This window comes from Polypterus senegalus, chromosome 11 (assembly GCF_016835505.1).
Source record: "Polypterus senegalus isolate Bchr_013 chromosome 11, ASM1683550v1, whole genome shotgun sequence".
In the NCBI taxonomy this organism is placed as follows: Eukaryota; Metazoa; Chordata; class Cladistia; order Polypteriformes; family Polypteridae; genus Polypterus; species Polypterus senegalus.
In genome coordinates this window covers 141,033,274-141,105,362 of record NC_053164.1, presented here as the reverse complement: position 1 = coordinate 141,105,362, position 72,089 = coordinate 141,033,274, and the positions used below count along the sequence as shown (strand labels likewise).

Below are 72,089 nucleotides of genomic sequence, written 5' to 3'. Positions count from 1 at the left end.
ATCTTTTTTTTATTCAAGGCATTCTACAATCCAGCCCCACAAGAGACAAGAGCCAAAGCATATCACAGCAAGAGAGGAAAAGCTGGGGTGTGGAAGGGAGTAGAGATATTTCAGGGCAGCTGCTTTCACAAGTAAACATTCAATACAAGGACAAAGCATTTCTGATGAAAAGCCAGAATGAGATCATTCCACAGAGTTCATCTTAGTTAAAAACTGACCCAGCTGCAACATGGGGGGTAGCACTAGAAAGGCCATCATCAACAAGGGGGCAGCATCTCTTCAGGTAGGGGTCAGGATATGGTCCATTTTTCTGCTGCCTCTATTTCAAGAGGGAGTTACACCTGCTATCTGTTCATTCTATGTTTGCATTCAATCAACTTCAGTATACAGTGCCTTTTACATCAAACTATCATACAAACTGCTTTGCAAATAAAAATATAAAACAAACAAGCCAAAGTAATCAGGAAAATAGCAATTTAAATGAGACTTTTGGATACGATGCCTAATTTATAACTCTAAGTAGTTTCCTGACTTATAATTTTGCATGACACTAATAGTCTAAATCCATTAAAACGTAACTAGGAATTAATACAGATTTTTTTATGTAAACAAGCATGATTTATTTTATATAGTGCCTTTCCACAGTAAAGACAGGTTAAATGACTTGGTGAGGGACAAACAGTTAATCGGTAAGATAAATCACAAGAATGTAATTAAATAGCAGGGAGGACACTGCTAAAAATCATTTACCATACTACATTTGGGAACTGACATTCTCCTATTTAAAGTAAGGTGCTGCATTGTCTTCACTTTGTTTTCGCCAGCTGTCTAATCGTATTTTTATTTCTATTAATTTGTAGACATCTACATTAAATTGGTCTGCATTTATATGTAGTAAAAAGTACAGCTGCGTTATTAAAAGCAATACAGCTTTCTTGATTTCAGAGGCTTTAGTAAAAAAAACACTTACACTGAAAAACAGTTTATCTAAGCTATACTACAACTTTTGCAAAAAATTAATACACCTCATTGATCACCCAGTAAAGCACTGGGAACAGCAACTGTCCAAAATGTATCTGGTACAGAAAAAGTGATTCAAAAAGATGGCTACAAGGACCTGTGGCCCTCAGGCCACATGTTCTGGTTATGCTCTCTGGTTCACCCATTTAGGACTACTGTATTTCTCTTTACTTATAAAGCAGCTTCAGGGTTGAAGAAAATCCTCATCCCTAATATCTCTATTTGAGTTAAAGCTATACAATGCAGCTTAATGAAAAGTCTATCTTCATAACCTACACTGCACTACTAAACTCTGCTTAATTTTGCTCCATCAGGCAAGCTGTTGACTTTAAGAACCTTGTCATGTGATTATTTTGCAGCTTTGGGTCTTCTAGAGTTGTTTCTGTGAGAGTTTCCACCAGTTTCTAAATTCCTTTTCATGGTGTAAGAAATTGTACTCACCAGTTTGCAGTTTCTTTAAAGGAAAGACAAACACTTTTAAGGGCTATAAAAGGCCTGTCTGTCTTTTTTTGCTGGTTGCCTTTTTCTTGCCATTATAACAACAATACACAGTAGAATACTATCAAATAATGCTTCAGAATGTGCAACAACTCAAGTTTTATACAGACAGAAGGTTTATAAATGTCCATCAAAGTTAGGCCACCTGCACAAAACCTCTAAATTGTTAACCCATTACTTATTCCCTGAGAAAGGCATTTTTGCATAACTAAAAATGTCAATGTTTTTCAGTTTTGCTATCCTACACCTTTTTTAACCTTCAAAACTGTACTGCTTATTTTTGCACCACTTTATTCACTGGACCTCAACTGCTTAAGTTACAACAAAAACTAGAAAAGGCTTTGACTAGTAGTGTACCTGCAAGCATGTCAGAGGCGCTTCTCAGCTGCTAAAGTCCACCAGCCTGGGTACAAGGTCGCTGGAGAGTGTTTGGAAGAATGAGGTAGATGGAGTGGACTCTGACCTCAAGTGAGAAGAAAGGTGGTAGATAACAGTGTGTGCAACCTCATGGAAACAGTCTTATAAAACTGGGACTCCAGAAACATCATAGTAGTATGGCCAAGAAGTAGATATTGCTTTATGTTTTTGTGATGTACTAGGTAAATTATATTTATTACTTAATAAAAAATGTTAATATAACATTTATATAAGCTATATATACTAGCTGTGTAAGCCCGTGCTGTAAAAAGCCAGGGGTCCTAGAAACTATTGAAATCGTCTGAAAAAAAACCTGAAATGTAGAGACGTCACGTAATTGAAAGGAACTACTCTGTGTGTCTCTCTCCTAAAAGGATTTGTTTTGCCAACGTGCTTGCATCGCTTGTGCATTGGCGCTGGGAGGAAAAGTAAAAGGAATACCGTTTTGCCGATGTACTCGTCTCGCTTGTGTAAGAGTTTCTCTCTTTTCTCAGCGGTTTTACTTTGGCAACAGAGTAGCTTTCTTCTTCCGACTCGTTAACTTGGGGCCGCCTTGCCGGCTCTCAGCTTCATGCTACAGTAGCCTCACACGTCTGTGCCAGACAGACAGACTCACACACTTCCATGCGCAGACGCCCTTACACTGTCACTGTCACTTCCAGGCCAGATGCACACAATTCCACGCATAGACGTTTATACTGTATATAAGATTGTCAAGAAATAAAAAAAAATCCAGAATGGAAATAATGTCCAATAAATAAAGCCAAAAAAGGGAGAAATGTGATTGAAAATACTTTAAACAGTAATTGACAATGGATTTTACAAAGATGGCATTTTTATACTGGAGAAAATGGTGGGTGGAAATGATGTTGCAGGAGATGATGTCATAACTGGCAGATGGATGTCCATTCATCCATTTTCCAACCCGCTGAATCCGAACACAGGGTCATGGGGGTCTGCTGGAGTCAATCCCGGCCAACACAGGGTGCAAGGCAGGAACCAATCCCGAGCAGGGCGCCAACCCACCACAGGCAAAACACCAAGCACACACCAGGGACAATTTAGAATCACCAAACCACCTAACCTGCATGTCTTTGGACTGTGGGAGGAAACCGGAGCACCCTGAAGAAACCCACGCAGACATGGGGAGAACATGCAAACTCCACACAGGGAGCGAACCCGAGTCTCCTAACTGCAAGGCAGCAGCACTACCACTGCGCCACTGTGCTGCCTGGCAGATGGATGTGATGTCATCAAAAGGAAACTGGAAGTGATGTAATAGTGGAAGTGACTTCATCTTCAGGAGACCGGGTGTGACGCCATTAAGATGGAGCCGGATGTGACGTCATCAGTAGGAGCCGGATGAGGAAGTGACATTTGGCGGCCATCTTGGGAACCCGGAAGTGTGTGAGGTATTTTTCTTCTTTTTATCTGATGAAAAAGAGTGAGAGGCATTAGTAATGCATTAGTCTCGTGTTTCACTCACCTTCAGGCTTGTTGACTGCCTCCTAAGCGCACATGTGTGACTATATATATATATATATATATATATATATATATATATATATATATATATATATATATATATATATATATAGAGAGAGAGAGAGAGAGAGAGAGAGAGAGAGAGTGGTGAAGGAAAATTTGAAATTTGGTTAGTATATCTAATATGTAACTAAAATTAATTTAGAAACCTTTAGTATTGGTATGGTGATAAATAAAATTTATTTAAAAACTTAATTACAAATTCTATAGTAATCTTTTTTTTTTACACAACCAAGTATACTGTATTTTATATTGTACCTTTACAAAATGAAAGAAGGTTAACTGATTTGCTCACAGACCTATGGTGAACCCCTGGTCTTGAACCCGCTAAGATTTCATCTGTAGACCATTTTCAGATTTGCTCACCCATTCAATGGGCTTTGTGAAACAAAGAGGAACTGATTGTCCTCATTATGACACTGGGGAATTTTGCAGGAATAAAGATATGCTCTATCAGTAACTAAGTAGTGGGTATTTTAGCTGTTTCTTTTTTTGAATTTTAAATTAAGGCTCTTTAACATTTTTTGTCTCCAGAAATAGTAGCACTTTGTGACTCACCAGTCACCCTCTGACTCTGAATCAGCCCCCCACCCTTGTGTTGGAGTAAAGTGACCTCCGTACCTTTTCCTGGTGTCCCCAGCTCTCACTTTGCTTGGCTGGGTTCTGGGTCAGCTTGTGTTCACCCCTGCATGTATTAAAGGATTAATAAATAATTTGAAGGAATGCACTTTACCAAATGCCAGGGCTGCCTGAAGATCCATTCACTTTTTTTTTCTGTGTGAAACACAAATCAAGGCAGGATGAGATGGCGTGGTGTGCATCTTCTGCAAGGCTAATGAAGAGCTCATAAACATTTCCCATGACCTAAAGCAGATCTTGGAGTGGGAAAGACAGCTGTTTCTCATCAGGCGTATGGCATTCTTAAGTCGGCTACCAGAGGACAGAAGACGGGAAAGCCTATGAAACGTGCAGAAATACAGAGAGTAAACAGGTGGGGAAAAACCCCAAAATGCTCACTCTGTTTAAAAAAAGTACTCATCTAGCTTGGCTTAAAAAAATCAAAGATATGCTTCTTTATTCAGTTACCTTTCTAGCAGCTTGCACAGAAATAAAATGATCTTATAAATCAACAGCTAACCTAATAATAAGCTTTTCAGGATCTTTGAGTTTCAATCAGGCTAAAGGAAATATTCTTAACATGATGTGCGCATCTAAAATTTTTCTGGTTTGTGCATTTGTGATCTATGATTAAGTTATAACTAAGTAATAATAACTCATAGGTAATTATAAGCTGAGAAGACTATGACAAGGCAGCAAGCTCATACAAAGAATTTGAATGCTGAAATCAAAACCAATGTAAACTGCCTTTACAAACTGAATGTGACATGTAAAAACAATTGACATGAAACAAATAATACATATTTGTTACATACATTTTACAATATAAATTTCTATTTAAATTAAACACTTCATTTGCCAAGATAGCATGGTGACAAAAGTAGAACTGCTGGTTCCTGGATCCAGCATCCCACAATCAAATACTGCATGTATGTGCTATATGTGTGGAGCCTGCACAGTTTCTACAGGTACACCAGATTCCTGCTACATCCCTATAGGCTTGAAGGTTAGTTAAACTGGTGACTCTAAACTGGCCGTGTGTATGCATGAATAGGTCCTGCAATGGGCTAGAGACCTGATCAGGATTCTTTCCTGCTTTGCATCCAGTGCTGCTGCGATAGACTGTGATCCCCACAACCCTGAATTGGATTGCATGGTTGAGAATGGTATGTTATGTTGCATAATTCAAAATATTCGTACAGTATTTCTAATATCATTATTAAAATTCTTTCTTTTGGTCAGAGGTGTTGATTTCTTCTTTCATATTATATACTTCTTCCCCATATCTGTGTTATCCTCATCACGGTATTTTGAGGTACTATTTTCAAATTTGCTACTATACTAAAGCCACTAGCAGAGCCATCTTAGCAGCTTTATAGGCCCCCGGGCAAAGCAGTGCACTGGGGCACCTACCTACACAACCACTCAGCAAGTCATACATACATAAATTAACATGGGGCCCCTATGCTCGTGGGGCCCCCGGGCAACTGCCCAGCATGCCCATGCGTTGGCCACTGGTAGGCTTCTAAAATCCTAATAATGATGAAGGTCAGCTTTTGATCCTCTACTTATACCCATCAAAAGTTTCCTTTGATTTTATATCATTCAGATTGGGTGTGTAAATCTGTAACACTGAGAATTTCCACGGCACTCCAAAAGCTGGTGATCTCTATGCTGTTGTAAGCAGCCGTACAGGTACACTTTGCACGCTTTAGATTAATATCTGCAACAGCATAGTTTCTATAAATTATAAGGTCAATTTAAATGCAATAATTTTTAGCTGCCTCAGATAAGCAGTATACTGGAGAAATGTTGGGTCAAGTTCATGCACTTAGTGCTAGCTTTCCTACAGGACAAACTGAGTTGTTGGACTCTGATATGATGCACTGCCCTGTAAAAGACAGGTGACACAATGAACCCAAGCTGAACAGAGACCTGGATAAAATGCACTGCTGGGATGGGGAAACCGCTGCATCCTTTGAAGGATACAGCACACATCATCACACCTTATTTGACACCACATGAAGAATGAGCGCAGATTAGTGGTATCTGCCAAGCAGCTGTCTGAAATTCTGATCTTCGGGGATGAATCGGTTGTTGACAGGTAGGTATAAAGCAAGCACCATTAATTCCAGGACTGCAGTATTTGGCACTATTATTTTTATTTATTCAGATTGGTTCATTATAAAGGTTTTGTTGAAAATTACTTATATCAACATCAGAGTGGTACAGTAAAATAATAAAATGATCTCTGGCACTTACCGCCATCATAGATAATTAAACACTGCCAGCTTAATGAGTCACTCATGCCATTTCAACTTTCCAAAACACTACTTGAATAATTCTGAATTTAGTATTACGAATTGTCACCAAAAACCCTGGCCAATCATGAACTCATTTTTTTTTATATTAGAAGCAAATAAGACAATAAAATTCTATTAGTTCAAAGTGATAATAATCAAAACAGGAAGGTTTTTTGTTTCTAATTTTTTTTGTTTGTTTTTTCAATCATCCTGGTCACTCAACCTTACCTTTTTTTTGTTACATATTGTATAATATTATTGCATAATTTTTGCTTATCTTTTAAATTAACTTCCTTTTATTTCATTTTGTAAAGTACTTTGAGCTACATTGTTTGTATGAAAACGTGTTATATAAATAAATGTTGTAGAAAATTCAAGGAAAGTACCAAAGTAATAATAGATTACAGAAATGAGAATACAAGTTTCCAAAAAAGAGTAAAAATACAACAAAAAACACAAAAATGTAAAAATTGATATAATAAAAAAGTAAAACATTCAAAAACACAAATAAGAATATAGAAATATTTCAACCACACTGAAATCAAAAAGCCCAAAGGTAAAACAAATACCAATAATCAAAAGAAAAATGAGAGATGCATATACCAAAATGGTCAAAAGACAATCAAAAACCAAATAAATGCAAAGGGGAGTAAAGGCATCGTGAGCTGATCAATACTGTCACTGCACTGACTGAGTGGCAGACAAAGCCTTTTATCAGCCTTGGGCGCAGTTATGTGACCTCATTGTAGTATCTAAATGCAATTGCCTAATCAGGTTTTTCATCGCACATCTTGACTGTACAACTGACAGACACTGAGAAATACACTGAACTAAAATAAGACAGAATGAAACCAATTAACTAAACTATAACTAAAACAAAACATTACAAAGAAAACAGATGAAGCATGGTATAAAGAAAATGCAACAGCTTGAACTACAGCCAAACATGACATTTAAGTTAGAAGCAAACTTCAGCATTTTCCAAAAAAATAAAAAAAAACATTAGTCTTCTAATTTCCTACCAATATTTTGCACACTTACTTTATTATATTTATTTTACATTATTAAAGATTAAAGTGTGACTGACTGATTTGTTTAAACTAATTTCAATTATGTGCAGTTTGCTTTGTATGGGGTTTGAAAAATTGTTCATAACCATAATATAATATAATATAATATAATATAATATAATACAGGGAGATTCACTTGAAAGAGGCCCCGAATATTCTGTTGTAACTCCCGCTAGGATGAAGCAATCTGAACCAAAAAAATACACTATATACCTTGATGTATGTGTTATTGATTGCATTACATGCGATGCTGGATGTGGTTTCCATTTTCTGCCAGACACATTTTGATACGGCACTCCATGTCCCTGAATGTATCGGCAAACGTCTTGGGGGAAAAATAGCACTAATTTCACGTTGGGTGTTTTCCTTCAAATCTTCCACAGTGCAAGGCTTGTTCAGATAGACTTTTCCTTTGAGCATACCTCAAAGGAAGAAGTCTGGTGGTGTCAGATTCAGCAACTGTGGTGGCCAAAGCCCCTTTGAAATTACCCTGGACTCAATTTCTGCCATGCTCCTTGACGATGTGTGACACGTTGCTCCATCTTACTGGAAGTAACCTTCAGTTAACTCATGATCATCCAGTTGATTTTGACGTCGCTTAAATGAATTGACGACCCAATAGGTTTGCACCATGAAGACGCGCTGCTCAATAGTGTACACCACCATCCTGATGAGAAGTCAAGTGACTGAGTGAAGGGGTACGGGTGGTATGCACCCAGAAGCTGTTCAAAGCTCCATATACTGAGGAGCACATTGCACACTGTTTTGTTCAGATTGCTTCGTCCTAGTGAGGGTTATTGCAGAATATTTGGGGCATCTTTTGAGTGATTCTCCCTGTATAATATAATTAAACAACACAAGGATGACACACTAGTACAGTGATTAGCACTGTAGCTTCACAAATCCAGTATCCTAAGTTGGAATTTCATGCTTAAACGTTGCCTGTATGGAATGTGTATGTTCTCTCAGTATCTAAATATGGGTTTTCCTCCCACATCATCAAGCTGCTTAGCTTAATTTTTTATTCCAAATTGTCCTTGTATGAGTGTGAGTGTGGGGGTGTATGTCAGTGGGCCTTCTGATAACTCACTCACCCTGCAAGTACAGGCTTCAATCTCTCATGACCCTGAGTTGGATTCAACTGGTTTAGAAATGTAATGCTACGTTATTTTGGTGCTGCAGTGGGACCTGTGTTTGATGGTCAACCCATACACTGTCTGTGAGGAGTTTTCCATGTTATTCTAGAAATTTAAGAAAATTATATTATTATTACGTAGTGGTTGCTGTTGTCAATGCGTTTATCTAGTGTGACTTGCAAGGTGAAAATATACAACAATTTACAAATATTATCACAGTTGTAGCATATGTAGGCTATGTGACTTACTCAATTCACTACATGAGCTGTTGATAGATAAATAATGAAGTTAAAATTTAGTTCCTTAAAACTTCACCAAAGCACCTGCATGTGTTCTTCCAGGCTGTGAGGGCTTCCTCTGGGCACTGTGGTTCCTCCAATACCCAAAGGATACGTCATTAATATCTCTAAACTAGCCCAGTGTGTGCAAGTGTGACTTTGTGCATAACTAAGTAATGTAATGGACTAGCATCCTGTCCATGGTTGGTTCCAGCTCTAGCCTTTCAAGATAGACTAACGGAATAAGCCATTTATAAACTGTTATACTGCAGTAAGTTTTGAAAAGGGTAAATTTAATACGGTGTTGTACGCCAGTATATAACATACAGATTTGTGTATTGTTTACTTCAAACTATTTTGAATTCGAAAATTGTAGTTTTAATGTAAGATGACGACACAGGTTAGATATGAAAGGCAAACATATACTGTAAATACAAATATACTGTCAATAAAGCTAAATAATAAAATATAAGTTGATTGATTTTCTTTTCTTTTTTTTTGCATTTGGCATAGTGGTTAATGTTGCTGCCTCACTACTTCCAGGAACCTTGACTCAGTGTCCAGCATTGTCAGTATCAGCATATAATTTGTACATTCTATTCTTGCTCAATTGGATTTTCTCAAAATACTCTCAAAATACACTTATGCTCAGCTAAGTGACTTCTCTGCAATGGTGTGAGTGACAGTATGTGTCTATAACTGCACAATACAATGAACTGCTGTCCTCTCCAGGACAGGCTCCTGTCTTGAAGGTAGAAATCATTTCGCCAAAGCCACATACCATTATCCATGCATCTATCTATTCCCATCCTCACCTCATCTGTCTATCTTCTCCTAGCAATTCCTAATTAATACTGGACTATTCTTAGGATTTTTTTACCCAAATTTTCAGAGTGAGCAAAACAGAACGAGTGGTAGGGAAACAGGGTAAGTGGTACATCAAGTAAGCTGATTTGTGCTTTGTGGTACAAAACAAAGTTCTGTATTTTACAGTAATCCATTTTGCTTATCGTAGCAGCATAGAGTGGTAACATATTGCATATCAGTCAAACATGCAAGAAAGAATTTCATTCCGTACATGTGACAATAGTACTACACTACTACTATGACTGCCAGACAAAGCAGCTAAAGAAATCAATGAATGATATCATTTTCAGACTTCCTGGATATGTTACAATCCTTACATGTTCCCCAATATACATATGTATCAGTGACTGGCTCATTTTAGGTATGATATACTTTCAGAAATTTGCCACGGGACCTGCATGCTGTTCAAGGACCTTATGGATGGGGGCCTCAGTCTTCCAGCAAATATCAAAAATGCGTGTGTGAAATCCTTCCTGAAAGCAGTACCCCTGGGAATTTGAAGTGTTCATTCTTTCTCAGAAGCCTGACAGAATTCTAAAACACAACTGCTGGATGACATTACTGACCTCTCTGGACATGGTTTATAGAGCTCTGGGTTGGATTTTACAACAATGCACATCATAATTAAGACAACAGGCCTACCAACTTCCACTAAACAGTCACATAAGAATGGGAAGGTTAAAAGATAAGACACTGCTGGCTTATTATTAATGCGTCATTTCTCAAGCTGCAGGGTCACAAGATTTAGTCATCTAAAGTAACTAACCATGGTTTCTTCTTTGTACCTACTTCTCTTGGAAAAAAAAAGAACAGAACACTGGGCTGCCCAGGAGGGGCCATGGGAACTCATTTAAGTTTGTTCTTCCCAGCCCTCCCCTGCATATGCCTGCCTCTTCATCCAGGCCATTCTCAGGCTACTGAGTATTTTACAGATTTAAAGGCACGTGTCTTTTGCTGCTTCATCTAAGGCCAGCTGATATTCCAAATTGAGCCTTTGCCTTTACATGTCCCAGCAGAAACGCTCAGCAATTTTCAAGCTATTTTTAATTTTTTATAGCACCGTTCATGCTGTATTACATGCCACAACCCTTCACAGATTCAGTCTGGTGCACAATGCATACTCTTAGACATGTGAAATAGTTTACTTGAACTCTCGAATGAGACCAAAGAGTTTTAATGGAAATGTTTTTGTGCAGTGATTCAAAACTTAGGTGCTCAATGACGGCTGTGGATGCAGGGTCATTCTGGCCAAGTGTTGCTTTAAAATTAGACTCCCACCTTACTTAAGAAAGCTGTTATTTCCTGGGTTTTGTGTTTGGCTATAAATACATAGATTACAAAACTGGTGTTGCAAAATTTATTATTGGAATAGAACAAGCATTTCTGAATGTTAAATGGAGAATACTTATTGTTTTTATCAACATTTTTAATATTTTCATCATCAGAATTTTCACTTATACTATAGGTATTCTTGTGATTTAAGCCATTATTTACTAATTTGCATACTAGTCGATCTGACAGTGAAGGAGCTGTGAGCTTTCAGCATTCAGTGTTGTTTGCCGCAGTTTCTACTCCACTGGTCCTTAAGTGTCATTATTAAAGGATAAACTTGTTTTTTTCCAGTCAAAGTTATTTCTTCACAAACATGATATATATGTATTTGCCACATGAAATTGTGTTCTAAAATTAAGTGTTTTTGATAAATTAAAAAATATATCTTGCCCTTACTGGTGCTTTACAATGGAGTCTATTAGGGTATATGGTACCACTGGTTAATAAAATCTTAAGCAATAATAAATAAAATCTTTATAAATAATGTTAATCTTAATAAATAAATACATCTTAATAAACCTTAATCTTAAAATAAATAAAATCTTAAAGTTACATCCAAGACAGTTGAATATTCACGTCTTGCAATTACACACAACTTGTAAAATAGTTTTTTGAACAAGAAAACAACAATATTATGAGTTTCAGCCATTTTAAAAGAAGAACAGCTGTGCACACCATCTCAACGTTTGTCTTCTTCCACAATAACATTTCATGAGCGTGATTTCCTTTAGAAAGACCAAATCACAGTCCACGTTTTATGCCATGTGATTGGTTTTGTTTTGTTTTACTTCCTTATTTATGCAAGAACTCACACAACTGAATCAAAAAGATATCATTACCGTGAGAAAAATAGTACAAGAAATATACAATAAAATAATTATTTTAAGATCCCTTTTGTTGTCACAAACATGTTTTAGAAAAACAAGACATTTTTTCTTATTTTGAAACTTTTGCTGCTGTATCAGTAAGTTTTTAGGGTATTATTTTTCAGGTGTGCCCTCTGTTGTTAAATGCCAGTGAGGGTAATATAATTTTTATAATTTATAGAAAAAACGGTTAAGTTTTGAACACAATTAGAATACAATTTCTTGTGGCAGATGCATATATACCATATCTGTGAAGAAATAACTTTTACGAATTTACGATTAAGGGACAAAAATATTAATTATTAGGAAAATAAGAAAAAACAGATAAGCACTATGGCAAAAATACAAGTATTACTAAACTTATTATAAAAGTAAATTTCACACTGCTGCCTTCTTCTAAATACAAAAATAGATTAGGAAAAAATGACCAGTTCATTAGAAAATAAGATCAATCAGAAGTAAAATGACTCACCGACTCTGAAGTTGGTGGGAACAAAAACCTGCAGCCACCGAGGTCCTCAGTATTGGTCAAGTCAATAGATATGCCATCTAGTGGTCCAACCTCATAATATACTTGATTCTTATATTCAATCCTAGTTGGAAAACCTGGGGCTACTTTAGGTATTCATGCATGCTGTACTTAATATTTATTTCTTTAACCTCTGGAAAAGAGAAATAGTGCATAATAATAATAATAATAATAATAATAATAATAATAATAATAATAATAATAATAATAATGATAATAATAATCTTCACATCTTTTGTGCCATTTGCTTATTTGTCCAAAGTATATAACAATGCAGGGGGTATGTGCGCAGTAGATAGTACTGCTGCTGTTACATTCTGGGTGTGAATTCTGTGCCTTGTTGGTGTCCATGTGGAATCCGCATGCTCTCCCCAAAGCTGCAAGGGGTCCACTATGGGTAGTCTGGATTTATATGTTTAATGGTAATTGACAACACTAAATTGGCTAACTATGGGTATGTACCTTGATAGAGTAACACCCTTGTACAGAGATGACAGCTCCTGGGATTGACTCTGATATCCCACAACCATGACCTTAATTAAGTGGGTTTAAACATGAGGTGCTATGCTACAGCAGTTTCTGACCTTTTATAGATAGATAGATAGATAGATAGATAGATAGATAGATAGATAGATAGATAGATAGATAGATAGATAGATAGATAGATAGATAGATAGATAGATAGATAGATAGATAGATAGATAGATAGATGTTGAAAATAAAGATCACATCAACTGGTAGTGTACCAGTCTGTTTAGTATTACAACTTTTTATTAGGGGTAACTTTACTTGCCCAGATAATTAAATTAAAAGCTGAAGTTTTTATTTTGAGTTTTTGTTATATTTCAAACTACACATAATCTATGATCATTAAAGGCAGCATTAATTGTTTTTACATAATTCATGAAAGTAAGAAAATGTATAAACTTTCAATAGAAAAATAAGTGGTAAATAGTCTCTTTTTCCCCAGAGAAGGCACACTTGTCATCCATATCTCTTTAAATTTTACTTAAAAACAAATTAGTTGCAGTGACCCTGTATAAGACTCACCACTGTAGGTCAACAACTCTGCTATTATTTGGAGGTTTACAAAGTTCTCTGCATACGGGTCTGACCTTCCCTGTCACTTGTAATTTATGGTTCCAGGGCATTATACGGGTATTTTATAGATTTGCAAAGCAGAAAATCTTTACACAATAATGATGCAAATCTTTCTTCATTAAAGATCTAAAAACAACACTTTCCTTATTTTCATACTTCAAAATGGACTCTTTTCCCACACTATCGATATCGACTTTAGGGTTTACCTCCAGTTCAAAGAATGAGGTCTCATTCTGTTTTTTTATGTGCATATGCTAAATCCAACTGTGTCCTGGTTACTCTTACAAAGTCCTTCATCATAAAGGATAGAAAACGGTTGACAGTTCTTACAGGTTTAACACCTAATATGAGACTAATAAAGTGTTTAAAAATAGTTTCTCATCTTCTGGTACTTGTGAAAATGTTACACTTTCACGTTTAGTCAAAATATTTAACAAAATTAACCTTAAACAACAAATCACATATAAATTTTGAATTTGAAGTTATTGTCTCACTTTTAGTGAAGAGGACCCGAATGGCACTTATTGAAACAAAACCTCAAAGTCAGTAACTGTTCTCCTTAGTATTTTAATATAGGAAAAAGACCCAGTTTTCTCACATCCATTAACAATAACTGAATATCAAAACCCAAATATTTAATCTGATTAAAAATTGAGAAAGCTAATTTTTCCAAATTAGGTGCTATGAAAAGAAAAAAAAAATCTAAAGCTTGCTCTTTTATTGCAGGCAGACAAGCCCCTATCCTCGCTCCTTCACAAGTAAACAGATGACCCCCTTCTTGAGCCAGTGCACTCCATTCCAAAATAAATCAACTAAAATTTTCTGTATGGTGTATAATAGCCCTTGGGAAGGATCTACACTCATCAGTTTGTGTCACAACATAGAGGCTACTAGACTACTGATAAGTAAACCTCTGCCTCAAAAAGAAAGCATCTTCAATCTACTGCCATTTTGTTAGCCTCAGCTCAACTTGATTTACCATGCCCTCCTAGGTGTCTTTTCCAGGGTCATCAACACCCAACACTACTCCCAGGTACCAGAATGCCTTTTAAGGCATACAGTAAGACAGGTGGTGAACAAAGTTCCCAGTCTCCTAGTATAAAAACATTCCTCTTGTTCTAATTATCTTAGCAGAAGACTAATCCTCCAACAATGTTAAGAATTTACATACAGATGTGACATATTCACTGGATTTAACAAATACGATTACATCATCTGTATAGGCTAGACATTTTAAAGTTTGATTTTTACAGAATGGAATTGTTAATTCTTTTCCAAAGAAAAGGCTCAATAGATATGGTGTACAACATTCCAGGCAGGACACACCCTTGTTGGCATCCAATCCAGTAGATGTCAATAATGTGCATGTTCAGGTTTTCTACGGAAAAGGAGTTTACTACTTTGCCTAAAAGTGTGTCCTCTTTAACTGAAATCAGTGTTTTAGATACTTAAATCAGATGTGTGGATTTATTACAGATTCAAATATTGCGTTGATAGAGAGCAATTGGATCAAAGCAAAGTCATATGTACTGTAAATTGTGCAGCTCAGAAGATAATTATTGTTGTAACAAAACATATTTGAGAAATCGTTTATCCCAGCATCACCCAGAAGCGTAATCTCAGTCGACATTCAAATGAGTAGAGACTAAAAAACCTGCACTTGAGACAACGTTTAGCTCCAAGCTTCCATTTAATTCACCTCATGCCCAAAAAGTAACAGAATCTATAGCATTTTTTATCTGTAAAGATATGAGACCCTACAACACTGCTCACCCAGCAAAACAAGTTGGCCTTTGTTCCAATTTTCAGAGCAGCCTGCAATACAAAAGTGAACCTGTGCACAAAGCAAACTTGAAGCAGCTCCATAATAGCGGCACTGTCATTCACAATGGCTGGTTCTTTATCTTTTATGTTCCATTCCTCCAACACTGCTGTTCACATGCATCAGATCCAGATCCTTGTTTAAAAATGATTCCTTTTTGTCTGAGGAGGAACTATGAGGACACATTTTCAAGACTGATTAATGTGACTTCTACAAGTGAGCAAATGAAGATATGTGTGACTTGAAGAATTCTAGAAAGACACGAGTCTTCCCAATGTATCTTTAATTTCGACTAATTCAAGATTATTTTAAATGTCCAATAGGGGAATACATTTGGCTAACAGTTTAGTTGAGGGGCGTCTACATGGAGATTCATAACACATGAATAGGTTATTGAATAACATTTATTATTTAAGAACCAATATTTATTATTTTATAATAATATTTTTCACAAAATGATATAAATGTTTTATAAAGTAGAAGCTGGTGCATTGTATTAAAGCAAGGAGCCCCCCATAATATGTGTATTCTCTGATGTGGCGATACATATGTTAATTACATTATGGTGAATTTTGAAAGAGTGCAGTACAGTGCTGTGAAAAAAAGAAAGTTGTTTTTTTTTTTAAATAAATATTTTGTTACACATCAAGGAAAATGAGTGTGCCATACATTGAACCAAGTTGTACACCTCCTTGATTTCCTTGAGTACCCTGACTTACCTCAGGTGTGGATCAGCCCCATTCCTATCTATTTAATTGCCCTCTATGCAGTTAAAATCTCCACCTAGCACAATGATCTTATTAGCAGTGAACCCTCATTAAATCCATCTAAGTCCATCCATCCATCCATTCTCTTCCGCTTATCCGAGGTCGGGTCGCGGGGGCAGCAGCTTAAGCAGAGAGGCCCAGACTTCCCTCTCCCGGCCACTTCTTCCAGCTCTTCGGGAGAATCCCAAAGGCGTTCCCAGGCCAGCCGGGAGACATAGTCCCTCCAGCGTGTCCTGGGTCTTCCCGGGCCTCCTCCCGGTTGGGCGTGCCGGAACACCTCACCAGGGAGGCGTCCAGGAGGCATCCTGATCAGATGCCCGAGCCACCTCATCTGACTCCTCTCGATGCGGAGGAGCAGCGGCTCTACTCTAAGCCCCTCCCGGATGACTGAGCTTCTCACCCTATCTTTAAGGGAAAGCCCAGACACCCTGCGGAGGAAACTCATTTCAGCCGCTTGTATTCGCGATCTCGTTCTTTGGTCACTACCCATAGCTCATGACCATAGGTGAGGGTAGGGCGTAGATCGACTGGTAAATTGAGAGCTTTGCCTTACGGCTCAGCTCCTTTTTCACCACGACAGACCGATGCAGAGCCCGCATCACTGCGGATGCCGCACCGATCCGCCTGTCGATCTCACGCTCCATTCTTCCCTCACTCGTGAACAAGACCCCGAGATACTTGAACTCCTCCACTTGGGACAGGATCTCTCCCCCAACCCTGAGAGGGCACTCCACCCTCTTCCGGCTGAGGACCATGCTCTCGGATTTGGAGGTGCTGATTCTCATCCCAGCCGCTTCACACTCAGCTGCGAACCGATCCAGAGAGCTGAAGATCACGGCCTGATGAAGCAAACAGGACAACATCATCTGCAAAAGCAGTGACCCAATCCTGAGTCCACCAAACGGACCCCTTCAACACCCTGGCTGCGCCTAGAAATTCTGTCCATAAAAGTTATGAACAGAATGGTGACAAAGGGCAGCCCTGGCGAGTCCAACTCTCACTGGAAGCGGGCTCGACTTACTGCGGCAATGCGGACCAAGCTCTGACACGGTTGTACAGAGACCGAACAGCTCTTATCAGGGGTCCGGTACCCCATACTCCCGGAGCACCCCCACAGGATTCCCGAGGGACGGTCGAATGCCTTTTCCAAGTCCACAAAACACATGTAGACCGGTCGGGCAAACTCCCATGCACCCTCAGGACTCTGCTAAGGGTGAAGAGCTGGTCCACTGTTCCGACCAGGGCGAAAACCACACTGTTCCTCCTGAATCCGAGGTTGACTATCCGGCGGACCCTCCTCTCCAGAACCCCGAATAGACTTTTCCAGGGAGGCTGAGGAGTGTGATCCCTCTATAGTTGGAACACACCCTCCGGTCCCCTTTTAAAGAGGGGACCACCACCCCGTCTGCCAATCCAGAGGCACTGTCCCGATGTCCATGCGATGTTGCAGAGGCGTGTCAACCAAGACAGTCCTACAACATCCAGAGCCTTAAGGAACTCGGTATCTCATCCACCCGGGGCCCTGCCACCAAGGAGTTTTTGACCACCTCGGTGACTTCAGTCCCAGAGATGGGAGAGCCCACCTCAGAGTCCCCAGGCTCTGCTTCCTCGTGGAAGGCATGTTAGTGGGATTGAGGAGGTCTTGAAGTACTCCTCCCACCGACCCTAGCGTCAGTGAGGTCAGCAGCGCACCATCCCACCATATACGGTGTTGACACTGCACTGCTTCCCCTCCTGAGGCGCGGACGGTGGACCAGAATCTCCTCGAAGCCGTCCAAAGTGTTCTCCATGGCCTCTCCAAACTCCTCCCATGCCCGAGTTTTGCCTCAGCAACAACGAAGCAGCGTTCGCTTGGCCTGCGGTACCTATCAGCTGCCTCCAGAGACCCACAGGACAAAAAGTCCTATAGGACTCCTTCTTCAGCTTGGCGGCATCCCTCACGCGGTGTCCACCAGCGGGTTGGGGATTGCCGCCACGACAGGCACCGACCACCTTGCGGCCACAGCTCCGGTCAGCCGCCTCAACAATAGAGCACGGAACATGGCCCATTGGACTCAATGTCCCCACCTCCCTCGGGGCGTGGTTGAAGTTCTGCGGAGGTGGGAGTTGAAGCTACTTCTGACAGGGGACTCTGCCAGCCGTTCCCAGCAGACCCTCACAACGTTTGGGCCTACCAGGTCTGACCGGCATCTTCCCCCACCATCGAAGCCAACTCACCACCAGGTGGTGATCAGTTGACAGCTCCGCCCCTCTCTTCACCCGAGTGTCCAAGACATATGGCCGCAAGTCCGACGACACGACCACAAAGTCGAGACCTAGGGTGTCCTGGTGCCAATTGCACATATGAACACCCTTATGCTTGAACATGGTGTTCGTTATGGACAATCCATGATGAGCACAGAAGTCCAATAACAAAACACCCTCGGGTTCAGATCGGGGCCATTCCTCCCAATCAGCCCTTCCAGGTCTCACTGTCATTGCCCACGTGAGCATTGAAGTCTCCCAGCAAAGAGGGAATCCCAGAAGGTATGCCCTCTAGCAACCCCTCAGAGACTCCAAAAGGGTGGATACTCCAAACTGCTGTTGGCATACGCACAAACAACAGTCAGGACCCTTCCCCACCCGGCGGAGGGAGGCCACCCTCTCGTCCACCGGGGTAAACCCCAATGCACAGGCTCCGAGTCGGGGGGCAATAAGTATGCCCACACCTGCTCGGGCCTCTCACCGGGGCAACTCCAGAGTGGTAGAGAGTCCAGCCCCTCTCAAGGAGATTGGTTCCAGAGTCCAAGCTGTGCGTCGAGGTGAGTCCGACTATATCTAGCCGGAACCTCTCGACCTCGCGCACTAGCTCAGGCTCCTTCCCCTTCAGAGGGGTGACATTCCACGTCCCAAGAGCCAGTTTCTGTAGCCGAGGATCAGACCGCCAAGGTCCCCACCTTCCGCCACCACCCAACTCACACTGCACCCAACCTCCTTGGCCCCTCCCATAGACACGTTACCTCTTCGGGCTGTGCCCGGCCGAGCCCCATGGGTGCAGGCCCGGCCACCAGGCGCTCGCCATCGAGCCCCACCTCCAGGCCTGGCTCCAGAGGGGGCCCCGGTGACCCGCGTCCGGGCAAGGGAAAACGTCGTCCAAGGTTTTTATTCTTCATCAGAGGTTTATTGAACCGCTCTTTGTCTCATCCCTCACCTAGGACCAGTTTGCCTTGGGTGGCCCTACCAGGGGCATAAAGCCCCGGACAACATAGCTCCTAGGATCATTGGGACACACAAACCCCTCCACCACGATAAGGTGACGGTTCAAGGAGGAGATCCATCTAAGTAATTCAAAGAAATTCACTCTTAAGTGCATAAATATTGAAAAAACAAAGAGTGAGCGGTATTTCCTACTTGCACCACAAAACATCTGCCAGTCATAATTTCAGTGACTTTTTTCTTATCAGTACAGCCACCCCTCTGTTCATACTGGAGCTATGGCTAGAAAAGTTAATCTCTTACCAGTCCTGCACCTGTCAGTCTGACTCTTTAAATCTCAGTGAATATCATGTATGAAATCCATGCCTAAGCGTTTCTCTTGTAAGAAACTAAAGAAAAAAAAATCTTCTTTATGTTACTTTGAAACCCATTTAAATTGTGAGAACATGTACAGTGGCATGCAAATGTTTGGGCATTCTTGCTTAAAATGGCTGTTACTGTGAATAGTTAAGTGAGCCGAAGATGAACTGACCACCAAAAGGCATAAAGTTAAATATGACACATTTCTTCTTGGCAATTGATGAAAGGTTAGTGTATTTTTTGTTTTGTACAATTGTACAGTGAAAAAAGGAAAGGAGCATCATGCAAAGGTTTTCGGCTCGTCGCTTTCACCTGGTCACTCCCGCTACATGGTCGCTCAGCGGGAGCAACATCCACTCAAACACCCGGGTGACGGCCCTACACCCAGCTTCCTCACAGCTGCCCTCGAGCGCTCGATCGCGGCAGCTCACCACTGCCGCACCGCCTGCTTCCTCGCTCCCTGTAACCTCCGTCCTCTTTTCCTCTCCCTCTTTTCTCCTCTTTCCATTTTTTCCCCCAAAACCGACTCGCGCTTCTTTTTAAATGACGAGGGCCACAGCAGCTGCAGCATTAGCCACGGGACAATCATGAATGTGGGCAGTTCCTCACCTGTGCATTAGGTGAGAAACGCCCACACCCTATGGATCGCCCCGCGGCCTGCTATGGCCCAACGACTCCTTGCTAAGCCGCAGCGTCGATTATTTATTTAAAAATGGCCTTTACTCAGTGAGCTGTGGACCCGCTATACCACACCATCTCACACTCAGCTGCACTCTTTGCTGCTCTCATTTTTTTTCTGTTACTACTGATGGTTAGTTTAGTTTCTGAAATCAGACCAGAATTGCCCTCATTTAATTCTTCATTGAGCATATCAGAGTATTTCACTGTATTAGTAGGCCATGTTGAACCACTTGAAGATGTACTGTCTCCTACTGTATTATTTTGAAACAAATATTCTGATCAGTTTGATCACTGCAAAAATCTGCCGCCTAAATAGTGGGTGCTTTCTCAGTCTCAGCTGATTGTCCTTCTTTACAGACAGAGGCTCCTTCAACCTGAGCCACAGGTATAGGTGTATTACCGATCTCAGCCTGCACACCTTCATTGTTTTTTACTTACGCTTTTACAGATTCTTTTGCAGCAGTTATTTCTTCAGCAGACTCCATGCACTCCTCAATTTCTTTAACACCCAAATCACTCTTACTATCATTCAGCTCATCTTCATCCTCCTCCTCAGTCTATGACTTACCATCTCTCCCTTCCACACCACTTAAATGCATATGAGGTGTGATCAAAAAGTATGGTGAATGTTGATGCAGAGCACCATCCAAGAGCAACACAAAACAATTCAATGCAGGTTCTGACATGTCCATCCTAGAGCCTAGTTTTTGACAAGTTTCAACTTGTTTGATATTGTAAGTCGTTTGTGAGCCAATGTTGAGTTCAAGTGTGTTTTTCAAGTTTGTCATTAATAATGGATATCGAACAATGCATTAACATGAAATTTTGTTTCAAATTGCAAAAAGCTCAGGAAACCCATTAGATGTTACAGTCGGTTTATAGTGACACTGCACCAACAAGTAAGACTATTTACAAGTGGTTTGATCGATTTTGTAATGGATTTGACTCAGTTGAAGATGAGAAAAGATCAGGACGTCCTTCAACATCAATAACATAGGAAAATGTTGAAACAGTTTCATTCTTCATCATCACAACGCTCCTTGTCACACATCCCTTCTAGTACGACAATTTCTGTCAAATAAAAACATTATGCTGTGTCCGCATCCACCTTATTAGCCAGATCTGGCACCATGCGACTTCTGGCTGTTCCCTCAATTGAAAATGACCATGAAAGGCAAACAGTTTCAATCCATTGAGGACATCTAAGCAACCACGACAGCCCAACTAAAGACTATCTCGAAAGAAAATTTCCAGAGTTGCTTTGCAAAGTGGCAGGAATGTTGGGATAATTGAATTCAACGTGGAGGAGAGTATTTTGAGGGTGACTAGTAGTTGTAAATCTTTCACTGCAATAAACGTTTCTTTTTAAAACATTTACCGTATTTTTTAATCACACCTTGTATTCTCTCTTTTATGATGAGCAGCTTTGTGGCCAGCTTTACCACAATTGAAACACTTTAAATCAAATAGAGCTGTCTTCTGAAAGAGACTACAGGCTTTAGTTCAGTGGCTCTGCAGCCAAGTGAATTCATAATAATCTTAGGTATCACTTTTCCGTATCTGCGCAGATCAAATCTCTTTGTTTAGAAAAGGATGGATGTTTGGAATCATAACTTTCTGTGTGGGGGCCGACAGTGCAAGACCAAGATTAGGGCACCATTAATCACCAAGCCATACTTAATGAGTTTGGACACCTCATCATTAAGAAAACCACAATTACTTACACACCACCACCCTTCTGTGACTGCAGAATCAACTATTAGTTTTATGCCATGCCTTCTTGTTTGATTACAAAAATCAAGTGGTGATAAGACATGCAGTACTCCCGGGGACACTGTCATAGTGACTTAGATACTATCTTGTCCTCTCTATAACAGGACAGCATTTGTATAACTTGAGAAGTAAAGGAAAATAGAAAGAAGAGTTACTCACAAGACAGAATTCACCCAGCCAAACTGACAAACTACAGACATGACCACACTGTATGTATGACAGACAAACAAATAGATAGATAGATAGATAGATAGATAGATAGATAGATAGATAGATAGATGCTATATGACAGTAAAATACATAGATAGATAATCAACCTCATGAGGTGGCACAGTGGATTAAGACTGGGTTCATATCTTGCCCTAGATGTTTCTGTGTGGTGTCTGCATATTGTCGCCATGTCTGTGTAGCTTTTTTATCTGAGTACTTCAGCTTACATCTCACATCCTAAAGATATGCAGGTTATATTTATGTAGTAGATGTAAACAGCCTGGTGGTGTAAGTGACTATGTGTGTATGCCAGCGTGCCACTTGAAGGGCCACCATTTTCCATTACTTTTAATGCTGCTGAAATTGCCCCACAATTGTGACTCTATAGAGGAATTAAAGGGCACATTAAATTTACAGACTGATCTGTTTTTCTCTGTCCATTCTAAACATGACCACTGTGAACTATGCCGGCCAGCCGTTCCTCCTGGACAATACCCCCACGCCGCTAGATGGAGCCCTTCCGGCAGCATGGAGGTGCCCCGAATTCCAGCAGGGCATCATGGATATTGGAGTTTTCCTTCACAGCCCTGCTGGATACCATGGGGGCTGCAAGGGGATGCTGCAGGGAGGCTCAGAGACTTGTATTTGCCCTATACCCTGGAAGTACATCCTGGTCACAGGGACAGAGGAAATGACGTACTTCCGGGATGAAAAAGAAGAGTTTTTATCTGACCTGGAACTATTACCAATCACATGGACTGAGAGGAGAGAAAAACTTCTGGGTCAAGGACTATAAGGGACTCTGGGAAATCCCAGACAAACGAGCTGAGCTGGGTGGCAGGGTGGCAACGCGTCTGGGAGAGGCGGATTGATTATTGTTTATTGGAGAATTGATTTGTTTATGAGTATTGTGGAGAGGAGGGTGCTTTGTGCACTTTACTGTTATAATAAATTAAACTTTTGGACTTTTACCTGGTGTCTGACGTATTGTCTGAGGGTTCAAGGGAACGATAGCGCCCCTATCTGTCACACCACATATACAAATAGTCAAACAAGAATGAAAAAGCAATGTCATTTTAAAAAGTCAAGGATATGACCGAAAAACATATTATCTTTGTAAAATAACTAGTCAGTCTCTTCAGATTATAAATGAGTGGGCCCTCCTTAAGTAACGGGACTGACCTCTAACTCATTCTTATCCTTTTCCTTTTCAGGAAAGCTTTTCCCAGATCAGACGATGAGAAATCATGTAGCGTACTAGGAAATCTGGCAATTAACAAAGCAAATCTGAGTGGCAATGGAGGAGCTACTCAAACATATTGCTATAGTAGCCAAGAAGCCCATACCTAGCCTAATAACTACACACACCAAGGTTGACCTACATAGGCTTCAATGACCCCTCTGTCAAAGGTTTCTGGTCCACTAGTCCACCGGCCATCTATAAGTGGCATCTTCAGTGATCTTGCACCGGATCATTATTACTAGTTCACCAGATAACACAGGATATGATGGCTTTGTTTGATATGCATTTCCCTGGCCTGCCCTCTAAAGCACTCCTCTTTTCAACTTTATTAATTCAAACCCTCTTTATTTTCTAAAGCTCCTTTTGTAAATCTCTTTATACAACAAACAACAGCCAAGCAAAACCAAGTGATTTCTGCCCTAGAGACTACTTCAGATACATTTCAATATAATTTGTTTCTATATTTCTACAACTAGAACTGACAAATTATGTGACCTGCTCTGGACAGATTTAGGGACAGGACTGGCAGTTTTCTGGTTTGCTACCCAGTTCCTCACTCATTAGGTCACAGTTCCTTTCAATAAACATCAGTGCTTTATTTGATCCTTTGGATTGACGAACAAGTGTATTTTTTTTATTCATTTATTTCTTTATGGTTTTACCTTTGGCAGTGTATTATGAAAATGTAAACTGTTTCCACACACATTTTAGATAGTATACTTGTATTACACTGTATAAGAAACATCACCTGGATGCACTGGGACACATCATCAGTGTTGTATCCTGAGGTCATCAGGCGTTTCGGGTCTCGCAACATCATACACCCTCGCTCAGGTGACCCAGCCGGGGTTGATCACTCCCCAACTTGTGTCCCAGTAGCAATCCACGGATCTGCCCTCTTTATCCAAAGCCACCTTGAGGCTTTCTCTGCGGCTTCACTTGCGGATTTAATGGCCCTCTTCTTGGCCGCTCCTGTTATGCCCAACCGTGTGAGGACTCTACAGAGTAAGTGTCCTGCAAATCCTCTGCAACCTATTTCTATGGGCTCATAGAGTACCCTCCAGCCTCTGCCCCTGCACTCCTGTACCAGCTCCTGGTACTTGGCACGTTTCCTCTCCCTAGCTTCCTCAATACGTTCTTCCCAGGGCACTGTCAGTTCCAGCATGATCAGCTGTTTTGAGGCCTCAGATGTAATGATCATGTCTGGCCGGAGTTGTGTAGTTATAATTTGCTGCGGGAACTTTAGTTGGTTTTTTAAAAAAACAGCTTTGTTTTAATATGTTTGATATCTTTCTCACTCAAAAATAGAGTTACATCTCTCTATTATAATAAACAAATCCTGGGACGAGATGAGACTTTTTAAGAGAGATACTTTCACATCCTGCGAGACGAGACTTTGTGCCAAGAGATTTAACCACGCCCAGGACCGGAAATAAAAGACAAAGAGTAGATGACAAAGTAGAACATCGTAAAGAATTCAAAAATGTTGGTGCAATACACATTTGGAGCAGGTTAGAGATAATGGAAGTACAAAAATTCGAAGGTCTCAAAGAAAGGATAGTAAAGATCGCATTAGCGCAAACAAACGGAAATTATTACTCAGTGAAATAACAGAATAGCGAAAAGAGATTGAATATATTGTTCAGATTTGAATTTTAAGTCAGAGACTTGTAGATCGTCTAATTCATGTTGCTGTCAGGAAAAGTAGTGTTTCTACCCAATGAAGAGGCGTATCCACGAGAATTAAAAGATTTGTTGTTTGGTGAAAGTGAAATCCACATACACGAGCAGGAAGAGACGCGAAGAGGCCGGCATGTAGCACAGGACAGGGGGGTTGGCGAGCAGGGGGTGAAGCCCCCTAGTATTATTTTAATAACAACATGCTTGGCTGTGTTTTTCCTCCCCTGCCTAATGTACTGACCGTAATGAAGTATACTAGTCACTCTATTTCAAGAGATACAGAGAACTGAAAAAAATAACACTGTGACATGGATATCTGCAGTGATGATACAGATGTTCTGGATGTATTAGAAAAGGAACTAAATTCAAACTGGTGTGTGCCACTCAGTGCTGCCACTGTACCCAACATGGCTAGTAGGCATCAAGAAGCAGCACAATACTTGGAATGTCAGGATTACAGCCATAAATCAAGTAGCCTGCACTTTACAATACAACATAAAAGTAAATGACATTAGATAACCTATAGGAAGACAAAGTAAAATGCACAGACTCAGACTTTGAAAAATGAATACAATTTTATGGGAGGTGAAGGCCACAGTGGCTTTGGGTTTTCATTGTAACTGACCTCTTAATCTGAGGCTGGACCTCCTGAGTATCAGCAGTATGGTGAAATAATGTTGCTATCTATCATTGCTTCTTTAACACCCATCTATGTATTTACAGCCATGGTTAGCTCCGTCTACTCTTTAGACACGATACAGGTGGATGGGGAGAACCTTGTGTTAAAATAAAGAATCCAGAGTCTTTAAGGCATGATCTGATTTCACCTGCTATCTTACAGTGAAAGGTTTTGCCTAAGAAGGTAACTGGAAACGGACCTTGGGAGGCCCTGCCCAGTAAAGTCAATCCTGCGTTCATTGCAGCTTTTGGGCAGGTAGCCCTAAAGATTAAAAAAAAGGAGACTGGAACAAATTACCTGAGGTTCATGGAGTCAGAGAAGAAATTCCACTTTGGCAGGAGTGTAAGTGACTACTCAAAAGTTTCTAAACCTGGAACTTAGGAAGAATCAAGACAACATACAAGCAACTACAAAAAGCCTATATGTGACAGTCTTTAGTGAACTAATGACTTGTGTGACCTGTATTTCCAGTAAGATAAATTGTGACTTCCTTGAACAGATATAACCTATATGGGCTCTGTGCTTCTTTCACTGCTGCCAGATCACACATCTATTTAGATAATAAATAGCAAACCTGAAATTTATATTTATTGAAATGGGATGCAAATCATAAATGATGTTTCTTAACAAAATTAAATTAAAACTTGCAGTTTAAATCGTGTGAAAAAGTAAAAAAAAAAATACTAAAACAGTAGTAAAGACGCAAAGCGACCGTTTGAAAGACTCGTACTGAAAGCCTTCATCCGACCAGTGTGGTCCTCCTGAAATGAAACTTGATTGAAGACACATGTTTATCTAAGTATCAGGTATTCAAACAACCAGGAAAATTCGTTTTACCAACGAGTCTACTTTATCTTTCAGCGTTATCTTCCAAAGTCCCAAACCAGCATACGAGCTTTGATAAAATGAGCGTATGCTTCCATCTAGCGGTCACTTATATGGAATTTAAGATTTACTTTGGAAGCATCCGTTCTGCTTCTTCTAATGGCCATTTTCAATTCAAAACAAAAATAACTTCGTAGTGGGTTTCATTGTCGTGTTTTGCACCAGTTCTGCAGATGCACAAAGCTCTTTGTAACACTCGGGTATGGTACGCAAATTTGCTTCTAAAGACACATCCGAATCTCCATTAGCAAATACGAACATGGAAGAAAATTGCTTGTGTCAGACGAGTGTTAACTGTTTTAGAAAAGTGCAATTAAGTGACCCAGTATATGTTAAGATACATTTATGTTTCTGAATTTTTACATACTTTGACTTTTATGTTTGTATGCATGTATTTATTTATATTTTTAACACGCCTTTATGAGATGCGCACTATCTCCTGGATTCTTCCATGAACAACAGAATGTCTCCGTGGTCCAAAGGCTAAGGTGTTGATCGGATTGTGCAAGCGTAGAAGGGCGAATATATGAAAAAACATTGTATAATTCCTAAAACGGTTCTTTAGCTATACGGCAGATATACAGTGTGATGCAAAAGTTTGGGCAACCTTGTTAATAGTCATTATTTTCCTGTATAAATCGTTGGTTGTTACGATAAAAAATGTCAGTTAAATATATCATATAGGAGACGCACACAGTGATATTTGACAAGTGAAATGAAGTTTATTGGATTTATAGAAAGTGTGCAATAATTGTTCAAACAAAATCAGGTAGGTGCATAAATTTGGGCACCGTAGTCATTTTATTAATTCCAAAACTTTTAAAACTAATTATTAGAACTTAAATTGGCTTGGTAAGCTCAGTGACCCCTGACCTACATACACAGGTGAATCCTATAATGAGAAAGAGTATTTAAGGGGGTCAATTGTAAGTTTCCCTCCTCCTTTAATTTTCTTTGAAGAGTAGCAACATGGGGTCACAAAACAACTCTCAAATGACCTGAAGACAAAGATTGTTCACCATCATGGTTTAGGGGAAGGATACAGAAAGCTGTCCCAGAGATTTAAGCTGTCTGTTTCCACAGTTAGGAACATATCAAGGAAATGGAAGACCACAGGCTCAGTTCAAGTTAAGGCTCGAAGTGGCAGACCAAGAAAGATTTCGGATAGACAGAAGCGACGAATGGTGAGAACAGTCAGAGTCAACCCACAGACCAGCACCAAAGACCTACAACATCATCTTAGAGCAGATGGAGTCACTGTGCATCGTTCAACCATTCGGCGTACTTTACACAAGGAGATGCTGTATGCGAGAGTGATGCAGAGGAAGCCTTTTCTCCGCCCACAGCACAAACAGAGCCGCTTGAGGTATGCTCAAGCACATTTGGACAAGCCAGCTTCATTTTGGAATAAGGTGCTGTGGACTGATGAAACTAAAATTGAGTTATTTGGGCATAACAAGGGGCGTTATGCATGGAGGAAAAAGAACACAGCATTCCAAGAAAAACACCTGCTACCTACAGTAAAATATGGTGGTGGTTCCATCATGCTGTGGGGCTGCTGTGTGGCCAATGCAGGGACTGGGAATCTTGTCAAAGTTGAGGGACGCATGGATTCCACTCAGTATCAGCAGATTCTGGAGACCAATGTCCAGGAATCAGTGACAAAGCTGAAGCTGTGCCAGGGCTGGATCTTTCAACAAGAAAACGACCCGAAACACTGCTCAAAATCCACTAAGGCATTCATGCAGTGGAACAAGTACAACGTTCTAGAATGGCCATCTCAGTCCCCAGACCTGAATATAATTGAAAATCTGTGGTGTGAGTTAAAGAGAGCTGTCCATGCTCGGAAGCCATCAAACCTGAATGAACTAGAGATGTTTTGTAAAGAGGAATGGTCCAAAATACCTTCAACCACAATCCAGACTCTCATTGGAACCTACAGGAAGCGTTTAGAGGCTGTAATTTCTGCAAAAGGCGGATCTACTAAATATTGATTTCATTTCTTTTTTGTGGTGCCCAAATTTATGCACCTGCCCGATTTTGTTTGAACAATTATTGCACACTTTCTGTAAATCCACTAAACTTCATTTCACTTCTCAAATATCACTGTGTGTGTCTCCTATATGATATATTTAACTGACATTTTTTATTATAACAACCAATGATTTATACAGGAGAATAATGACTATTAACAAGGTTGCCCAAACTTTTGCATCACACTGTATATGTACAGTGTGTACATTAAAGTTAGTCTTTATTGTGGAGTAAGCATTACAATAATGAATATATTTTTTAAGTGGACGTTATCCTTTCATAATCATGGTATACACTAATTTGCCATGACAAAGGGTGACTAAGCGAATTATTCCTTTGTCCATTTTAGTTAATATCACGCCTGTTCTTGCAGTTTAAAATGGCGTCTGCATGGTATCAGTCCGACAGTAAAAACAGAAGCATTAAAACCTACCGAATAGTTTATTTTCAACCCAGTGTGGAGTATTGATATGCACCTCTTCATCTTCCAAATATTGGCAGGTTGGGGTCATATCCTTTAATCCATTACTGCCATATACTGGCAGGAGGTTTCAATATCAATTCCTTAAATACATTCCAATTTCCAAACTTCTAGAAGGTATTATACATTTTCAAATCTTTTAGATATCTAATAAAGACTTTAAATAGACTTCTATTTCCAGTAAAGTGAATTTCTATTGTGACAAACGGTTGGTGCCCATTGACATCTGCTTGTTCAAATCCACACCCTTGCTAATTTCTCAATACTTCTTTTATATATACTTGATAATCAAGGTTAAACAAAAAATAATTTGAAAAAAGTGCCTGTCATATTTAAGTGACGAATCTAATAGATCAATTGAAATGGTTTGTTCAAGAAAATGGTAATAAACCTAAGGGAAAGAGCACTTATCAGAAAATAAACTTCAACCTGATTATGTATGGATCTACATGGTTGCTCATTTAAGTGCTTTTTGCACTACTTGTTTTGTTTTCAGAATTCCCCAACCATTTCAATTTAAAAGTTATATGACATTTAGAATAAATGCACATACAAAAGAAAAGAACAATTGTAAGCTACACAGTCATTGGGAAATCAGAACTAAAGAAAGGAAAATTTCTGATAAAGCTCAAATGGTGTACTCATTAGCTAAGTGCAAAAGTCCATACCCAAATGATGACAGCTTTATACCTCCAGCTGCCTTTGCAATGTAAGTTTGCTTGCCAGCTCGATCCAATTATGAAACACATCCATTAACTGGCACATCTCTCTATTATAAAAAAAAATCTTGGAAGGCTGGAAGTAGACAAGACATGATTTCTTCAGAGAGACACTTTCATGTCTTTGTGCCAAGAGATTTAACCATGCCGGGGCCAGAAATAAAACAAAGAGTAGATGACAAATTAGAACGTCATAAAGAATTCAAAAATGTGGGCATCTCAAAAAAAGGATAGTAAAGATTGCATTAGTGCAAACAAACGGAAATTATTACTTGGTGAAATAATGGAACAGCGAAAAGAGATTGAATATATTGTTTGGATTTAGACTTTAAGTTGGAGACTTGTAGATCGTCTAATTCGTGTTGCCATCAGGGGGAAAAAAAGTAGTGTTTCTTTCCAATGAAGAGGCATATCCATGAGAATTAAAAGATTTGTTGTTTGGTGAAAGTGAAATCCCACTAGAGAAATAATTTCTTATTTGTGTGAATGCTATGTCAGATACATTTCTTGTAGAGAGAAACGATATTCACTCACGGGCAGTTACACATTGCATTGTCACAATGTAATTCCAAACACGGAATCAAAATTCAATGCGATATTGATGGAAAGGTAAAAGTGAAAAGAGATCAAATATATGGACATAGGTGATATGACAGAAGTGCGCCGCACAAGATGCAGATCAAACGGCACGGCAGCAGCAGTAAGCCAGCAGCTGATCGAGCAAAGAGTAGGTAAAAAAAAAAACCTGTATTTGTTTCCCAATGTATCACCGTTTAAGAGGGGGTTTCGGAGAAGCGACCATGTCTCCTTGGGGTGCGTTCAGCCCCCCTCTTCACAACGTGAGTGGCAGAGACGCAAAGTGGCTGGTGCATAGCATAGGCCGGGGATGGGAAGAATGGAGGGGGCAAAGTGAGCAGGGGGCAAAGCCCCCAGTAACTTTAAAGATTATTTGAATGAGTCGTGCCAAATGAAAAATTTGCACTTCAGTTAGTTGAATCAACTGATACAAGTGGGCTTGCTGAGCTACTTGTATTTGTGAAATACAGCCTTGATGCATTTTAAAGATTTGTTGAAAGAACTAATGCGTAATGGGGAGTGCACATTACAAGGAGGAATGGAAAACAATTTTTAAAAATGTCTGGTCTAACTGGACAATTTGATTTCTTAAAATGAATTATATTGTTTTTATTTGTCTTCTTAGTAAGCTGTTGTGTTCTAAATCCTTAGAGCAGCGGTTCTCAACCTTTCTAGTGCCGTGACCCTTTAATACAATTTTCCATGCTGTGGCGACCCCAACCGTAAAATTATTTTCGTTGCTACTTCATAACTGTAATTTTGCTACTATTATGAATCATAATGTAAATATCTGATATGTAAGATGTATTTTCATTGTTACAAATTGAACATAATTAAAGCGTAGTGATTAATAACAAAAACAATATGTAATTATATATTGTGAAATATTTATTTCTAATTACAAATAAATGAAATTTTGTCTTAATGACTTACGTTTATTTGTTTTTCTTCATTATGTATTGAACTGTATTCACCGTATTCATGTGGTATGCTTATTTGAAAATGTGAAAAGCATGGCGTAGCATGGGTAACAGTCTTAATATAACAACAGTAAACTACATTGCTACAAAATTGTTGCGACAGTACCAGATCAGAAATTCTCGGGGCAGTCTTTGCAAGAGCACAACGAAGATCATCTTCTGCAACAAGTCTACTTCTGTATTTAAACTTGATAACCAACAAGCTGGAAAACCCTGTTTCGCAAAGATATGTTGTTGGAAATGGAAGAAGAAGTGCGTAAATCCCCGTCACGCCATTCAATGTACAGTAATGTAAACAGTTAAAAATAATAAAGTTACGACAATTAAAACATTTGAAATTATTCTGATTCAATTGTCTGCAACATACTGTATATCCTCAAATGACAATTATAGTAAAAAATCTAGTAACTACCAATGGAAAAAATTTGTACAATAATAAGTTTTACACATTAGAATAGACAAAACCCATATTTACAATGGTCTTAGGCGACCTCTGGCAAATTGTCATTCGACCCCCGACAGGGTCACGACCCACAGGTTGAGAACCGCTGCCTTAGAGTGTCTCAAAATCGTGTAGCTCCATGCAGTTTGCATAGTGTAATATGTTTTGTTTTATTTTCTCTAATTCAGTTTCATTTTTGATATCACTTTTATTCACTGGATTTTTTTTCCTTCCCATTACATTACTTCCCCCCAACATTTTTTTCTTGCTTCTTCAAATGGAGCAGTGGTAAGGGGCACAGACATGTCATAGCCCATGGACACCCAATTTTGATAAACTGGCCTGATCCCATGTTGGTTTTGGTGATGTCAGAGAAAATTTTTTAATCTCATGGAGAATGGAGGTAACAAAATTCCTGATACACCGGGCCTTAAGAGATGCCGATGGAGAACAACAGAAAACAAGATCAAAACATCCGTGCCATCATCTCCATGCCTCCTAAAACTGGCAAAGATCAGATTGTTTCGGATATAACTTACTTTCATTGATGAACTTGAATGCCAATTTACTAGCCAAAGTTATGACAATTCAACTTCAAGATGGCATATACAAACCTGTTCATCCAGATCAGACTGTTTTAATTCATTTCACTGTGCTGCTGATAATGTACATTGCCCATTAAATATTATAAATAAGGATTATTCTCATAAAAGACCTGGAGCACTCTTTTCACTGGATGCTGAGAAGGCCTTTAACAGTTGAAACAGGGATTATTTGTAGAAAGTTATGCACTTGGTGGCCTTTGATAACCCTTCATTACTATGATTATGACACTGTGCTAATCAGTTCTTTCTAACTTGGACCTACTGTATCTCACCCCTTTCCTATTTGCAGGGGAGTGAGACAATGCTTTCCCCTACTCTTTATTCTAATGGTTAATAATACATCTCATAAATTTTTTCTATATGCTGATGATATTCTGCTGTTTTTGGGGAATGATTCAGATGATTTACCTCATGTTTAAATTTTTTTTTCATAAATATGAGAAACTTTTCTAGTATAAAATAAATTGGAGCAAATCTACCCTTCTCCCTTTAAACATCTCTAGTGCAGGGCTTCTCAAAGTCAGTCCTGAGGGCCCACTGTGGCTTCAGGCTTTTGCTTCAAACAGATTCATAATCAGTGACAACTGCTAACACTGATCTTAATTAATTAGCTGGTATTTCTTTTTCTCTTCTCTTATTAAGAAAGCACAGCAGTATGATTTTTACATTTATTATAAGATATTTAAAAATATTTTAATTTTTGCTATAGATTTAAATGCTTAACTCACTTTTGTTGTTTTCATTAAATTATACCCTTTCTCTGTGCAGTTTGCTCCCTTCATTGTATCTTAATAATGACCATTAAAAACGAGCAGAGCAGACACACAGGCAAACAACACTGCAGCCACAGGGGATCCACAGGGGATCCACAGGACCGAGTTTGGGAAACACTGTTCCAATGGATCATTATTCACCCTTTCCTTCATCCCATTGTAATATTCTTTAAATACCCATGTATTACTATTATCCAAGTTCTTAAAGATATCATTGTGTGAAAATTTCACTGTGTTTCGGAAGAGGTTAAACAATCATACCCTTTAGTTTTAGTCTTGGTTGTCTATAATTAAGATGTAGATACTACCACATTTAAACCTACATGAGTGCAATACTATCCTTATGAATCATCCCTCCCCCCAGCACCCACTTCTAGTGCAAAGTTTATTCATAGCTTTTACACTTTTTGTGGAAATATACATTGGCTGAAAATTAAACATTTGGTACTTACTCTGCCACAACAGATGAGAATATGTCCTTACCTGATTTTCAGCTTTATCATCAGGCCTTTGTTTTATGACCTCTTTCTCATTGGTTTCCCCCTCTCCCTTCTACCCCTTCCGGGCTTTCTATAGGACCTAATCTAGTCTTCACCTTCTTGATATTTTTTTTAGTCTGCAACATACTAAGGCTATGTCCACAATACTACTATTATACTTCAGCTATGGTTCCTCCTCCGAATGATGTTCAAATTCCTATGTCTTTTTTGTTTATTTTTTAAAATATTTTGCTTATTTTAATATTTTTACTTATGTTACTAATTTGCATTATTACGTGTTTTTATTAGTTTGGGATATTATTAAATTTCTATGTGTCTATGCTAGTTTTGTTATATTCCTTGTATTTTCTGGGTCGTTCCCCAAGAGGCGGAGCCACCTATCTATCTTTATCAAGGAACTGCCCTCAACTCTATAAAGGATGAAAATACAAGGAGTCCCTTGTGGTTCATCGAATGCATTCTGTGGTGTCGGAGAAGTCTTGTGTTTATTACTGAGCTTATGTGGATTCCTGGATTTTTTTTATCTTTTTGCTCTATTTTTGGCCATTCTTTTGAATTTTGCATTGGGAATTTATTTGTTCTACATTGCCTATTTCAGACAACTCCTTCTGTATTTTTTGTAATACATATTTTATTTATAAAGATCACTTGTTTCCCCTGTGTTACACAAGGTGAAGATTAAAGAATCCTTCTTCTTTTTTTTTTTGCCTCAGTTTTTGGGAATTTATGCTAAATTAAGTTCACAACAGCAAATTTAAACTAAAACAATCACTGTTCACACTTGTGTTTGCACATCATTTATCAAAGTTCATTACCCACACTAAAATGACTGAAAATACATATGATGTAGCTGTTCACCTATACTGGGCATGTGTCCATTGGAGGAAACAGGACTGTCCTCCATTCATTTGCAGCTTGTGTTAACATACTAAGAACAGCAATCGTGATTATGAGAAACAAAAAAAAAACAGATTGCTTTGTTTAGACTGATGATAAGATGGAATTGTTATTCAGAGTAACACACAAGTATAAGGTGAGCATAGTGACTGAGAATACAGACTGGGAGTCATGTCAGTGCAAGTACAGCTACATTTTACAGTGCTACAAGGAGCACAATCTGTCACCTTTCGATCAGCTAAGGGCAATGTAATAGGGACAAGCCAATTAGAGGTTGATCAAAATCTGCATTTTCAAAACTCACCTTTATCACCCATCCATGCTGCAGTCCTAAGATGGCATTTTCAGAAATATTTGGCTCTGGAGACTATATTCCAATGTCTCAGCTTTCAAGGGTTAAAAATGGTGGGGGAGTATGGTTGACTAATGTCTGTTTTTTTAAGTGAATTAAGTAGTGGTGGACGTAGCCTATGTCTAACATTAATAAATTAGACACTGTAACTTCCTATCCACTTTGGATATCTCGGAAAGTTGAGTCACATCTGGGCCTTGTTTAGAAATAGTAAATGCTGGTTGCTATGATTTTTAATAATGCTCTTGATAGGCATCCCATTTCCTTTCAGTGCTGGTCTGCCCTAGAAATCCAAACACTTGGCAGTCTTACTTTGGATTCAGGGCTCTTTTCATTCCAAGACCTCTGCTTTAAATTCTCAGTTTATCCTTCTGTTTTTCCCTTTTAATTAAAGTTAAGCTTGGTCCTCTATGCATGTGGTATATCTTTGTACTCTCCCATAGTCCATATCATCCTTTTTAAACCTTTCCTCCTACCACCAGGTTTCAGTCTAAATCAGTCTCTGTCCTGTATGTGTGTCTTCATTGTGCTGGCAAGAAACTGCTTTCTGCTTCAGTAAGGTGAGATTCAGATACGGCACCTTCCCCTACCTTGAGCTGCTAATCAATTTAAATGTGGTCAAAAATTCTTCCAAAATTTCCTAATCATCAATTTATTTAATATAAAATAATATATAGAATGTACATGACCTAGATCCTATTTCAAATTTATATTTTATGGCTGGGGAAGGCAGGACAGACAATGAATGAATAGTTCATGCCAACCGGATTGTCTCTTTTAGTAGCAGTTCTTTGTACAAACAACAAAAAATATTTGCAAACGTTAACATAAAGGGTCGCTGGTCCAGCAATATGCAAAGCTACTTCTGTGTAGCATGGGTTTTCACAAAGGAGAATTGGGAGGTCAATCTCGCAAAGTACTCCTGGATCAAATGCCGCCTCATCTCTGGGCAGCTGGTCTTCCTATCCAAGTGGATCTCAGAAAGGGTGGCATTAAGTGTGCTCAATGGGCAATTTCTCGTAGCTGCAGAAGAGAGAGAGAGAGCAGAAGGCCAGCAATATCGCCTCCTCCCACTGCGGCATACTAACACATACCTTATCTGAGCCTTTTGAGGAGGTCCTTCGGCACACATGCATAACAGTTCTCTTTAAGTTCCCAGTAGTTTTTATCATACATTTTGCTTATGCTCCAAATTCCCCAAGGCCGCATCTTTGTTGTCCATCACTTTTACTTCTCTTTCATTTGCTGGCACTTTTTCTACTTCTCGATTTTTGTTTGTATACTTTCTCAACTCTAGATAAAAAGTTGATTTCATGCTAAAATCATCTCTTCAACTTGCTGGAAAAATAAGGAGCAGTATTCAATAAATGACTGAAGGAATTCATTTTATGATTCAATTTTCTTAGAGCTTTTAGCTGCTTATATGAATGTTTTATCTTCATTCACTACATTAGCTCTTCAAAAAGGAGTTCCACTCATTAAGAACTGATTCTTTTGTTTTAGCCGGGATGTGTAGGGTGGTGTGGTGTCAGCAATGGCTTTTGTTTGCTTCAGCAGAAGGTTCTTTTTCAGACATCCCCATGTGGGATGAGTTGGTGAGGTGGGTTGGGGTTCTTCTTTCTGTCTGTCTGACAATTTTAACATTTCTCATTTGCCTGATACAATTTTCTTTAATTACATTTTTTACAAAATAAAAAAAGTGCAGGAGTATTGTCACACCCCATCTATGTGATGAGCTGTTGATAATGGAAGAGGTGATATGAAGTTAGGGAAGTGATGAACATAACATGACATACAAATCTCCAACCAGTATAATTCAATTTAGGATCATGAGGAGCCAAAGCCTATCCCATCAACAGTGGGCTCAAGGTAAGCCCCAGTCAGGAAGCCAGTCCATTACAGGACTCACATATGCATGTGCCCATACTAATATTAACACTGTGTCCAAATGAGAATCACTAATCAACCTTACTTGTGTGTTTCTGAGCTGAGGGTAACTTTTTAGGGTAATAAGCAACTTTAGGGCAAATCGTCAAGAAGGTGGAGAACAAACAGAACATTAGAACAATCAGAGACTTCTTTATTTGTTTGAATCTTTCACCAGTAAAAAAATCCACATTACAGTCAGCAGCATGAGTAGGAATGGACCAGATTAGAAGTAGGAGAAAAATCTGAGGACCTGAAGTCGGCATGAATGTAGACAATATTTGAGATGGTGTACTGCAAATAATTAAATTCTGAGACATCTGTGATGGAAAGATATTTGTAAAAGAAGGTGAACAGAGTGAGAAGAAGACTTTCAAAAAGCTCAGAAGAAATGACAATAGTTTTTATCTGTAACAGGAGATTGAAAGGTTGATTTAATTCCATTGCTTTGACCAGTCAGATGAAGTCTATGGTATGCATCATGGTTAGTGTGGTGAACAAAATGTCTTCTTCTGAATGCCAGGTTCCTGAAAGCAAAAGAAATCCAAGGCTAAAAGAAGTGATGAGTTGAATGAGAAAAAAACAGAAAGACGGGAGTGACCATTAAGAAAAGTTTAAGAAGTTTCATAATTTAGTAAATAAATGTTAACATGATTCCTATCTATGTCTGTGCAAAGAAAGTCTGTTTAATCTAAGGTGTATGGCATGGGACAAGAAATCATCTAAAAACATATCTGAAGTAGAAATGTGGCATTCAGAAGGCAGGACTAGGATGCTGTCTATTATTCCATCAATTTTTCACAAATTGCCTTGCCTGTTAGAGGGTGGAGCCCATCCTAGTAGTTTCAGGTACAAATTAGGAAGAAAATCCACCCAGAATACTGGTCCTTTACAGTGCCCATTTCCATACTTGTCCAGTTCTGGCACACTAATCCAGCTAATACACACATCACTGATGTTAACATAAGATGAAATTAGAGCAGAAAAGAAAACCCATAAGGACCCGTGACTAGGCCAGGATTTAAATTTAGTTCCTTGAAGATGAGAGGCAGAACAGCAGACCAACGCACGGCCTGCTGTAGACCTACTTGTAGTGTAGGTAATACTGTTTAGTTTCTTATACTTAAGCTCTACAACATTACTTTACATGCAGTTATATTTCGTACTGTGACATACAGTAAGTCATTTTATTTGGCAGTACCCTAATCATAGGAATAAGGAAACCTTACCTGTCCCTGGAGGTGATGGTGTGATCACTCAAAGTCCTTTTGTGACAATGGAACAACCTGAAAAAGATAAATACGTTAAAACAAAAAAGAAATTGTACTGAATAACCATCTACATGGTGCAATGAAACATATTATTTTTAAGATTGTTAATGCTTGCCAGGAAACATGTAACTGTTATCCTAACATGTGCATTAGCCTAACTACGCTGACAGCAGCTGGGGCAAAGGGTTAGGGCTGTTAGTGGAAAACAGCAGACCATAACCGAGACAGATGACGCACAACTGCACACAAAATAAAAAGCAGACACTTCTATTTTAACAGCAGATGATAGCATTTTTTCTTTCATTGTTTTCTGGCTTCCCACTTATAAGCAAGCGTAACCTGCAACAGATAATATTGAGTCAAACAGCACTACAGGCTTAACTCACGCACCACAACTTCCGTAGGCTTGCGGACCACTTTTGAAGCTTCATTTAATTGTGCTTTTATGATTTGAAGTGCTACTGTTTTATTTTTTTTCTGCCAGGCGGGTCTTCTAGAAGTGGAATGACACATTATATGTAATGAAAAGAGCAGCCATATAAAAAAGGCTGTTGTTTTCTTTTTAATGTGATGATGAGGCTGATTAAAGTGCATCTGTAATGTGACGGTAATATATCTTACAGTTTGCAATAAATGTGGCTTATTGTTAACTGTTATTTTATTTACTACCTTTCAAAGTGTGGTAGGGCAGGTGGCGCACTGAAGTTTAAACCATAAGGTTGTCTATTCAGTTCTTGCCTCCAGTTCTCTGTTTGATGCTAAAGAAATCACATAACTTGTCACTGCTCTGGCAGTAAACATATATATATATATATATATATATATATATATATATATATATATATATATATATAAACAACAGTAATGTATTCAGGTAGTCTTGGGTGTAAGTGACTTCTAGAAACATAATAATTATAACTACACAAGTAGTTAAATTCAACCCATCTTTATATAGCAATTTTTTACAAATGTATAATAAGCATTTTACTTTATAGGACATAAAAATATGTTGTTTGTTGAAAACTGATGACATATCATACACCCATCTTACTTAAAAGCAAAGTCTTGCACAAAAAAGTCCAATTTCTGTTTAAGACTCCTGCTGTTTAAAGAAATCTCTTTGAACACTATTTTGGTAATATGAGAGCAAAAGTCAATCTTACTTTAGCCAAGCAAATTAAAATTCTCAAAATGAATAAGTAGTTAGAATGAACTGCAACATCATTTTTTTTTAGAATTTAAAATGGCCATGCAATGAAGGAATACTCCACCCATACCTCACACTATTTGCAGAATTAGCCAAAAAGTTTGTATTGTCATGTTGTCATGGAAAACAACACCAAAGTTTCTCATACACTAAGCCTTTATGGGGGACAGCAAGGACCAACGATGAAGAACAGGAAACAATCCTAAAATGTCCATGAAAAAAATCTCAAATTTGTTTTGCCACTTTACTCACAGGAGATGATTTTTCTTTTCTCAGCCACCATGAGTTAAGTAACAGATTAAAAAAAATCATAATTTTATTGGGGAGCACTCTTTAATAAGGCAACACTAGAGATACTACAGTAATCCAAAACAGAAGAAAGCATGGCACTACCAAACTTGGTTAACTGAGTTGCAAGTATTCATACAATAAAATATTGCAAATTAGTAGAAGTCCATGAATCTGCACCAGCTTGGTTAGCAATTAATGTTCTAAATCTTCTTTTATACGCTATTCTGTGCGCCACACAACAATAATTATAAATTTTACAGCAACCCAGTGGTTCACAATTTATTAAATCCTTGCAATTTTACCTGTTGAAGACAGGTAATAGAATAAATTCACAAATAGTTGGTATTTCTTGCCCTATGTGTACCTTCAGCACCTTTCAGCGTGTGTCTGAACCTCTCTTGTCCGATGCTCCCTCTTTTAAGGGCCTTCCCATAAACCCTGCTTCTCGGGCTCTGCCATTTCGAGGTGCTTTGCTCACCTCCTTTCCACGCATACATTCCCGTCTTCAATGGTGACTCTCAGAGTGCCTTCTATGCCTTGTGTGCCTCACATTCGCATGGTTGAATACTAGTATGTATTGCATTCAGAAAATAGTATTGTACTTCCTATGTTATTTTCATTTGTTTGATTGAGTTGTATCCCATTATATAATGTTTTAGTTCCAAGTTAAAGTGTAAAAAATACCTTTTGGTATTAATTATATGCATCACTAAGCCAAAGAATCCTGGTTTTTACCCAATTAAAAAAACTACTTTTGACTGACCCTCATAGAATGTGGTAGAATATGATTTCTGAGTTTGTCTTTTTAATAATGCAGCCCATAAAAAGAAAACAGTACCACCAGTAGCAATTTTTATTTTTTCAAGGAGAGATGTTCTTGTGATAACAAACACAGACAGTACAGTAGCTAATTTAAGAAGCTTGCAAAGTTATACGGTTTTTTAAATAATTTTAAGCATTGGTTCCTGAGGCTTGTTGCCTGAATTTGCTTGCTCCTTATCTTTCTCATCTGCCAGAAAATGTTCTGTAAGTCTACAATTTCATTATTCATAACTTGCCTTGGTCATAATAAATTTAGGTAATTTTTAAGAATTTATTCTAAAACAAAAACATCTCTTTTCAACCTTGACAGAGCCAGGTTTTGTCACTCTCTGCAAGTGGATTTGTGTTCACACTCTATACTGTGATATGTAAGACAACCTCAGAAAGAGTGTCTCATCAGCCTGATGAGTAAATAAACAATTGTCATCATTTTCATGTGAACAATTTTCTGTTTTATAGCAGGCAGCACAATTCTACTAGTGAAGTGCATCAGCAAAACACAGACAAGTGCTGAGGTATTCTTTGCCGATACTGTACAGAAGGTGAGCCACCTCAAATGAAGAGCTCATCTAACACTCGGCATCTTTTGTGTTCCTGATGTCTATCAAAATAATCGTGAGTGGAACAAAATGCTGCATACACAGGTGCCAAAATTAAAATGCAATCTATTGACGGGAACAAGATCTTCTGGTCAGGTAAAAGAGTACTTCATTTGTCTGGCACTGATGGATTGTCATGAAGAGTTTTTAATTGTTAGCATTGTTTGAGAAGTGTCTATAGAAAATCAGGAAAAAATAAAGATTTAATGTGTGGTGTTTTGTAATATAATCCCAGCTTCTTTGCCCTTCACCTGTATGTTGCCCTGGTGCCATTTTTACATTCTGCTTATTATATTTATGGGACTGTGGGATGTATTGGAAATTATTTTGTTTTTCTATCTGTCATCTCAAATTCACTATAGCTGTTAACATTGTCACTTTGGAAATATCATTTGTATTTTGGTTTTAATTTTGTCAAAATATAAGTCACATTAGAAAGTTTTAATTGACTATTATACAGTATAAAAACATGTAAAGGAACATGGTGCAATGCAATACACTTTGTGCAATTTGTCTATTTTTACCTGTGTACTCAACACTCTACTTCCATCAGATTTATGTAATGGGACTACTTCTTTACTCATGATGAACAATGCATTTGACACTGTGCCTGTTTGATGTGGCCCAGCTCTCCACATTAATTTCTGTTTGATCCAGTGATTCTGGTTCCTTTGTAGAGTTCAAAGGCATGCTGTTATATCAAATGATGTCATTATTGTTAGGATTTTAGCTCAAATGGTAGTGGTAAAATATAAAAAACATTCCTAAAGCCCTAAAACATAACCACTAAAAAGAGTACATTTATATTTCTTTGACAATAATTAAATGAAAAATGACAATGAAAATAATTAAAAACAATCATCAATATGCTAAGAACAGGTACCATTTAAATGAACAAAAAAAGAAACTGGTAATTTTCTTAAACAAAACAAGCAAAAAGCTAAGTAACTACCATATACTAGTCCAAATATATAAAGGATGAAAATAATGCTGCAAGAAACCCTTAATAAACAAGACCCTCATCACCCAGGTCAGCTCGTTAGATCCAAACAGATACAGTATTTGCTTTTGAGCAGCATACTGTATCTGAAAATGACAAACTCATCATTGGTTATTCCTTAGATAGATAGATAGATAGATAGATAGATAGATAGATAGATAGATAGATAGATAGATAGATAGATAGATACTTTATTAATCCCCAAGGGGAAATTCACATACTCCAGCAGCAGCATACTGATAAAAACAATATTAATTAAATAGTGATAAAAATGCAGTGCAAGTTAAAAAATGCAGGGTGGAGAGTGCGAGGCTGGTATAACAGACAATAACTTTGTCTAATGTTAACATTTACCCCCCCAGGTAGAATTGAAGAGTTGCATAGTGTGGGGGAGGAACGATCTCCTCAGTCTGTCAGTGGAGCAGGACAGTGACAGCAGTCTGTCGCTGAAGCTGCTCCTCTGTCTAGAGATGATACTGTTCAGTGGATGCAGTGGATTCTCCATGATTGACAGAAGCCTGCTCAGCGCCCGTCGCTCTGTCACAGATGTCAAACTGTCCAGCTCCGTGCCTACAACAGAGCCTGCCTTCCTCACCAGTTTGTCCATGTGTGAGGCATTCCTCTTCTTTATGCTGCCTCCCCAGCACACCACCGCATAGAAGAGGGCGCTTGCCACAACCGTCTAATAGAACATCTGCAGCATCGTATTGCAGATGTTGAAAGACGCCTGCCTTCTAAGGAAGTATAGTTGGCTCTATCCACTCTTGCAGAGAGCATCAGTATTGGCAGTCCAGTCCAATTTATCATCCAGCTGCACGCTCAGGTATTTATAGGTCTGTACCATTTGCACACAGTCACCTCTGATAATCACGGGGTCCAGGAGAGGCCTGGGTCTCCTAAAATCCACCACCAGCTCTTTGGTTTTTCTGGTGTTCAGTTGTAGGTGGTTTGAATCACACCATTTATCAAAGTCCTTGATTAGGTTCCTATACTCCTCCTCCTGCCCACCTCTAATGCAGCCCATGATAGCAGTGTCGTCAGCGAACTTCTGCACGTGGCAGGACTCCAAGTTGTATTGGAAGTCTGATATATATAGGTTGAACAGGACCGGAGAAAGCACAGTCCCCTGCAGCACTCCTGTGCTGCTGACCATAATGTCAGACCTGCAGTTCTCGAGATGCACATACTGAGGTCTGTCTGTAAGATAGTTCACAATCCATGCCACCAGGTAAGAATCTACTCCCGTCTCTGTCAGCTTGTCCCTAAGGAGCAGAGGCTGGATGGTGCTGAAGGCACTAGAGAAGTTCAGAAACATAATTCTTACTGCACCACTGCCTCTGTCCAAGTGGGAGAGGGATCGTGTAGCATATAGATGATGGCATCCTCCGCTCCCAACTTCTCCTGGTATGCGAACTGCAGAGGGTCGAGGGCGTGGCAGACCTGTGGCCTCAGGTGGTGAAGCAGCAGCTGCTCCAAGGTCTTCATCACATATGACGTCAGGGCGATAGGCCTGAAGTCATTCAGCTCACCAGGATGTGATACCTTTGGGACTGGGGTGATGCAAGATGTTTTACAAAGCCTCGGGACTCTCCCTTCTTCCAGGCTCAAGTTGAAGATGCACTGTAGAGGACTCACCAGCTCCAACGCACAGGCCTTCAACAGTCTTGGCGATACTCCATCTGGACCTACTGCTTTGCTGGCAAGAAGTCTCCTCAGCTCTCTGCTTACCTGGGCTGCTGTAATTGTGGGTGGTCTCTCCTATGCTGGTATCAGCAGAAGGATGGGTGGAGGATGAAGTACTCTGAGGTGAGAGTGGGTTAGGGTGGTCAAACCTGTTAAAGAAGTTGTTCATCGGGTTTGCTCTGTCTATGTCTCTCTCGATGGTGGCACCCCGCTTCGAGCTGCAGCCATTGATGATCTTCATCCCATCCCACACTTCTTTCATGCTGTTATTCTGCAGCATCTCAGAATTCTTAGCTATGTAAACTAAACAGTATATACAGAATGTCCCAATGGAGTCGATTTACATTTAAATGAAGCTAATTTGAAAATGCTTACTGATCATGGCATTTCTACAGTATTGCTCCATGTTTGCATAAATAAGGGTAATCTGAGGGACTACAGTATGAAACATATGAGTCTGATGAGTGTTTTAATGGGGTTCAATGTGAGAGCACACAAGGAGGGAGAGAATGGAAAAAGTCACAAGCTTCAAAAGAACTAATATATTCCTCCCCAGAATGTAGAAGAAGCCATCATAAGGGGACACTACCCCTTCCAGCACTGCAGGATAAAAGTACAAAATAACTGGAAGTATATTGTCTTTCAACCATCTTATTAAAGGAAACAAGTTAACCAAGAATGGACCCTAAAATATTTGTTGTTTCTTTCTATTTCTTTGTTTTACATCCTAAACAAGGTTTTGCTGTCTGGTAACTATAGTATTCAATCGTCATAATCTTAATTTACAGTAGATATGGTGTCCATCAGGGCTGAGCTGCTGGGATCAGTATTGTTATCTCTCCTGATACTACCAATGGAAAATGATAATAGTCAATTTCACTTTATATGGAGACAACCCAGTTGTGATTATCTATTGAATCTAGTGATGTTTCTTCAAATGTTCCTCTAATAACTTCAGTTAACAGAACACTGAAACCTAATGAATGCTAATGACTTGCTCCTAAACACTGAAAAAAATGTGTTATTGAGTGAAAATTCCAAAGATTGCAAAAGGATTCTTTCAACAAGTTTTAATACCAACAGCTTCACAAACAATTCAGCACACAATGTGGTTAGACATGCTAGTAACATTTTGCAAAACTATACTGTTTCCAAAACATTCAGTGCCTGCTTAACAAACAGTACATTAAAATTTTGTCTCTTATGACACATTTTTTTTCAAAGCTTTGAAGATCAAAAATCTTTTTTAATGTGCTACTGTTTTATGGTGTAAAAATGATGCTTTTCATAAGCGTTCCATCCCTAAATTTTAACATTTTGCAGGAAGTGAGTACTTTTGCATGACACAGTTAAATCTGTCTTAAGGATCATTACTGGACACCTGGAAGCAAGAGCTTATAGTCTTCGTTAACAGGTATCTAAACTGCCTTCCAGTTACACTTTAGGAAGACTTTCATGATGCTACTGCTGCCTTGACTGAACTGCTATTCTACCCTGGAATATGACATCCAAGTGGTTGGGAATGTTTATATTTTACTATATGAGTCCCACACATTACACTATTACAATTACCAATTACAGCAAGTGTTGTAGGACAGCGCTGGAAACTGGAGGATCGCCGGTTAGCCTAGGTCATCTTGATTTTGCATATTTCAAAAAACCTTAGAATCCCCTGAAAGCTTTTTTTCCTCTTAGTTTTTTTCTTCTTCTGTTGCCTATTGGAATAATTACTTTTATACCAAACTTGTAAATCACTGAAAGAGGTATAAACTGTCTCTAACTGTCCCTAATAAAGATTACTATGTATGAAGGAACTTAATTGAAAGAGAGAGAAGAGTATGCATTGATTACAGCATGTTGCCACTCCCACCACACGGTTAACCACCTGGATTGAGATCCGAGTACAGCCGTGCAACAGGTGACACCACAGCACCACACTGAATGGTGTGTGTGTGTGTTTTTTTGTTTTTTTTGTACAGTGGCTTGAGTTCCAATCCTGCCATCAGCCCCCAAGTTTTCCTTGCATGTTGGAAGACTTGTTTGCAGAGGTGGATGCAGGTTTAAGTCATACCCAAGACAGAGCAAATGCAAGTTAAGGGCCTTGCTCAGGGGCCCAACGGAGTAAAGTAATTTCTGGCATTTATGGGATTCGAACTGGCAACCTCTCGATTGCTGGCACAGACCCCAAGCATCAGAGCCACCAATCCGCCCCAAACTAATTTTAACTGATATCAATTTATGAGACTTTGCACCATCTTCCAGCATCATCTGGAATTACTGTCAGGTGGAACTGTTTAACTGTTCTGGACCATTGTATGAGGAAAATTTCATGAATGGGGCAAATGATGATGAATTAAAAAAATAAAAAAACATGGTAAGCACCTATAAAGACTACTTTGTCTTAGAAGCACTTCTATGTATACTGTTTTTGCACTGCAGTCTGAAAATATCTGCAAATCTAATAAGGTATGTAGCAGGGAACAAGCTAAATAAAATAGTGAACTTTTAACAAGATAGCCTGAAGCAACTTCCAGAAGATACCATACCACAAGAACTGTGCTAACACAACTAAATTAATGAAACTTAACATCAACAAAACCAAGGAACTGGTTATTGACTTTCACTGCACCAAAGAGCCTCAGGGAGTGGCTGTAGAGGAAGTGCACTACCATAAGTACTTGAGGGTCCACATCAATCACAGGTTGGACTGGTCTTAGTTGGACTGAACTATATAAGAAAGGACAGAGCAGGCTCTTTTTTCCTACGAGATTGTGAAATGCCATTCTTCACATCTTCTATAACTCTGTGATGGCCAGTGCAATTTTCTATGCCATGGTGTGCTGGGCTGAGTAACATCTCTTCAAGAGAGGCTACCCAAATCAACAAGGTAATAAAAGTGCAGGTTTAGTTATGGGAAACAATCTGGACCCCTTGGAGGTAGTAGCAAAGGAGATAGTTAAAACAGAACTGGTTGCCATTATGAACAATGCTGCACCTTCTCTCTCTGAAACACTAACACTAAGGACTTTCAGCCAAAGCATCATTCGGCAAATTTGTGTCAAGAAATGCTACTAGGGCTCCTTTATACCAATATTTACAGAGCTTCTGTGAAAAGCCAAATTTCCCCCTGGAGACAAATAAAGTTAATCATTTGTTTGATCTATCTATCTATCAAACAGCATAAAAATGCAAAAAAGAGACCATTTTGCCCCAGAAATACAAAGTAGACACAAGCTGAAACATAGTTAACAAAGGCTAGTGAAGGGCCTAAGACATGTTGTTCCACTGGACTCTGCTCCATACACTTGCTAGTCCAGCTGGCAACCTTTTCATGACTAATAATATATGATACTGTTGAAAGTATTGCTCTGCTGGCATATGTGATCTTCAGCTTTGTTTCACAATCTCTTAATGAGTACTTGTCCCTTAATTCTGAACTGCTCTTTTATGCTTCTAGACTCTTACTTCAGCTCAGAGTTTCCAAGTCCTACATTACTCAACTCTTTCTTGATGAATGGTTGCTTGAAGAACTGAGTGTGGCAAAATTAATTAGGATAGTCTGATAGTACTATAGTGGTCCATTTAAGTATCTAGTGTTCAAATAACAGTCTGACACCTGTCGGTTTGGAATTTACACATCACAAACAGATGCAGGAGGTTAGGCTGACAATTAGCATTTAGTTGGTGTAATGTTAGCAAGTCTTGTTGTGTGTCTGTATGTGCCCTGCAATGGTCAAGCATCCCTTCCAAGGTTGGATTATGCATTACACTTGATGCTGTGAGGAAAGCCTCAGGGCCCACATGAACACTATGACAGAATAAACATGTTCTGAAAAGAAAACAACAAATATTCTCACCAAGTTCTGTTTTCTCTTATGATAATTTATTTTTACTGTACCTGAGTTCTAGGTTACAGTATCTTAAGTATTATCTTGAGACTCTTGTGAAGTGATAATACTTAAATATTCTCATTCCAGTCTGACTTAAACAACTCAAAATAAAGTAACTTTTAGACAGTGAAGCCCACTATTGAGTCAGGGCTTTCCTATCTGTAATCTCAAAATAAATTAACTAAAGTAACAAGAATCAGAACACAAATGTTGCTTCTTATCTGTCAAATTTTTGTTATTTTGAAAAGTGAAATGTTAAGTTGAATATTAGTGATGAAACAAAAACACAGAAGTGATAATCAGAAAAGAAAACAAAAGGCTTCTTCAAAAGGTTCTTCCTGTTGCCTCCACTTTAAATTATAAGGAAAAGAATATTTAGAAATATTTTGTGTTTCTTTTTATATGAAGAGTCTGTTCCATAACAGCTAAAAGTAATTTTCTGCCTTACTTATTTGACTCTGACTAAGCCACGCAGCTTCTATGTGTTGCGTAAGGAGAGGTATCTTTGCACTGCTCGTTTTTTAAGCAGTATTCACTGTGCTAGTTGCTACAGAAAGTAAAATTCACTGGTTCATTTAACATCTATGATGTGGTATGGAAAGTTTTGAATATATAAAATATTACATGCAGTATGTTATATGTGCAATATTTTCCACTTCAGCTCGGTAGAGTTTGGTATGGTATACAGCTAAGTGTTTTCCATCACTACAAAGTGACAACAAAGCAAACTTTAAAAGTTGAAGATGCAGGCTTAGAAATACAGACTAAGTTAAACTGTCCTGGGCAAACATTACAGGCACAACTGAGATCTTTTTTAATACTGTATAGCATTTAACTTTTAATTTTTCAATTTATGATCTTTATTGGCATGTATGTCAGCAAGTAAGACCAGGCATCTTAAAGCAATGAACCCTTTAAAAGACAATTCTTTATTCCTTAAAATATTTGAAGCACTAGGTGGCATCAGTGGTCCATACAGTGTGATAAACAAACCAATAAGCAAAACCATTCAGGTCAAAGAAACCTACAACAAGGCTCAGGAAAAAACAGCTGCATTCCCAGAACTGAATAGATCTGAAGCAAGTTAAAAAAACTTAGTATTTTCACACAAAGGGTATTTTAAAATCCTCTATAATACCATGCAAGAGAATATAATTGAAAATAACTCAACACAAAAAAGAGAATCTATTATGTCACTTTAGTACACATTTCTTTTCATTATTTGAAGAAAAGCCATTTAAGAAACTATATAACCATGCTGAGGTTGTTTTGAAAAACAACTCTTTGATCTGAACTTGAGGAATAAGTTTTCTGTACTATGCGTTGCCTGCCTTTACTTGATTTTATATTACACCTCGTAGCAGAAGCCAATGCTGTGTTTACCTGACCCGGAAAAGAAGTACCAAACTGTCATGTACACGATATAAACACTGGATTCATACAGGGAACACTTATGTAAAGTACCCTACAAAGACCCTAGCAAACTTTCAAGTCCCTAATAGCAGGGGAAATATTTTCGCCTACCCCATGCAATCTCCCTCTTATTATCACTCATATGGATACATTCTTCCTGACAGGAAACTTTTGCCTCTTCCTGTCATTCCAGATTCAATAAGCTCCCATAAAGCTTCTCTTGCCAGACTAGCAATCACATGTCATCCTGTGGCTTACAGAAACCTGATCCCAATAATTTTCTTAAAGGGCCAAGTATTTAGCATTGCTTCTTGATTACTTGCCCATTTCTAAATGCAAAACAGTTTGAGCACTTCTTTCCTAAACTGCTTTGTCAGTATGGGGGATGGGTCCAATCCTACTGTAGTGACCTGCAAGCATCTCCTAGTTTAAAATGTCCAATAATTCTGTAGTTTTGGAAGAGTAACTTATCACAGCGCTTTCACCTCTGGTAATCTATTCAGTCCAGCTACTGCACACTCCAAAAAACCAAACTAATGTATATCGATTTGGAGTTTGCCACACTGCAACCTTTCAGTTCAATTCCATTCAATTCATCATACACTACATTCCACTGAGCACATAAACAATGGATATCAGCATATTTGGTTAAAATATAAATCAACTTATATACTGTATGTTGCAAGTAACAAAAGATAAGGCTAGTTGGCAGATGAGGAGGAAAACAAAAACTTCAGTTAGCAGCACTACTCAAAAAAAAAAAAACACTTTGGAGCAAGCATTGCCCACTGGGACAGAAATGTCAGAGTTCAGCTGATCCAGATCCAGAGGCCATTCTTCCACTTTAGGACATTTTACAACTTGATACATCATAAAGTCCACAAATATACAAACTACACAACTGCAGTAAGACTAACTTGTAACTTGTCACGTTGTAGCAGACCAAAACCCAGCTAAGATTCACAACATTGATATGACGGTGCTTTATTTATTTTTTAATTGGGGATCCTAGGAACGCACCCGGCCTTGGCCCAACTCACACACACTACCTCATAAAGACAAAAAAGCAACCGGTAATAAAGCAGAAATTAAAGAATGCATTAAACAATAATAAAAAATGATAACAATAAAAAACCACGAGGGAAAGTCCCAGCAGATCCCTGTGCCAATCTCACCTTGATGCAAGCCACCATGCCCCTCTTACTGGTGGCCATTCAAATGCGAGGAGTCACTGGAGAGGCTGTTGTAGATACATGTAGCACTTATACCCTTATGAAATACAGCTCATCAGGAAAAGCTTTAAGTGCCTCATGAGTAGTTAAGGGAAAGTGAGAAAGTATAATTCTTTCTTGCAGATGGAAGGGTGCACGGCAAGGTTCCTATGAGGCTCTGCTTGTATGAGACACACTGGGAGACAGAAGTATACCTCCTGAAAGATGACTACCTTTCAATGCCCTTATTACTTGGAAAGGACTCACTAGTGTCGGTAGGGCTTACCATCCATCTGTTGCGGTTGGAGTATGAGTTGCTGGGGGTGAGGTTCATTGGTTTGGGACGAAGGCTCAAAGCAATCGGGTCTGGCCTAACTTGCATTATTACCTAGCACAGTTCGTTGATGAGCCCAGTCCAAAAGTAAAGGCAATTCTTGAACAGCCAGAGCTCATCAAGCCACTGCTTAGGAGATGGCACTCTGTGAGGATGGACAAACTGGGTCGGACTGAGGTGGTGTGTCACCACATCCACACAGTTGACTGAGTCCCGGTTCAGCACAAAGCCTGCAGAGTGTCACCTCTGAAACGAGAAATAATCTATGAATGGGTCAACCAGATGTTGGCAGATGGGATCATTGAGCCTTCCACCTCACCATGGACTAGCCCTGTGGTGCTCGTTCAAAAGCAGACGGGACCTAACGATTCTGTGTGGACTATCTGAAGCTGAATAAGAAGACCGTTAATGATATACAGGGTAGGATTCAAAAGTAATGAGCCTTTGTTCAAAAAGACAAATTTATTGAGCAAATCGGTACAACTAATTAATAGTCTTCAAAATAGGCACCTCCTGCATCAATACACTTTTGTAGGTGGCTTCTCCATGACTCGAAGGCGTCCACGTAGGCCTGTTCCAGGATGGTTGCAAGGGCTGCCTTGACATTTGCTTGGATGTCCTCGATCGAGTCGAAGCGTTTTCCTTTCAGCGCTGATTTTAAGCGCGGAAACAAGAAGTCAGAAGGCGACATATCCGGACTGTAGGGAGGCTGGAGGACCACTTGAACGTTCACCCGGGCCAGGTAGGCGCTCACGATGAAGGCAGTGTGGCTGGGTGTGTTATCATGGTGAAGCTTCCAGCTGTCCTTGATGTCCCTTTGCTTGCGCTTACCACTCATCCACGACATCTTATAGTCTTTGCATGGGGTGGCACTGTTCAGCTCACTAGATTTAAAGTCTGGTTATTGGCAAGTGAATATGGGGAAGAGTACAATTGAAAAGACTGCCGTCATCAACCCAGAGGGGTTGTTCCAGTTTCGGGTGATGCCCTTTGGACTTAAAAATGCAGGGGCATCATTCCAACTGCTAATAGAGCAAGTCCTCTGGGGGTTCACTGGGAAGACCTGCTTTGTATAAATAGATTACATCATTGTGTTTTCCCCATCTGTCCAACAACATCTAAGGGACCTTGACCACATCTTCCAGTGACTACTCAAGTATCATCTTACACTCAACACCAAGAAGTGTAGGTTTCTCCAAGACCATCTGACCTTCCTCGCCACGTGGTGTCAGCAGCCAAAGAAAATTGAGTCCATCTTGGAATGCTCAGCGTCTCAGGATGTAAAAAGTCTCCAACGCTTCCTGGGGATGGCTGGGTGGTTCCACAAATTTTTCCACAGGTTTGCTGACATCGCTGCCCCATTGTTCCAGCTGCTGAGGAAAGGATCTCCCTGGGAATGGTTACCAGCGTGCCTGGACTCCTTCGAGAGACTCAAGAAGGCACTGACATCACTACCAGTCCTGGCACAGCCTAATCCATCCTTAACCCTTCAGGTCCACACTGACATGAGTGACCTCGGTGCTGTCCTCTCCCAAATGAATCAGGGGGAGGAAAGACCTGTGGATTATGCTTCATGGTCACTGAAGGGCGCCAAGTACAATTATTCCACCACCAAGAAGGAATGCCTTGCTGTCGTGTGAGCTGTGGAGAAGTGGCGTCACTACCTGGAGGAGACATCATTTTAAATCTACACTGACCATCGGGCTCTGACCTGGGCATTCAATTGCCCAAAGATGTCTAGACTTACCAGGTGGATATTACGCCTCTAACAGTTTATGTTCAATGTGTGCTATCGAAAGGGCTTTGCTAATGTTGTGCCCAATGCTTTGTCACAAGTGCATGAGCCCGCACCGGTGGTATGTGTGGTATCGGTCTCTAAGGCTTGGCCTGATCTTCCCTTGAATATGTAGGACATTTTTCAATCTCAAGCTGCTAGTCCTGTATGTCAGGGATTGAGAGTGGGCACGGGGGGTACCTGACCACATACATTATAGGGAACTTCAAGGGAGACTCTATCGCTGTGTAGCAACAAAAGATCAGGGTTACCATTATCAGTTGGTAGTGCCCAAGACATATGTGCCCAAGTTCCTACAATATTACCCTGATAGCCCGATCAGTGGTCACCTTTGACATACAAAGACACTGTTCAAAATCGTCGAGGTGACATGGTGGCCGATGATACGAAAAGAAGTCTGGTCCCATGTCCAGACTTATACCACCTGGTCTCCCCTCTGGACAGCTTCAGCCAGTAAGTATCAGAACACCAGGGGAGAGCCTAGGCGTGGACCTTATGGGACCATTTCCTGCCAGTAAGGACCAGAAAACCTACCTGATGGTGGTTGTGGATTATTTTACCTAACGGGTAGAGCTATTCTCCACAGCTAATGCCAGAGCCAAGAAGATATGGTCCACCCTGAAGGACAAAATATTTACCCGATGGGGGGTGCCGAAGAATGTCATCACAGATCGGAGCCCGCAGTTTACCGACTCAGTGGCTGAAGAATTTCGGAGACAATGGGGGTGGTTCACCTGAAGATGAAAGCATACTACCCCCAATCTAATTGCACTGAGCGGGTGAAATGGGCCCTGAAGACAATGATTGCATCCTTCATTGGAGATCACCATCAGGATTGAACTAAGTAGCTGCCTGAGCTGTGGTTTGCATTGAACACGGCGGTGCATGAGGTTACAGGTGAGACCCCTGCATTGTTAGCTTTAGGCAGACAACTTAAATTACTCAACGGGTGAAGGAAAGGATGGTGATGTCCCAATCCAGACAATCTCAATCATACAACCAGAGACATAAGCCTATGCATTTCTCGGTTGGGGAGAAAGTCTGGATCAGGAGTCACCCCCTCTAAAAAGCCTAAGCTAAACTGGCTCTGAAGTGGTTCGGCCTGGCAGCTATCATCCAATAGAAGGGTGCGGTGACCTACGCAGTAAAGTGGGGATTGCCAGGGACCAAGAAAATCTACACTGTCAACATCTTCAGCCGTACACCATGGCTTGGGTGTGGAGACTGTAGCAGTGCAACTGGGTAAAGAAACTCCAACTCCCAGCTATCCCTGCAGAGGCTCTGATTGGTCAGCTGCTGAAGGTGCAGGGGCTGCTGGGCACAAGGAGGCTGGCACAACATTTAAAAGGAGGCCAGTTTTACAGAGAAAGAAGCTTTTTCATGTTTCGTATCTGGAGTTGCCTGTCTGATTGCCTTCTCAGTTTTGCTACCTGTGCATTCTTGTTTTGTCTCCTGTTTTAGATGTATGGAGTGTCTAGTGTCTTCCTGCTGCATGAGAACTGCCTAAGGATTGGTTGTCGTCCTGGTCCCATTCGCACACCATCATTTCATTGGGAAATACAGGTAGAACTGACCTTTACATTCATATATAGCGTGCTGATCTCTGGACTATCTACCTCCATTATTTCATTTCATCAGTTGCCATTTTCATGGAATTCATAGTGTGTGGTTTTTGTTAGTGGTTTGTTATTGTTGAGTTTGTGTTTATTGTATATCGCTGTAAGGGGAACTGGAGTGGGATCATTGTAGTTTCATATTATTGCTTAATAATTTCTGTTTTATTACCAGTTGCTATTTTGTCTCTGTGAGGTAGTGTGTGTGAGTCGGTCCAAGGCTGGGTGCGTTCCTGGGACCCTCAACTAAAAGATAAATAAATCAACGCCATATTGATGGTGTGAATATTAGCTGGGTTTTAGACCGCTTCAACATGCATTATTGTGATGGATTTCTTACAGTGACTGAGTTAATGGATGCACATGAGAAGATATTGCATGTAACACAGTCCTTAACCTATTTTTCTTTTGTTCCCACTGAATTAAAAATATGTTCCCAAGGAAGACCAGTGAGGGCGCTTCTGCTCTGCCTATAACTAGTCTTCTTCTGGCACCACATTTTGGAAATAGGAAGTCAAGTGTGTTGTTTGTCGGGTACAGAGGAAGACACACCAAAGCCATTAACCTTTGCATTTTAACATGTTTGACTCTATTTTGTTTTTGTTACCACTTGTCTTATAGGTTTTCCATAATGAACCTCAACCCTTTTGAGTATCTTGTTTGTTTAGTTACAAAATGAATACACAAATTGAAAACAAATATTGAAAAATGATGGTTATCCATGAAGATTTCCAAAAGTGTACAAAATGTAAAAATAACAAATAAATGTAGTTATGGCATGAACAGCCTAATGAGCAGTTCTAATAATAGTGTGCTTTGCTAGAGTAGAGAGCCTTCAGCCTGGATTTACATGCTGACACTGATGGAACATCCCTTACAATGCCAGGAAGATGTCTAGCATGTTGATTGGCATGAGTGACTTAACAATTTCACTGTCCACAACCATATCTATCTATTATAAAAAAAATTCTGGGAGAAAAAGACTAGGGAGACAACACTTAAAAAGACCCATGAGACGAAAGAGATTGACCATGGAGCGTCTCACGGAGACATTAAACATTAGACTTTGTGCCAAGAGATTGAACTAGGACTGTCTCGCAGGGACATAGAACATGAGATTCTTGCAAGACACGCCCTACTTACAACCAATATCAAATAAGACCACAGGCAGCAAAACACTCAGTCGTGTAAAAGCTTTAAGCACACACAGCTCCAGGGCTCTCAGCGCATATAAAGTGTATAAGCACAATACGTTATAGATAAAACATCGATGACTAAGTGAAGAAGAAAGAGCAGCGCAAAGAAAAGAGACTCAAAAGCATTAGAGAGAAAAAAAATGCAAAAAAGAAAAAGAATAATCTAAGTGCAAATTCAGAAAATAAGGAAAGTAATAATCAGCCCGGAACAAGTGGAATTGAAAAAAAAAGCATGTCCAATCAGGCTCAGAATTAAAAGACAAAGAGTAAAAGACAAAGTAGAACTTCATAAAGACGTTCAAAAATGTTGGCGCTATACACTATAATGTTGCGTAAGAATGTTTACACGTTCAAATCGTGATGTATAAAACCTAAACTTGGCGTAAAGCCACACACATTTTCACGGTACCTTATACCCTGTCGTACGCAAGTTCTCCGCTCAGTTTTGCAGACTGGCAGCACCCAGAGTCAAAGCAGTGCTACTGTTCCCATGTGGTTTATCTTTCTGTTTCAGATCCACATTACTGACACGGATTTATAAATACACTGAAATTAAGAGCATATTGTTTATTAGCTTAATGCATGTGATTGTAATTAAATTGTAACAATATAATGGTCCACATAATAGTCAAACTATTGTAAATACCATAGCTGCTTTAGCGGTGTTACTCTCAGTGCACCTTCTTCTTCTTCTTTCTGCTGCTCCCGTTAGGGGTTGCCACAGCGGAACATCTTTTTCCATATCACTGCACCACTCGGAGCAGCTGATCGGAAAGAGAATTATCGGTATACAGCATCAAGCACACACTGCCTCAGCCATGCTGTCTATTGAACTGCTTCTCACACGGCAAACGTTTCAAAACCCTTCCTGTACGGACCTCGCAGTTCAGAAACAGTTTCATTTCAAGAGCTCTAAACGCAATCAATCAGTCCATCAACTGCTCCTTGTCGACCTGTTTGTACTTATAAGTACAACTACCTCACTGTAAACTTGCGATACCGCTATAATATTGCACAACCTGGGCCACTTTATAAAACGCATATGATGACTATATCATTTTTAAGATGAAATGCAGCAAAATATGTTTATTATATTATACAGATAAAACTTGAACTTTATTTAAAATAATCTATATTGTTAATAATTAAAGGACACAGTGTCGCTACGCTAGCAAGGATCTGGCGCTCCATTCACGGATTGTTCCTGCATGCCTCGCACTGTATGCTTCACTGGGGCTGCCGTGAAGGACAGAATAATTAAACATGTACTATGAAGATATTTCAATGTTCCTTAAAAGTTTTGAAGAATCAGCGTTATAAGCTTACAGATGGCTTAACGTCTATTACAGAGCTGATTGTGTGGCAAATGGGTATTTGGAGAAAGAAAAGGAAGGACAGGAATTGGAGGTTAGTACATTTGAAAGAGACAGTACAGCTGCAATAAATTATTTTATCGAAGGTCGCGCACAATCACTGCACCACCGTGTTCCCATGTTTAATAACATGCTTTAACTCCTATCATCATGAAAATGATACCACATATACATCTCAGTATTTTAGTTATTCAGATAACTGTAATATCATGAATGTAATGGATTCTGAGTCCTGTCGGAGGTAGAGAAAACCGGTTTAAGAAGCACGTAGTGATTCAAACACATAGAGCACATACTGTAGAACATCAAATACAAAACATTTAACATACTACTATAGTTACGATGGGATTTGAGAAACTAGTATATTAAACAATTTTAAGATTACGTTTATGATGTTCTACTTTAATGACCAAATAAACTACATGATTAAAGTAGAAATTTTGAAATTAAAGTTGACTTTTCCTGCTTTTTCCCCACTGTGTGCCTTTTGTGCAAGGGAGCCAAACACATGCAGAGCAAGTTAGAGATAATGAAAACTGGAATTCAAAAGACTCAAAAAAAATGTAGGCGCAAAACACATGCAGAGCAAGATACAGAATATGAAAGCAGAAAAAAAATGAAAGTGACAAAAAAAGAAAGTAAAGATCACATTAGCGCAAACAAAGAGAAATTATTACTCGGAGAAATAACGAAAAGGCAAATAGAGATCGAATATATGGACATAGGTGATATGTCAGAAGTATGTAAATATTGTAAGGCTTTGAAGTTTAAGTCAGAGAATTTCAAAAACAGGGTTTACCTCACATGCATTTACTGGTTACTTTGCAAAAAAAATTATTAACTGCTGATGATGTAGATCGTTTTGTCTGTGCTGAAATTCCAAACAGAGAGACCTATCCTTAGTTACGGTACAAAGTCATTAAACACATGTCTCATGGACCTAATTTAAAAGATTCAGCATGTTGGGACTCCAAAGATTCCAAATATTCTTTTTAACAAAGTTCTGAAATAAAAGTGAAACTAATGAAATAGCAGCAATTCAAAGAAAAAAAAATCTTAAGAGTGTATATTCGGAAAACTAAACATGGGGGTTAGTGAGCGAAGCGAGCAGGGGGTGAAGCCCCCTAGCACACATAAAAATTATGACAGTATAAACCCTACAATATATTCTTTTACATATTAAGGGTTAATTCTGTTTAAAGTTTTTTTTATTATTTTAATTAATACAACATGCAGACGCAAAACCACTAATTTTCAAGTACTTTAGAGAGAAAAGATACATTTGAAATAGGTCTATAATTATTAAGCATATCTATATACTGTATTAGAGATAGATCTGTAATTATTAACAGTTGTTGGGAGCCGATTTTTAGTTTTTACTGGCATAGTGGTTCAGATGTCCTGGGTATGACGTTAAACTGTATCCGGCCCTGCAAACTTGCAGGGAAATCATGGGGATTGGTCACAGGATTGGCACTTCAGCCACCATAAAAAAACTTCACAAAGCTCCAAGATAACAGAAAGGACTCCTTTTTGCTCTCCACTGGAGTAGCTCTGCTGCAGCCGCCCATAGGAAGGCTGCTTGCTTCATGAAGGGGATGGGGGAAAGCCCACAGGAGCCCCATCCCCGGAAGGGTCGAAACTGTTGGACAGCCAATAGGGTCAGGTCTGTTGGGGATCAGAACTTGTGTGGTGCTGAGGCGTCACCTGCTGTACGGCAGCACTCAGGTTCCAATTTGAGGTGGCCCATACGCGTGGGTGCATGGAACGTCTTGTCTCTCTGGCAAGATAAGCATCTTCCTCTGCTGTCGGTGGAGCTGCGTAAACTCCGCATTTCAGAGTGGCGGCACTCTCTGAGGTGAGTAGACCGGGGACTGACCAGATCTCTGTAGGTGGATGCACCTTTTATTGGTCTGGTCGGTCTGATGGCTGTCATACTCGGGGAGTAGCTGTTGCTGTAGCAGATTGGCTTCTTCCGATGGTGTCCGATGTCACTCCTTTCAACGAGCGTATTATGAGACTCAGATTATGGCACTCTCTGGGTGCCTTGTCTGTTATCTCAGTCTATGCTCCGACCGCGGTGAACGATGTCTCGGTGAGGGAGACATTTTATTCGCAGCTTTGCTCAGTGGTTGATGGGTGCCCATGAGTGGACACTCCTCTGGTCATGGGTGACTTCAATGCAGCCACTGGCACTGACAGGGCTGGCTATGAGAATTGTCTCGGTTTCCCATGGGTCTGGTGACCGTGGTGAAAGTGGCTCCATGTTCCTTGACTTTGCAAAAGGTCAGGGGCTGCGAAGTGCTGGATCCTGGTTCCAGCGCCATGAACTGAATCATTGGACTTCGTACTCCAATACTGGTGGTGCGGTGAAAGAGATCAATCACATCCTTGTAGGCAGACGCTGGAGGCTCTTGCAAAACTGCAGGGTCTACAGAAGTGCCCAGTTTGTGAATTCTGACCACAGAATTGTTGTTGCTACTCTTAGGATCCAGCTTAGATCCAGTATGTTACCACCTACTAGGAAAATAGTACTTGGCCAGACTCCAAGACCAGGCTGTTTCTAATGAGTTTGCATGCAGTTTGTGTGAGGAACTTTCAGATTTGGGTACGACTGCTAATGCTAATGTGATGTGGGAGAACTTCCATGACAAGACCCTGAAGGTTGCTCAGGGTTGTGTTGGTGTTACCGTTGTTCCCAGATGGAGGTGTTTCATCTCGCAGGGCACCCTGGATATCACTGAGAGTATTCACAGTGCACGGTTCAATGGCAACTCTGTTCTGTACTGGGAACTGAGAAGGACGGCTGCGAGGGCTCTGAGGGCAGATAAAGGAATCTGTGAGCAAGTGACACACCATCTGTGGTCTAGTGACCCAGGTCCTACTTACAGAGGAATCGAAGCATTACGCACATTTGAATCTGTTCCTCGGAGAGTCGCAGTCAGGGCAGCTGATGGAACGGTCCTTACGGATGACACTGCAGTTGTGATCGGCTGGGCTGGCTACTTGGAGCAGTTGTTCAAAGCTGATCCTCCAGCTAGGATGTCGGATATCTCTGGGTCCACAGTTCTTGAGGCTGATCCTCCAATTAGCTGTGAACCACCCAATCTCAATGAGATTTCACAGGTGGTGAACCAGCTGAGGGGAAAAGGCTGCAAGGATCTGTGGCATCCGGGATAAACTTCTCCAGGCTGGTGGTAAGGCTGTCCTCCTGGCAATGCAAGCAATCTTTGCTTCCATTTGAGAGACTGGCATCATCCCAACTGACTGGAAAATGGGACTTGTCATCCCTATCTGGAAAGGGAAGAGTGATCGCCTGGATTGCAGCAACTACAGGGGGATAACACTGCTCTCGGTGCCGGGTAAGGTCCTTGCTAGGGTCGTCCTCAATAAGATCCGTGAGCACTTGCTCACCTACCAGCAACCGGAACTGGCACTGAGGGTTCTCATGGAACGCAAACGTGAATATTGGCAGAGTTTCTTTGCAGCCTTTGTCAATTTTCGCAAAGCGTTTGACTCAGTTGATCGAGCTGCCCTGTGGGACATCCTGAGGATTTGCGGGATCTCCTCGAGGTTGCAGGATATCATGGCCGGCCTGTACACTGGTACTGTGAGTGATGTGCAAAGTGGAGGCAGGACCTCTGCGTTTTTCCCAGTTGATTCTGGGGTTCGTCAGGGGTGTGTTCTTCCTCCTACTCTGTTCAATGCTTGTATGGACTGGGTGTTGGGCAAGGTCGTGGGGTCCAGCGGCTGTGAGGCATCTGTTGGTGAAGAAAGGTTCACGGATTTTGACTCTGCTGACGATGCTGTGATCTTCACAGAGTCAATGGAGGCTCTGATCGGGGCGGTCGTAAGACTGAGCGAGGAGTCTGAGTGTCTGGACTTGTGAGTGTCCTGGATAAAAACCAAGATCCAGGCCTTTAATGACCTCTTGGGCACAGCCATCAGCTGTGTGTCTGTTTGTGGACAGAGTGTTGACCTTGTTGAGAGGTTTACTTACCTTGGTAGTGACATTCATGTCTCTGGTGACTCTTCCTATGAAGTCAGTAGACAGATTGGGAGAGCATGGGGGGTCATGAGGTTGCTGGAAAGGGGTATGTGGTGCTCCCGATATCTATGAAAAAGGACGAAGGTGTTGCTATATGGTTGTGAGACATGGATGCTATCCAGTGACCTCAGACAAAGACTGGACTCCTTTGGTACTGTGTCTCTTCAGAAAATCCTTGGGTAGCGCTGGTTTGACTTTGTGTTGAATGAGCGGTTGCTCATGGAGTACCAAATGAGGCACATTACCTGCATTGTGAGGGAGCATCAGTTACGGCACTATGGCCATGTGGTGCATTTCCCCGAGGGTGATCCAGCTCGTAAGATCCTCATTGTTGGGGACCCGAGTGGCTGGACCAGGCCAAGGGGTTGCCCACTTAACACCTAGCTGCGGCAGATAGAGGGCAATTTCCGGAGGGTGGGACAGGACCGCATGTCTGCCTGTGGGGTTGCAAATCGGGATCCCGAGTTGTTTTGTTGTGTAGTGGGTGCGGCAACGCACTGTACCAGTGCATGCTCCCCAACTTGAACTTGGTTCAGATGCTACTTCACCACTGCTCTGTCCTGGGTTTATATTCTGTCTATGTGGAGTTTGCTTGGTCTCTCTGCATCTGTATAAATCTTTCTCTGATTTTCCTCCCATGTCCAAAATACATGAAGCTAGGTTAGTGGTTTAAATTGAACCACCAGCAGACCCCCGTGACCCTGTGTTAGGATATAGCGGGTTGGATAATGACTGACTGACTGACTGACTATGAAAGACTATAGGTGTATGTTCTAATACAGTCCGCAATGGGTTTTTGCCCTGCCCATAGTTGGTTACCACTGTAAGCCTAGTGCTGCCAAGACAGGCACTGACTCCCAATGATCCTGAACTGGATAAGAAAGCTAGTACAATAATAAATACATTTCTGATTTTCCATTGCTAATTTCACTCTGGGTGGCATCAACTGTTTAGTAAATAAGAATTAGAGTTGAATCATACAACAAGGCATAGACTTAGGTTATTTTACTAGCTCATTTACTAGCTTTATCATGAAGTATTCTTTTATTTCAAAAAAGCATATTTTGATTAGAGCCAGCACAGTGGTTAGCATTGCTGGCTCACAGATAATAGGACCTGTTTTTTAATCTCGGCCAGGTCACTGTCTGTGTGGAGTCTTTACATTGTCTCCATTTCTTGGTGGATTTTTCTGGGTAATTCAGTTTTCTCACACACCACAAAAAACTTCACGTTAAGTTAACGGGGACATTAAAGTTGCCTCATGTCTGTAAATGGAGTATTGCCGAAAATGGAGTAAACTTTGACCCTCTCACCCTGAATACAGCTGGCATACGCCCTGGTTTACTCCCGTGTGTGAGTAGATTTGGAAAATGGACATTTTCAGCAGGTGCGGTGTTACCATCACAAAACAGAAAAAGGCAACCAAGGTGTTCTTGATGTAAAAATTCTGCTAGGGCCATACTAGAATTTTCTTAGAATGTGTGCAAAGTTCTCCAATGTAAACATTAACTTAGCTAATAGATGTCTATCCCTCTCTTGCAAATTACTAGCAAGACATGTAAATGTTGTTAAATAGTTACTTCTGGAATTATCAGTGCATATCTAAACAGTCCACCCAAAGACTCATGGGAGTGGCTTTCTGACATTTAGAGACTTAGGAGGAATATCTGAAATGGTGACTGGGCTGTCTTAAATTTAAAACAACAACAACAACATTTATTTATATAGCTTTATATATTTATAAAACCAGATACTTCTCTTTCACTCTGAACCTCAGTGCCTCTCAGGCCCAGCTTACCTATCAGATATGCTCATCCAGGGCTGAGACACGGGCATGCACAACTGTTAGGAAAAGTCACCAAGTCTGGCTTCATCATCCCGCCATCACCCTTGGGTGTCCGTAAGACAATCTCTGGAACATATTAGACACTCCTGAACTATGGATGCTCAGCAGGAGCAAAGCACCCCTGGAGAACAGTTCTCTCACTTTCCACAGGGCCAACTCCCAACCACCATGCTTCCTGTCCCCCATACCTGCTCATACTCCCAATCTTGCACATTTTCTTTCGATTGTCTTCTTCCTCACTGATTTCTCTTAGGACTCTCTATATACTCATGTGGTTGTTGCATCCTAATTACAATCTATGGCGTGCCACTGTGGGACAGCTAAGCTGATTGCCAGTATTTAAACAGGTAATCAGCTCGCCTCCACACCAAACACCCCATGGCTGGACCCACAGAACCCAAGACATATAGATTTTATAAAAAAAAAAAAAAACCTTGCATCTCCATGGTCCTCTATCTCACTTCATTACACCTTGCCACCTTGCAGCACTTATCTAACAATACTTATTCATAAATCTGAAAGTACAAAGCTATCAACTAATCATGAGAAGTCATTTCACATTCTGGAGACTTTGTCTTAGAGTTCAGAGCCTTAGCACTGTACTTTTCTTCTTAAAACAGAACATTTATCTTTAATTACCTGATAGTACACCACACCATATGTGTATCTAATTGATGTTTTCACTTGCCCATCTAGTTTTTATGCACATGACCTCTCTGTTGTGGTGCTTTGAATGTATCCACCTCAAATACCAGGAAACCCTGATGAAAATTTGTCTTAACGTTTTTTAATAGTGGGGACTCCCGTGTGACTTTTAAGCATACATTGTACAGGTTTGAAAATAACTTTCCTAGATGTCCTGATTGATCAGTTAACTTAAATGTTTGCAACTGACTGAAGAATAATTACCGGTGGGGTGCAAGCACAAGGACCATGACTAGTGTTTCAGTATAACAAGAAGTGAATCAAAATGACACCTTTTATTGGCTAACTGAACAAATTACAATAGACAAGCTTTAGAGACAGTCTAGGCCCCTTCTTCAGGCAAATTGTTGTCAATACTATAACAAGAACAATATTTTTTTTTTCTGAAGCTCACCTGCTTCTTGGGGAAAAGGAAAAGTTGTCTAAGTTGACGACGAGTGGTAGAAATCTGGCGAGTAGACCTAAGGAAGACTCATTTTGAGCTCTCATACTTTTGGAAGGGGAGTTTATTAAATGGAGGATGTTTAATGTATTAGCACTGTTAGTGACATGAGTAAATATATAAAATCAGAACTGTATGCCAAAGAGTTAATAATATTTGCAGAGTTTTGTCAGAATTCAGAGAACAGAGATAAAGCAGCATCTATTAGTCTGAGAGCTCTAATCCATTTCTCTACACATCCCTATTTGTCCACACATTAAAATAACAAGCATGCACTGGGTGAGGAACTACATGTCATCTGGAAATATTATGCTGGTCAACCCTGCTGATGGAGATTAGCCCTCCCATCATTATTGCATGATATCTGCACTTATTTTCATTATAAGCTGGAAAAACAAGTAGAAAAAGGAAAATTGTTTTGCCTCTTTATAAAAATGATTCTACTGCTGCGCTAGACAATGTAGTTGCTGAGGGGGAGAGTGCATGGGAAATAGTTCTCTCTTCCTAATGCACTGGATGTGTGAATGACTATAGGTCCAGTACTCCACTCAACACACTGGCTACAGTCATCTGGAAAAAAAATCCATTTACCTCAGAGGCCATTGACTCTCTAGTTAAAAACTTCGGACAGTATTTAGTCAGCTCCAGTCCTTCTTTGTCATGTTCCTATTATTTTTAGGTTAGGTTATGTCATCAATCTTCTCCATCTCTTTCTTCACTTACTATTCACAGTTTTCCAATATCTTTATTATCCTTTGTTTACTTTTTTGTTATCTTTTACTTGTGCATTTTCCTGTATCATCACCCTCTTTAGTGTCTTTCTGAATTCCAGTTATGCATTCAATATAACTCATACTCATCATCACCATTTATCCATCATTCTCCGCCAATTTTGAATTTTACTTCTTCTGCAAAAAAATAAAAAATTCAAAAATCATCCACCATCTACCACTGCTATTTTCATTATTGCCCCGTTCTTTTTTTTCCTAAGCCATCCTCCAGCTTTTCCACCATTCCAATCATTCACTGCCTCATCTCTTCTTGCATCACCACATCATCATCACCAAATTCATCAATGCCCTTCACCTCATCCTTCACATCCCCTTCTACATTAATCTAAATCTTCCATTTAAATCTGCAATCATTCCAATCATTCACTGCTTCCTGATCCTGCATCACCATAAGAACATTACCATTATTCCCTAGTGTCTTATTCTATTTCATTATACTTCAATTGGTTTGTTCTAACATTATCATTCTCCTTTACCTCTTTATTTTCTTTTGTCAATCTTAATGCCCCCATCACCTTTGTAATCCAGAGCTCTATTCCCAAAATTCATGTTGATGATGTATAAATACCACTACCTCCATGTACTTCTTTTGCTCCCCCTCATCCTCTTATTCTTCCTCTTGAGAATGGTCCTCCACATTCCCATCCAAACCTCTTTTATCCTCTATCATTAATTACTATCATTACTTTAATTATGTTTGTCTTTTTTACACTTTTAGAAAGTTCAATTTGTGCAACTAAATAAAGAGAAAAATATATTAAATAAATGGAAAAGTAGAAGGGGTGTACATGTACTGTATATTTCAAAGAAATATAAAATAATGTGATGCAATGAATCAAACAAATACTTCACCAACTCTAAAGTGGGTAATCAAATTAGAAAATGGGTAAATGGATATCCGCAAAAGTAAATGTATGTATAAATAAAAAATAAACCCCATCCCAGTTACCTGAATTCACCATACACTAATTCCACAAGATCCTTTCTGCTACTCTACTACCCAAATAGTCTCATTCTAGTATGTGGCTCTATTATAAAGTCTAAATGAGACTGATATGCTCACAGAAGAAGACACGTGTGCTGAATTTTCCTGTTCAAAATATTTAAAATTTAAAAACATAAGCAAAAGGATACTAAGTTACTTTGTTTATAATTAAAATGCCCTCCTTTAAGAGCTGAGGTAGCATAAAGAGTAATAAACAAATTAGAGAAATAAACTGTAACACAATGTAAGACTCCAAAACAAAACTTTCACAAATGCCCATTGACTCAATAAGTAATGTACAGTAAAGTAAATCTAATGTACGGTAAAGTAAATCAGTAAAGTAATCAGTAATGACAACAAGCCAATCATCTTTATTCTTATCTTAAAAGTGCTGGTTTGTAGTAAAAGACTATGTTCTTCTCCCTGTTGTATTACATGACATTTATTTTTAAATATTGCTTTCATATAATAAAATTATAACAAAACAGGTACCTGTATTTTAATTCTCCACAGTAAGAATTAACTTGAGTGAAAAAATACACAAAATGCTGCTCCCCTGGGCTTTTCTAGTACATGGCTTTCTTGTCTATCAGGTTATATGGCTCACATATTCAAACCTTATGAACCAGAATGGGTGCATTATTCTTCTCAACCAATGTCTCTCTCACAAAACCTTTCTTTCTCCTACCAAGTCAACACTTAGTTAGGTCTCTATTTTGGAGCATTGTAAAGACACCTATTATGGGCATAACTGGCCAAGAATTCCCAATAGCAGACACTGGTGCCACCGGGTTCCATTGTAGACCTTAAAAGACAAGGACACTTATGCTAGTGTTTCTCAAAGTGGAGTCTGTGATACATGGCAAGAGGGTTTGCAAAATAACTGGTAATATTTGGTAAGTAATGCATAAATATCAAGTGCACTTGGTGGACCAATGGTCTGGTTATTCTGTTCTCCTTGATTCTCCATTTCACTTACTTTAAACAATCACCTCAAGTAATCAAATTAGAATGTAAAAATAAAGTCATTTAATAAACAAAACTAAAGAAGCATTAAATAATGTACAAACTTTCTAGACAGCATGACCACGTGTGCATACAGTGGCGTTAACATATCCCAGAAATACCATTTTCCGAGAGCCAATCAAAACCCAACTAGCTGTCGTCCTGTGCTACTCTGCCCTGTGTGTCTTTTAAAGGGGAATACAGTAATCTAGAAAACTGACCTTTTATACTCATGCTAAGTATAAGCTAATAAGTTTACATTTGTACCAGTCACCCCCATAATGCTCTGAGACTCTTTTTGTATATGCAGCTGTCAATCACATGAGCATCAATCACTCAATACTCTGCTTTGCTCAGTTGCACTGAAATTAGTTAGCTAGTTTACGGAAAAAAAAAATTTCAAGTAATGGATAGATTGTTGGGTCAATTGTTTATATTTGTCAAGTGAAAATAAGACAGCTCCATCTGTAAAAGGAAAATATGATGATAATTATATGGAGTTTGGCTTTCTGAGCTTTCATTCTCAGAACTGACTGCTAGAAAGACAAGGTACAGGGCACATTTGCATGTGGAGGATGATATCAGAGCCTGCATATAATCTATAATTCCCAGAACTGAGAAGCTATGCAGTCAGAGATAAGTGTACCCATCCCATTAACTTACCGGGTACATGATCATTGAAAGTATATGCAAAAATGTAGTGTATTGCAGTTCTAAATTTTAACAATCTGAAAAGGTGATTTCCTTTCAAGAGTTCCATGCATTTTGTCATAATAATTTGTTTTGTTTTTCTCTACAGTGGGGTCCATATTTTTTCCCCTCCTAAGGAGTCCTTGGTCTGAAAAGGTGTGAGAACCATGTCTTAAGGAGTTCCTGGTCTGAAAAAGTGTGAGAACTACGTCTTAAGCAGCCATTGGCCAAAATGGGCCCTCATAGCTGGTGATCATTTTAGAAAAATCTAGTCAAGAATATGCCATTCGGCCCAACAAAGCATGCCGGTCCTATCTACTTAATTCTTTCACAATAATACTAAGTTCAGTTTTGAAAGTCCCTAAAGTCCTACTGTCTACCACATTACTAAGTAACTTATTCTAGGAGTCTATAGCTCGCAGTGTAAAGAAAACCTATCTGATGTTTATGCAAAATGTACCCTTAACAAATTTCCAGCTGTGTCCCTGTGTTCTTATTGAACTAATTTTAAAGTAACAGTCTCGATCAACTGTACTAATTCCCTTCATATTTTTAAACACTTCAAACATGTCACCTCTTAATCTCCTTTTGCTTAAACTGAAAAGGCTCATCTCTTTTAATATTTCTCATAACTCCTCCCCCGCAATCCTGGAATCGGCCCAGTTGCTCTACTCTGGACTTTTTCCAGTGCTTCTTTGAATTTTTTGGAGCCTGGAGACCAAAACTGTACACAGTCCTCCAGATGAGTTCTAACCAATGTGTTGTAAAGCTTGAACATAAACACCTTTGACTTGTACTCTATACATCATTCTATAAAACCTAACATTCAGTTATTCTTCTGAATGGCTTCTGAACACTGTCTGGAAGTTGATAGTGACAAGTCCACTATGACTCCTAAATCCCTTTCATTTTTCAATTTTCATACTTTCTATTGTGTATTCAAATATAACAGTTTTACTTCTTACATGTAATATTTCACATTTTCATTATGTTAAACATCATCTGCCACAAACATGCCCAAGCCTATATGCTGTCCAAGTCTCTCTGTAATGATTCAATGGAACCTAGATTACCTGCCACTTATACCTTGCATGCTATCAACTGTTAACTTAACCATCTTGTTATTTACATTCCCATCCAAATAATTTATATATATATATATATCCATCCATCCATCCATTTTCTAACCCGCTGAATCCGAATACAGGGTCACGGGGGTCTGCTGGAGCCAATCCCAGCCAACACAGGGCACAAGGCAGGAACCAATCCTGGGCAGGGTGCCAACCCACCGCAGGACACACACAAACACACCCAGCACACACTAGGGCCAATTTAGAATCGCCAATCCACCTAACCTGCACGTCTTTGGACTGTGGGAGGAAACCGGAGCGCCCGGAGGAAACCCACGCAGACACGGAAAGAACATGCACGGAAGCGAACCCGGGTCTCCTAACTGTGAGGCAGCAGCGCTACCACTGCACCACCGTGCCGCCCTTATATATATAATATATATATATTAAAAATAGGACTGACTCCTAAGGGACTACACCCTTAACATCACCTAATTCTGATAAGGTTCCTCACACCTTAACCCTCTGCTTCCTGTTTCTGAGCCAAGTTTGCATCTATCTGCACACAACATCCTTACTCCCACTTCTTTTTGTTTGATGTCCAACTTCTGATGTTGTACCTTACCAAATTCTTTCTGAAAGTCAAGGTAAATAATATAGTATGCACCATTCCAATAGTATCCTTTTGTTGATACAACATAGAATTTCAGCACGTTAGTAAAAAACAACCTCCCTGGTTTGAACCAATGCAGAATGTTTAGTAAAACTCCTGTCCTTGCCATGTACTGCTTAATCTTGCGCTTTAAGCTTACTGGTCTATAGTTACTTGGATCTGCCTGATCACCCTATTTATAGAACGTTTGCTATTTTCCAGTCCTTTGGAATATCCCCAGTGCACAGTGACTTCCGAAAAATATGTGTCAAGAGTTATTTATGTACTCAATAATTTCCTTACGCACACGAAGATGAATATTATCTGGTCCTGGTGACTTGACTGATTTCAGTCTAATTAATCTAAGCAGTACATCTCCCTCCACAATTTCCAGATCACTCAGAACCTCCTTAGTAGTCCCTGTTACCGCTTCCTTATATGTGAAGACTTCAGAAAACTGCAAGTTTAAACCATTCACAATTTCACTGTCTGTATATTTTAATTCCCCTTTACTACTCTAGATACAATTCACATCCTCCTTGACTGTTCTTTTAATACTAAATTACTGAAAAAATATCTTTGGGTCATATTTCGTCTTATCTGTGATATTTCTCTAACTGCCCTTTAGCCTCCCTAATACCCTTCCTAATGGTTGCCATCATGTTTTCATACACTCTAAGGCTCGCTATTAATCTCATATGCCTTCTACAGCTTTTCTTCCCTCAGCATCTTCTTTCTCAACTCCTTATTGACCTACCACAGAGTTTTTTCATCTTCTACTAATTCCAAAGAAGTACTGTCCTGCATTATATTGTGACGGACAGCCGGGTCCCATGCCCGTCCGGGACGCCCCTGCTGCATATGTTCCGGGGGAGCCACCATGAACAGCTCAATACCTCCCCCGGGGCGCTTGGTGGCAGCCTCCCCAGCCGTTATTCGTTTCCAGTCTCCCACGTGGCTCCATGGGACATGGAGTCCTCCACAGCCTGGTTGGGAGATGGGGTGGCCGCTAGGGGGTGCTGCCGAGAGCCAACAACCCGGTTGGACGAGTAATCAGCCCCACCCGGAGGTGCAATCAGGGCCAGCTGGTCAAGCACCTGGAACACTTCCGGGTGGGCTATAAAACGGGCCAGCCTCCCTTCATTCGAGGCCAGAATCGGGAGGAAGAGGACGAGGTTGCCTGGGTGGAGTGGTGGTGCCAGGAAGGGTTGGTTGAGCTGTGTAGTTGTGCTTTTGGAACTGTGTTGGGCCTGTGGGACACGGGGAAGACGTGCCCCACGGCTGAAGAAAACTAATAAAAGCCTGTTTGTTTTACACGTGCCTCTGCGTAAGTCTGTGCCGGGTCGAGTGCTATATAGCGCCCTTTTACAATATGTAAAGCATTTTTAAACCTGTTCCACTGTTTCTCAACAGTTTCTACACTTAAAACCTTATCCTGTTTAATCCCTTTAAGACTTTGTCATATCTGTTCAAAATTTGCCATACAAAATGTAAACTAAATAGTTTTAGCATGATCATCTATTCTCTTCCAATATACTAAGGAAGTGAACTAATTATACTTTTACACCCCGAATTCTATCCTGGTTCTTACAAAATATTAAATCTAGATACGCTTTCTCTCACATTGGTTTTTAACACCTACTATTGTACTAGACTGTTTGCAAGGTTAGCCTATTTAATATTTGGGCAGTTTCAAGTCCCCCAAGACAACAATATTCCCCTGTAAACTTTCTTTTTTAATATTATTAAAATGATGCACAATGAATTTACTGTCTGCATTGGGCAGACTACTGCAAACTCCTAAAATAAGGACCATTTCTCTAATGCTTCCAAATGAATCCAGATGTCCTCAGTAAAATGTGACTCATTGTCCAACGGAACAAGACATGCATTTAAATTCTGTTTTATATAAAAAGAAACCCCCACTCCTTTTCTGTTCCGTCTATCTTTACTAAAAATGTGTACCCATCTATGTTATACTCATTCCCATCTTTGTTGTTTAGCCAGGTTTCTGTTATTGCTATACTATCATAACTATAGTCAACTATATACACAACACCAACTCATTTTTTTATTTTTGATATTTCTAGCATTAATGCAACCTATATATAATGTGTTACTTATTGTACTTTTACACTTGTACTTTTGGGGTAGAATTTAGGTGACTATGTATTATTTGTTTTTAAACTATTGCTTGCCACTTCATGTATAACTGTACACCTGCCCCATCCTAAACTTCCTGACCCCCATTTCCAATTTTAAACAATCCTCACCTAACATACTCATATGCCCCCGAAGGACATTAGTTCCTCTCCGGTTTAAATGTAACACTTCACGGTGGAACAGGTCCAATATGTTCCAAAAGGAGTCCCACTGAGATCTGAGACACATGTTAAGCCTTCTAATCTCCTCAGTCTTACATATACTGGTGCATGGCACAAGCAGACCTTTGGATAAAACTACCTTACCAGTTCTACTCCTCAGTCTGGCAACTAACACTTAAATTTGAATCGCAGAACTAACACCCTGCCCTTATGTATGTCATTTGTTTCAACATGGATAATGACAACTTGTTCCACCCCTTCTCTAGCCAAGAGCCAATCCACCCTTCAAGGGAGTTCTCCAACCAGGCAGCACACTGTGTGAGACTCTCTGGTGCAAACCTGTCCTTTAATCCCCTAATGATTGAGTACCCCACTATCACAACTTCTTTCTTTCTCAAGACTGGTTTTGAGGTGGCCCATTGGGGCTCCTCATACCTGACTGCTACCTCTGGGTTTTCACAGTGACGGTCCAGCTCCACAACAGCCTGAAAATGGTTTGAAACTTCCAATTCTGAGGTTGATGCCCCCGGATAGTGTGCACCCTTTGCACTGCGCTTACATCCGACTGTACCCCCACCTATCTCTACCAGTCTGGTCTAGAGTCTTCTCCTGCTCCACCTTAGGGGTGCACACTATCTCCATAAAGGATATCTGGGCCAGGTCCACCAGTGCT

The 72,089-nt window shown here is 39.8% G+C and overlaps 1 long non-coding RNA gene across 1 annotated transcript; it reads right to left on the bottom strand.

Annotated features, from left to right (window-relative positions):
* Positions 1–37,297: 37,297 nt before the first annotated feature.
* Positions 37,298–49,577, bottom strand: LOC120539821. The gene is made up of 3 exons (XR_005635691.1): positions 49,448–49,577; positions 38,390–38,446; positions 37,298–37,687 (listed from the first exon to the last, which is right to left on the bottom strand). It is a non-coding gene; the product is annotated as an uncharacterized LOC120539821 (long non-coding RNA).
* Positions 49,578–72,089: the final 22,512 nt, after the last annotated feature.